The sequence below is a fragment of the Sturnira hondurensis genome, unplaced genomic scaffold (assembly GCF_014824575.4).
Source record: "Sturnira hondurensis isolate 20B ecotype Veracruz unplaced genomic scaffold, ASM1482457v3 Scaffold0008196, whole genome shotgun sequence".
In the NCBI taxonomy this organism is placed as follows: Eukaryota; Metazoa; Chordata; class Mammalia; order Chiroptera; family Phyllostomidae; genus Sturnira; species Sturnira hondurensis.
In genome coordinates this window covers 6,144,276-6,215,915 of record NW_028080827.1, presented here as the reverse complement: position 1 = coordinate 6,215,915, position 71,640 = coordinate 6,144,276, and the positions used below count along the sequence as shown (strand labels likewise).

Here is a 71,640-nt window from a genome sequence, read left to right as displayed (position 1 = left end):
AAATGGAAAAAAAGAGGGATGCTCCCTTCTAGGAGAAGTGATCCTGGTAGGACAGCTAAAGGGGAAGAATATTAACATTTTCTACGCACACACTTGCCGTGCATTTTTGCATATGGGCTCAGCAACCAGTGAGATGGTTTTATAGAAAGGGAAACTGAGGCCCACGTATGCCAGTTTTGTAACTTGCCCTGACCCATAGCACTCCTGGGGGGTGGGACTGGAATTCAAACTCGGTTCTCAGTCATGGGCAGAAAACAAAGGCGGGCCAAGGTGGTGACTTGGAAAAGAAGCAGTATGTGAAATGAGCAGAGCCACACAGAAAAGCAAGACGTGAGGAATTTGAGTTTATGTTTTTTAAAGCTTGAATTTCTAAAAGAAAGGCATGTATATATGGAATATATGTCATTTCTGGTAAGTTTTCAAAAAAATAACAATAGATTCTTTTTCCTTTGAGTGAATCCATTTCCAGTCTGAGTTGGAAGACTTGAGCTTAAAGCAGAATTGGACGAGCCACTTAATCCTCTAGGAGGAGGCAGATTGTAGACGGCCCGGAAACGAGTTGGCACAGGGAGAAAACTGGAGGCTGCCAAGGTGATTGACAAATGCTGGGACTGTGGATGTGGCAGTTCCGAGGGAGACAGCAGACATCTGGAAGCGGGTGGGGTAAAAGCTGACTGATGAGCACGCAGAACAAGAGGGTGGACCTGGGAGCAGAGGAGGGCAGTCAGTTTTAATCTCTGTGTTCTAAGATCTCATCTGATTCTATCATTGCCCTCAACAGGGCAATGATGAGTTAGGAAAAGAGCAAAGAAAATGGAACCTGTGCTCAGAGAGACAAGGTTGGATTCTCACAGGTTCCTGAAAGGCTTCTGTCTAGCGGCTCAGAACAGGGCTGGAAGAGAGTAAATGCCCAATATCTATTTATTGGATAAATTAATAAATCAGGATATCTAGTTTCTGACCCATCTCTGCTTGTCCATAAATCCGAACAAATCAATTTAGCTTCTCAGGTCCTCATTTTTCACTTTCTGTAAATTGAAGAGCTTGGACTGCACAACCTCCAGCTCAGGCGCGTGGCCCCGAGGCTGGGGGCCCGCTGACCACAGCACACCCTCTCACGGAGGAGAAGGGTCGGGTCGACACCAACAGACTGGAGTCTGTGGTTGCCAGCCCAGGGCAGAGAGCCCTCTTTGAGGCAGAGGTAGTGAGTGACCTCTGGGCTGGAACACCAGAGACAGTGTAGAAAAGCTATGCAGTCTCCGTCTCTCTCTCTGCCGTGCACACACACACACACACACACACTCCCCCCATCTCACCTCCCAGGTCACTGTGACCAGCCTAGCACTTTAGTCTGACATGTCAGTCAGGAAAGTCTAATCCTGCCCCCCCCACACCAACTCCTCAAAGACCCCTGCGTGTGGCCCTGTGTTACGGCAAATGTGAGATCCATTTCCCATCTTTTTCTCCTGCACCCCATCCTTGCTCTGTGCCCAGCACTCACAGAGCCTCTCACAGTGGCAGAGGGGCAGGGCATGGGTTCTAGCCCCAAACCCCCTCCCCAGCACTTAGGAGCCGGTTGACTTTGGGCAGTCATTTAACCCTTCTGACTCCAATTCCTCATCTCTGAAATTAGGCAACAGTGCTTAGCCATGGGCTTTTGGCAAAAGTTAAATGAGTGAACAGAAAGAAGCCTGTACACGGCAGGTGGGGTATTGCAGCAGGGGAAAGAGATCTGGCTCCTCTCCCAATGCAACAAGGACAACGGGGACTTACAGCCAAGGAGCAGAGTGACAGAGTCAGTGGCTAAAACATAAATAAGAGGAAAGAAATATCAAGGGCAGAGGGACTCTTGCTAAACTGACTTAACAGGATTATTGATGAAGGCAGGCCAGAATGATCAGGTACCAGAGGAGGAGCCGGAGGAAGAATTTGATCGTATACCGAGGATGATCAGGTATCTGTAGGGGGGATTTTCTCTAAGCTGACTCAGCAGGATTCTTACTAAACTGGGGCTCAGCAATAACAGACACAGAAACACAGGTCATGGCCCAGTGAAAAGGAGCTGTAAGGGGAGCTGGACTAACTTTGATCCCCTGGTCAAGTTTGGTCAAGTTTGGTTACCTGCCACAACAGTCCACCTATCAGTTAACAAGCCAGGCACAGGACCTAAGTGTTCTAAATCCTCAAAACAACCCTGGAAGGCAGGGACCAGAATTATCATCCCTGCTTCATTGATAAGGAAATGAAGGCACCAACTGGTTGAGTATCTTGCCCAAAGTCAGACTGCTTGTCAATGAATGGCAGAGCTGGGGTTTGAACCCAGAAAGTCTGGCTCCAAAACCCATAGCTTTAACCACCAGATGACACGACTTCTCATCTTGTTCATTCTTTGATGGATTTCATGCTTAATTACTCCCTCCATCAGCAATTTGGGGGTACGAGACCCAAAGAGATAGTGCTTTCGTCCTGCTTTACAAAGGACTATTCCTTTGCATTCTAATAGGCACTTTGGGGCCTACAAAGATAAGCCATTGTGATGGACGCTCCATAATGTGATTTGACCAACAAAAACATTGGTACACAAAAGAAGAAACTGGAGCAGATTTCTGCATTGGTATCTATTTTTGTTGTGTTCTGCTTTTGTTTAATAATAAGGGGGAGGAGACTGAGCTTGAGCACTCATCTGCAGCAAGAATTACCAGGGCCTGGAAAACAAAATGAGTTTTAATTTCTTCCAATTTTATTTCAACTTTGCCAGTGGACATCTGTGCTCATGCGTTTGGAAGCCATAATACACGGCTGACACTTTCCAATAATTTTCCTTTGCTAATTCCTCTGACAATGTGAAGAAAAGGACCCAAACGGGGATTAAACATCACATGACAATACTTTCCCAATTCTATGTAGCAAACTGACGCTTTCCTTTTTCCAGCAAGAAAATGGGCGGGGGGGGGGGGGGGGGGGGGGGGGGGGNAAGGGGCGGGGGGGGGGGGGGCGGGGTGGGGAGGGAGTGATTTCTCAGAGTGAGATAGCAGTGAACTAGGCCTCGGGAACCTGGGCTCCACCCCGGGCTCTGCCACCTACTGTCTGGCTGCGTGAGGAGGCGACTTCACCCTCTGGGTTTCTGCTTCCAGACGGGGCAACGAGGTGCTCAGACTACCTGATCCCCAGGGTTGCACAGCCCCCTCCCCTGAAGTTCTGAAATTTCGGAAGTCTCCGATACAGGATCATGCCAGGGGACCTTCATAGTGTCAGAATTTTGGCTTTGGTCTGAGTTTGAATTACCCGGCTTGCTGGCTAAGGGGGAGGGGTGGATGTGCAATTCATTGTGCATATTTATAAGCATAAAAGTGCCACATTTATGCCAGAGATCCCACACAACATGTGATGCAAGCAAGGAGGGCATCAGGCTGAGCAAGTAGACAACATAGAATAGTGAGGACAGGAGTGAACCGTGCCTCTAAAAGTGGTAGCTATGGAAATGCAGGTCCCATGTGGCCAGAGTGTGATTTTTCAGGAGGAGATAAAAATTTAGATATTTATGCAAAATTTCCCAATACTTAAAACAACTGCTAGAGCCAAAGAAAACATTCTCGGGGCCCCAGTTAGCAAATCCTGCATCACGTGCACTGGGTCTCCATGTTCCTCTTGTTCCCAGAGCGCCCTCCACTTGCTCTGGTAGAACATTTATTCTGTTTACTCCTCTGTCTCCTCCGGGGGCCCAGAACATTCTGAGGGTCATGAATTGATGTCAGTCTTTAGTAGCACATTGTCAATAGCTAATGGAATAAAAGAATCTTATTACTTACAATGAAAACCTCACAAAATACCACAGACTGTATTGCTTAAACAATAGAAATACATTTCTTTCACAATTCTAGAGGCTGGAAAGGCCAAGATCAAGGTTGCAGTGTGGTTCAGTTTCTGGTGAAGCCTCTCTTCCTGGCTTGCAGACAGCTGCTGACCACAACAGAGTAATTCTGAAGGGTAATGACTAGCCTTATCATCTGAGAATAAGCTCACCTGTCTTTTTAAAGTATATTCCTAGAGACATCTGGAAAAAGCCTAATTATCAGCCTATCATTGTGGAAAGGGTCTGAGTTCAAATCCATTCTCCTCCACTTACTACTGTGTAGCCGTGGGCATGTAACTTTTCAGGGTCTCCTTTCTCCTTCCCTACAAAATGAGGTGCTTATTATGATATGAAGACCAACCTAACTTTCAGAGTTAAGGCAAAAATAAAAATACACATAAAATCATTTCATCCTAAGCCTGACACACGGGGAGCAGCCAAAGGAATTGCTATTTTCAACACTGGGTTAGAGAGTCACCTTGCTGAATTCGTAACTTGCCTGTGGATAGTTCCTCTGGGCATCTTTAGACACTGAGCTCTTTCGGTTAAAGCAATGCAGGTTAGAAACACCATATATATGTAATTAGAGAGCAGTTAGTTTTATAAGTATAGAAGTGTTCCAGAAATTCTCTGAATCTCTCAAAGCTTGCTTAGTTCTGTATGTGCTGTAGTTGCTTATTTGTACACATGTGTGTACGTTTGTGAGGTATGGTATGTGGGTGTGTGGGTGTGTTGGTGTGTGTATGCATAAAGCATTGGGTGAAGTGCAAGGACTGCCAACTCTTGAGAAAAAAATTGGATGCTGTGGCAGTGATTCATGGATAACTGCTCAGAGTGATTCTTGACTTGATCTACAGGAAAACCATGGCCTCGTTAATTTATGGAACTTGAATCTACTGAGGGCCTACCCTGTGCCAGACCACGTGTTAACGGTGTCATTCGTGTTCTCATTCACCCCTTAAATAAGCCCATGAAGTTGTGCTGCTGTTCCCACCTATAAGATGAGGAAATGGGAGCTCAGAGAGGCTGAGTAAATGGCCCATAGTTAAACAGGCATGAAACGGTGAAGTCAGGGTGTGTACCCAGGCACAAGATTTCTTCTGGGGATGATGAAAATGTTCTAAAATTAGACCATGAGAATTCTGACACAACTCTTTGAATACGTAAAAAAATGATGAGTTGTACACTTTAAAAGGATGGTCTTTATGGTATGTAAATGATATCTCAACAGAGCTGTTCAAATTTTTAAAAGTGCACCCAGGTTTAAGTGACTCCAAAACTCCACTTTTGTAAAATGCTTCATTTCGAAGTGCTTTCAGGTGCATCACCTGTTGATGTCCAAACCACCCCCCTCCCCCTCCCACACCCTGCTGCAGCCGTGGAAATCCCACAGGCTGGTGGAGAGCAGAGGGATGGATAAGCAGAGATAAAGCTCGTGTGCAGAATCTCAGACCCAGGTACACATGACGATCAGCAAAGCCCCTGGGTTGAGGGGCGGGTACTGAAGTCAGGAGTCGGAGCCAGAATGCATAGGCGGGTGGGGCAGCCAGGGGCCCTGGTGTCCTAACTTACCAAAACCTCCACAGAGACTTCCTCAGTCCGCTTACAATGCGGGCTTGCTAGCCTTCGTTTAAAATTCAAATCCGCCCTGGCTGGTGTGGCTCAGTGGATTGAGCACAGGCTGTGAACCAAAGGGCGGCCAGTTCAATTCCCAGTCAGGGCATATGCCTGGGTAGTGAGCCAGGTCCTCAGTGGAAGCCACATGAGAGGCAACCACACACTGATGTTTCTCTCCCTTTCTTTCTCCTTCCCTTCTCCTCTCTCTAAAAATAAAATTTAAAAAAAAAACCCTAAAATCTGATCCTGCAGATCCCACAAGAAGCCCCTAGCAGCTCATCTTTGCCTTTGGTTACATGCAAAAGCACGGCACAAAACCCAAATCCCTCAAGACCCATGGCTGCATGACTCCCTGCACTCTACGCACCCCTAGTGGAGCACAATCAGCCCCCTGGCTGCAGTGAGCACTCACATCTCCAAGCTTCTGCCCACGCCATCGCTCCTTGCCTTCTTGGAAGAGTCCTACTCAGCATCTCATTTAGTTAACATCTTCTCTGTGCACCGCTCTGCCCTCCTTCCTCCACAGTTCCCACCTTCTACAACAGTTTTCCTTTTACCTATTCTTTATCTACTTTTCACACTGCATTGTCACCATTTGTTTCTTGCCATTGTGAAAATTAATAAACAGAAAGCTCATTTAATTTTTTAAAACTTACATGTTGATTTTAGAGAGAGGAAGAGAAAGAGAGACATCAATTTGCTATTCCACTCATTTATGCATTCATTGGTTTATTCTTGTATGTGCCCTGATCAGGGATCAAATTCACAACATTGGTGTATCAAGATGATGTTCCAAATGAGCTACCTAGCCAGGGCAGAAACCTCATTTAAAATGGGATCAGGCCCTGGCCTGTGTGGCTTAGTTGGTTGGAGCATTGTCTTGTTGACCGAAATGTCAAGGCTTTGATTTCTGGTCAGTGCATGTACCCAGGCTGTAGGTTAGAGCCCTAGTCTGGATGTGTATAAAAGGCAACCAACTGATGTTTCTCTCTTACATCTCTCCCTCTCGTTCTCTCTCTCCCTTTCCCCCTCCTTCCCTTTCTCTCTCTCTAAAAGCAATAAAAAAAAATATCCTCCAGGGAAAATTAAAGAAAAAAATGTAATGGGGTCAGGAAACCTGGAGAAAGGACTCTTACACAGGTATCACCAACTGCACACTACTGACCCCAACAGGAAGAGACGTACCATGCCTCTCAGACAGGAAGTGATCCCGCTGCGGCTTTACTGCCTCAGCAGGAGGGAGAAGAGTCCTCCTTGCCCAGTAACAGCCCAGCTAACAGAAGACTGCCACACCGGAACTTTCGGTTCTCTCCAATGGACTCTTCGATTACAACAGCCCCTCCCAAGGCTATAAAAGAGCATCCTCTCCTCTGTTCTTTAGATTTGCATGCTTTGCCATCAGACTGCCTGTCCCCAGTTGCAAGCCTTTGTTGTTTCTCCATTTTGATGGAGAAACATCTGGCTACTTGTTAAAGGTCAACACCATATTCACCTCTCTCAATAGCCCTATCAGTACAAATCCACACAGCCCACCGCTCAGTCAGCCATTGCACTTGCAGCACAGGCACTGGGTTGAATTGTGGTCCCCAAAATATATAGTGAAGTGCTAACCCCAAGTCCTTGTGAGTATGATCTTACCTGGAAATAGAGTTTTTGTGTATTTAATTAGTGAAAATGAGGTCATACCCATTAGGGCAGGCCCTAACTCCAATACGACTGGTGTCCTTACAAAAAGAGGTAGAGACACAGACATGCAGGGAGGAGACCGAGTGATGACAAAGGCAAAGATCAGAGTGATGAAGCTACAAGCCGAGTAATTCCGACGACTGGCAGCAACTAGCAGAAAGTAGAAAGAGGCAAAGAAGAATCTTCCTCTGAGTCTTCAGAGAGAGCATGGCCCTGCCAGCACCTTGATTTCAAACTTCTAACCTCCAGAACTACGAGATAATAAATTTCTGTTGCTTTTAGCCAATCAATTTATCATACTTTGCAAGTGAATACAAACATTTTATACCCATCAAGATGAAGGAAAATATGTCATCCTAGAATATGCCACTTAGACATAAGTGTTATTTTGAGCTGAAGGCAATTGAGAAGCCGCAGGTATAAGAAAAACTCTCTGCCCTCTCCCTATTGGCCTAAGACCAGGACAGGACAAAATCTTTTTTTTGGCACGAGGAAGGAGGAAAGCTAATCAACAGGGAAAAATCTAGACCCTTCTCAGCCCAGAGATAACACCAAAGGAACCCACAGACAAGCTTTACTGACTAGCCCTTGTCTGCCATTGGTTCCCGCACTCACTCACCTTCCCACAACTTGCTGCCCTAGAAACTCAAAGTCCTTTTCTTTGTCTTGTCTTGTCACTTATTTAAAATTGTATTATTCTTTGTTAAGATGCTGTATGAGCCCAAGTTTTAAACACTACTTTGAGTTACTCATCTCTGGGTACTCCCACATGTATGCATAACGCATGTGTAAATAAACTTCTGTTTGTTTTTCTCTTGTCTAATTCATAGCACCCAGCCAATGGACCTAAGGTGGTAGAGAAGATTTTTTTTCCACCCCTATAAAGGCCAAATCCAATTTCATGATCTTGTGCTCCAGACTGGATTGCTTCACTGCTTTTAACACACCTGCCATCCTAGTACATCAGTCAGGAACCCACAAGCAGCGCAGACAACTTCCTCTCCCTCATACCCCCATTTCCAACCCATCACAGAGTCTTGTTAATGTACTTCCTGCATATGTGAAACCTGCCCCTATTCTTCAGCTTCCCCCCACTGAGCTGGTTCATCACCTCTCACCTGGACAGCTGACTTTCCCACAGGCATTCCTGCCCCCTCCAGTCTTTCTTCACACAGCAGCCACAATGGCATTATTGGAAAAAGTCTCCGACCGTGGGTCCCTGCTCCTGTTTAAAGCACTTCCATTGCTCTTAGGAAGATGATAACACTCCTTACTTCTCCAGCCACAGTGGGTGCCACCCTTCCCCTCTCTCTGAGATCAGCTACTCCTTCACCTTCTAGGGTTCTTTTAATACGTCACAATCCCTCCCATCACAGACCTCCTATAAACTATTCCTTTGCCAAAGGCTTTTTACATCCTCCTGAATGCTCACTCAAATAGTTACCTCCTGACTTTCCTTGAGATCTAGCTTGGTCTCAGCTTCTTCAGAAAAGCCTTCCCTCACATGGCCTCTCTCCTCAGGTCAGTTCTCCCTGGCGCTGTGTCCCCGCTCTATGGAATATCAGTGAAGGGTACTTGGTCAAGATTAGGTTCAGCTGCATATAACAGAAACCCACTTGTAGTGACTTAAACAAGACAGACGTTTCTGTTTCTCTCACATAGCAGAAGGCCAGACACAGGAAACTCAGGCCTGGTGAGAAAGCACCACTTTGTTTTCAGGGATGCAGGCTCCTTCTTACTCTCCACGTGACCATCCTAACAGGAGGCTTCCAAAATCATCTTATGGCTCAATGCCCGCTGAAGTTCCAACTATCATATTAGAGTCTAAGCACCAGGAAAGAACACAGGCCAAAACAATGTCCTCCTCTCCCTTTAAAGAGACTTTCTGGGAGTTTCACATGACATTTCCATTTATAGCTTGTTGACTGGAACATAGTCACATGGTCATACCTAGCTGCAAGGGATGCTGGGGAATACATCCTTCACTCAAGTGACAGTGTCACCAACCAAAAAGTAGTAGATGAGGAGTGCCTTTTAATAAAATTATTACAGTACATAAATGAAAACAAAATAATATAATGTTACCACCTTCTAGCCTCCGATGAATTAATAAATCAAGGCACTGAGCATAAACAGTGGCTAGTGGAAGAGACAAAAATTAAAAACAGACATTATGTGTGTCCCAAAGAAAGAACATAGGCCACTAACAATTCAGTTAAAAAGATCAGGAATAATTTGATCAAACCTCTGACAATCAGCAAAATTAAAGAAACTAAAAGAAACTGTAAGAAACTTTGCAGGTCAAATACATCAGGTTCTTCAAAGGATAAATTGTAAGAAGCAGGAAGGAATGGAAGGAATCTGCAGTTTTAAAAAAACTTAAAAGACATCAGATTTTTTTGAAAGAGCAAAATCAAATGTCATGGTCTAGGAAGGCAGGATGCGGGTAATAAACTATAAAGATATGCAGAGGAATGACCACCACAGAAAGTCAGGGTCATAGTTACTTTGGGAGACACGGAGGAGGCTGTCAATGGGACAGGGTACGTGGAAGGCTTCTGGAGCAGCTGGCAGAGTTCGAGGCCTTCACCTGGGTGGTAACCAGAAGGCTGTTTACCTTACAACATTGTACTAAGCTGTCCTTTGTTTCCTGTGGGGGGTTTTTCTATTTATGTTTTATTTTACAATGAAAGGGTTAAAATGACCAAATGAAATGTTTCTCATTGAAAGGCATTGTGGTCTTCACTTAAGAAGGATGCCAGAAGAGACTTTAAAATAAGGGCAGCAAAGTATCCGTTATGATCAAAGAAATAAAGAAATTTTTCTTAATCAGAAGATGCTTTCAACACGGACGATGGAAGGGAGGTATAAGCTGCTAACAAGAGTAAGTCCTTACAGGAAACCATTTGTAGAAGGGTTTTGACAAAGGAGGCTAAGCACTTAAGCCATTGCCAAGATGCTGTTGCTCAGGGCAACCTCAGCTTGAGCCACAGAAGGCTCTGTTCCCTGACAAAGAGGAGGTGGCCTTCTGGTGTAGCCAGTCACCCTGTGAGTCAGGGGACCTGAGTTCCCATTTTAGCTCAGCCACTGCCTCCCTGTGTGACCTAGAGTGAGTCACCTAAACTCAGTGTCTCTATCAGCAAAATGGGGAGTGTTGAATGAAAAATCTGGAGTCCCTTCCATCTCTACCTCCATGTACTTTTATGACTCTAAAGCAGGATCTCTCCAAGGGTGGTCTGTATTAGATCACCCGTGCTAGACTCACTGGTCATTGAAAGGCAGAATTCTTCACCCCACCCCAGGCCCAAAGAGTAGACCCTCTGGGGATGGGACCCTGGAATCTGATTTTTCAAGGACCCCATGTGTTTCTGATACACAGTAGTTTAAGGGCCACGATTCTGAGGTATTATTTAGGTGGAAAGTAGGTGGAAAGGACCTCACACCTCTTAAACTCCTCCTACACGCCAAGCACCATGCTAGGGCACTTTGATATTACATGTACACACAAAATACTGTATTATAACTTTGTATTGTCACTCAGTTCATCTTCAGAGCTACCAAGCAAAGAAGGTGGCATCCCTGTCCAACAGATGAGGAAAAGGAGGCTCTGAGAGCTTTAGTCACAAAGCTGGTGACAGCTCTGTCTGAAGGGAGAGGGTCTCAGAAAGTTAGAAAAGGGGGGAGAAAATGAAATTCCCTGAGAAAGCACCCCAGGATTGGAAAGTTGTGAGCTGGCTGGCCCTGTTGTGTTTTCAGCACAGGCCCTTGCTGTATAAAACGTTCTATCTCTCCTTTAATAGCATAGAGAAGGGGGTGGGGAGTAACAGGAGGAGAGGTGCCGTGGAGAGAGAAGGGTTAATAAATCCTTAATAAATTTAGATATGAATAAATATCTAAAATCTGTAGGTATTAATAAATATCTAAAATTTAAATATCTAAAATTTAGATATTAATAAATATCTCAAATCCTATTAATACATATTAAAATCCTTAATAAAATTAGATATTTCCTTCTGAGTGCCTTGGAAGCCCTCAGAAGGTACTTCAAGGTAGATACTTGAAGTTCCTGGTGCAGGAAAAATGAGTAGCCAGAAAGATCTTCAAGCCAAGTGGCCTAAGTATAGAACACAAAACAGCCAGGAAAAGCTCTTGGTTCCTGGAGGTGAAACAGGGGATTAAAATAAAACAATATACCACATACTGATTTCTTTAAAAGTTGCTGTAAAATGTGGTCTTTAATACAGCAGGTCCTCAACTAACATCTTTCATTCAACGATGTTTCATTATAACATTGATGAGATGCTGTAGGAACTTCACCCTCGTTTATATCAATCAGCCTGTGGTAAAATTAGTTATAAAGTTTACAATAAAAATTCATTATACATTGTTTCACTGCAGTTCCAAGAACCTATTGATGACTTTAAGTGAGGACTTAAATGGTATAAGGATTGTTAAATAGATTTTAAATGCCTTAATAAAGAAACATTGTTATAAAAAGGGCTAAAGATGTCATGACTGGAAGCAAATCTCCAGCAGACTGCGAGTTACAATATAGATGGTGTGTCTGAGGCACTGCTGCCTGGGGCCAGCACACCCAATGTATGGGGAGAGGTATGATAACCTTCTTAAAGGCAAAATCCGCACTCATAAAACAAGCCAAGTCCTAGCCAATGGCACAACCACAGGGCAGGGTGGGAGGGGGAGTGGAATCTGCTTCCAAATATCTGTTCAATTTTTTAAGTAAATCAAATGATGGAGGGGGCTACCAGGGAAGCAGTGCCCCACTCCCTGAGCACGGGGAGCTAGAGCTCAGAAAGCCGAAGTCAGGGTGTGGGGAGTGGGGCAAACGGGGCAGCCACTAAGACCATGGAAAGGCTGTAGCCCACCAGTGTCAGCCACTTCTGTGCTCAGGGAGCTAGTGGGCCAGTGGGAGGCCAGTCACACAGAGGAAAAAGCTACAAACATGAGGAGGTGGAAAAATGAAACCTTAGAGTGAGAAGTGCTACAGGGATCCAGACAAATGAGATATTCTCAGGGCCCGGGGTTTCTGGGAATGTGAGTTATCAAGCAGAGAGGCTGGTAAGCTGGATTGCAGATGGGGAAATATGAGCAGGAACATGCCGGGTACCAGGGCTGTAGGATGGTGAGTGGGCTAGTTCAGTAGGAGAGAGGGGCTTCCACAAGGGAGGTGAGGTTGCAAAGGGCCAGACAGGGGTGGAGTAGGGAGATCAAATGACAAGACTGAGGCGTTTGTAAGTTATCTTACAAAGAAAGAGTAGAGGTGGGGTGTGAGGAGCAAAGGTAGAGGCATAGAGACTTCACTCTCCTAATCAAGAGGAGATAAGCAATATTCAAGTCTAAACAGATTTTATCCCATCACTGTAAGATGGAAAAAAGGTGGAGGAAATAGGGAAACGTCTGCAGTTATTGATCTGAGCCTGAAATATTCTGGATGTATACAGAGCCATGGTCAGGTAGACAAGATATGACAGTGTTTTGATGTTTGGGAGCCAGTGGATGGACAGACAAATTCAGTGAGCGAGGGCAAGTGTGGGAGAGAGCGTTGAGCTGAGAGGCTGTGTGTCATCAGGCCAAGGCCTGAAGGGTGGTGAGTGATGAGCAACACTGACAAAGAAGGTAGAATTTCTGTGATTTTCTGCAGGTTAATGAATCGTGAGTCAACCCTTTCCAAGAAAACATTTCAAGCTGTATAGCTAGGTCTTTCGGCAGTAATAAAAAGGAAAAGCTTTACATGCATACTTTCATTCAAATTTATTTCATTTTAAACTTTAGACATAATTCCAGACTCCCAGAAAAGCTATAAGAATAGCTGGTTATTTGTGTTGAACGTCCTCAGTTTGGGTTTGTCTGGCATTTTGCCATCATTAGACTCAGATTGTGCCCTTTGGGCAAGAACGCCACAGGAGTGATGCTGACTTCTCAGTATCTTGTGTCAGGAGGCAGGACGCTCTCATTTGGAAACAAAAGGTAGCATCTTATATGAAGCAATTGTGCCGAGAATGATTCTGCAGAAGTTATGTTTAACCATGAACAGGAGAGCCATCCGCAGCTCCTCAAGGACCCACAGCAGGAACAACTGCAAAACGTGGAGCTGTTTCCGAGAGGACACCACACCCTGAGGCCCTACCGTGTCCGTCCCGAGAGATTCTCCTGTATGTTCGGTCCGTGGCGCACACGACCCTGTGTGGCCTTCAAAACTGAAAACTACGTAACTGAAGGAACAGAAGTCTTTATGATATGTCCAGAAAATAGAACGCTCTGTTGTCATTAAGATGACGAAACAGTAGGAATCGCATAAACAGAACTGAGAAAGAAATGTCCAAGGTGCCAAGAAGTAGGCGTAATCCCATTCTTGTAACAAAAACCACCGGGCGGGAGACAGAGAGAGGGAGAGAGAAGTTATTTTGGGGGATGCGGGGCTATGGGCATATTTCAAATTTCACTATCATCTGTCTATATTTTAGAATATTTAGAATTTTTATAAGTATTATTATCCTTATGATCAACACAAGCCATAAAGATCTTTCCATCTTGGAAAAAAAATTTTTTTGGCTTGAAAAAGGAGCTGTGGCAGTTTGGTGGCTTCTCCTCAGAAGCACTATCTGGCCCAAAATGTCATAGTGTCAAGGTTAAGAAACCCTGACCTAGATATCTTATATGTTTTATTGAGGGGGCCCAGAATGTGCAGAATAAATCTGTTGCCTGGAGCTGCCCAGGAGAGCAGTCCTACCCGAAACACCAGTGATGGGCTTCTGGGTGAGTGGAAGAACTACATTCTTATATAACAAACTTTACACTTGTTGGTTATAGCAATTAGCCTATGCTGCCTAATGCATGCAGATATTTAAGTTACCTGCCAAAGAATAGATGGTCTTTTTCATCATGGAAAGTTACTGTCACAAATACTAGGTCACATAGATTTCAGCCTTATTAAGTATCAGGTATTGTGATAAGCACTTTACAAATATTAACTCACTTAAACCTCCTGACCACCCAGAATGCAAGGTCAGAGAGAGCCCTAATTCACATCAAGTTATGTCAATATACTTCAAGAGCAAATGCTCTCATTGCCCCATTTCATAGATGAAAAAACTAAAGCTTACAGAGGTTAGTAACTTAGTCCTAGGAGGGTTGAAATTTGAATCCAGGCCATTTAAATTCTAGATCCTTGATCTTGATTACACTGAGGTCCTGCCTCTCAAGCCCAGGCTATGAGATTAGGAAAGCTGGGTTTCAAGTTCAGCAAGTAAGTTACCTAGACCAACAAAATATCTGGAAGATGGACTTCCAAAACTTTTTATTTAGACCAATGCTTCTTAACCATGTGTGATTTTTGCTTCCTCAAAGGGACATTTGACAATATGTGGGGAGGTGCTACTGGAATCCAGTTAGTAGAGGTCAAAGATGCTGCTACAAACATTGTAAAATGCACAGGACTGCCCTCCACGAAGAAGCACCATCTCGCCCAAAATGTCACAGTGTCAAGGTTAAGAAACCTTCACCTAGATATCTTATATGGTTTATTGAGGGAGTCAAGAACGTCCAGAATAAATGCATACTGTTGCATGGAATAAGAACCATACTTGAAAATTCTGCTTTCTCCTTTAATACCTAAAAGAGCAAGACAGGTAGGAGCCATCAAGTGGTGTTTGGTGCTCTATGGTCAAGGTTCATTGTGGGAGGGAGTCCAGCTCAAAGAAGACTGGCCACAGATAAAGAATTTTTCTTGGCAAAACCTCACAAACAAGATAAGATGGCAGAATAGAAATTCTCTTGAACAAATGCCCAAACTTTTTCCCCTAGTAATGTAATTTCCCTGAACTTTCTCTTATATTTGAACTTTTGCAGCACCTCTACACCTATTTCAAACCAGGGCAACAAAAGAAAAATTTTTTGAGGATGATAGAATCAGATCTTCTCGTGGAGGGAAGGAAACATGAAAGACATCTGGTCCACCCCCTGCCCACTGCTCCCTCGGAAGGGAGTGTGCACTGCCCTTGTTTCTACATCATATGATTATAGGGTGGGGAAGTCACCATCAGAAGGCTCTCATTCCTTTCCAGAACATTTTGCTAGGAAGTTCTCCTTCCCAGGGGCAGAAACCTGCTTCACTGAGCTCTCTGCTTATTGCCTGTAATTCAGTCCTTCGTCGAAGGCGGGGTTTGGGCGGAGCAGGTACACAGAGGACCAGACGGGGTGGGTCCCAGGTGCTGTGCTCAGCACTTCACGCGCATTTGTTTCTAATTCTCCAACAACTTCTCACGGCAGCTCAGGCCGATGGTCCCGCACAGCCTCCCACCCTGCCTGCGATCTCTCGTCCAGACGAACACCCTGAGAGCTATTTTCACGCAGAAACATCCCTTTGGCACCACGTTCGCTCGTTCGCCCATTTGTTCATTCAGCTCTTGTTCACTGATCACGTTCGATGTGACAGACAGGCTTGTGCCAGATATTGCAGACACAACGGTGGGCAGGGTGGCCTCTCAGGACAGCAGTACTGCCACACGCGGCTGGCAAGGGAACCCCTCAATCTCAGTGGCCATTATTATTATCTCGAGCAAAAAATTCCCAGGCCAGCCCTCCATAAAGTAGTCTAGGACACCAGGGGCCTATCCCAGAAGAAGAGATCTCTGCCTGGAAGGTTAAGCTGAGACACAGTCTCCCCAGACCATGGGACTGGAAAGTGTCACAGACACGTGGAGTAGCCTGTGCAAATACCACGAGTGCACTCTGGGCACTGCAAACAGGTCCGCCTGGCTGGACTGGAGAGCAAGGATGAGAGGGAGGTGAGAGCCATGCTTGGGAAGTGAGCCCAGGCTGTGGTGGGCCTTGCAGACCACGTAAAGCATCTGGATCTTTAGCTGTAGGCCAGTGAAGCTGGGAAACAACAGGATCTGGTTCATCTTTCAGAAAGCCAGGCTCGAACGAAGGCTGTGTGGAAACTGGACCAGAAGGAGCAGAGGGCCCGGCAGTCCAGGTGGAAGGCCATGCCTTCGTTCCATTATTCTGTGCCCCTCAGTGGGGACCACAGCACTGGGGATTGAGAGAGGTAGCTGTGGTGGGGTGTTGCGGGACCTTAGCCATCACCCATAATTTCCATCAACTCATCTCCAAAATCACCCCAAGTAAACAGAAATGCAATTTAACTCAGGGCACTGGCTATGAACCTGTAGTTAGAAAATAGGACTCAACCTGGCTGGTGTAGCTCAGTGGATTGAGCGCAGGCCTGCAAACCAAAACATCGTGATTCGATTCCCAGTAGGGGCACATGCCTGGGTTGCAGGCTCATTCCCAGCAGGGGCCAGTTCCTAGCAGGGGGCCCACCAGAAGCAACCATCCATTGATATTTCTCTCCTTCTCTCCTTCCCTTCCCTTCTAAAGATAAATAAATAAATAAATTTTAAAGAAAAAAAAGAAAATAGCCCTCAAGTCCCCACCCTTCTTCCACCAGCAGATTATTCCCTCACACCCACCCACCCACCCACCCACTCCACCCTCTGCCTAGTGAATTCTATCCAGCCTGAAGAATGGGGATGTTTAGGGTAGACAAGGCTTGGTAGTTGGACATGGGATACAGAGAGGGAGAGGAAGTGAGGATGACTCAGATCTCCAGCTTGAGCAGCAGGAAGATGATACAGTCTTTCAGGAGCCAGTAGAACAAGCATGTTCGGTAGTGAGGAGGGGGATTCAGTTGGTCCAGGTAGAGCAGGGGCCACCAGCTGGTAATCTCAGTGCAAGGAGAAGAATTGGGAGCCCCGAGACAAAGGCAAATGGGTGAGCCTGCCCGTGCAGAGAACTCTCCTTTGATCCCCACAAAATCTTCAGGGACATTTTCAAAATACAAAACTCTTGCAATAACGAGTGTCCCGTGGGAACTGGAGGGTGGCTGAGTTCCGCATCAGGGTGGATGCAAGAGAAAATGGGACACAAGAGGCAGAAGCCAATGGGACCGCAGAAGTGTCAGCTTCATCGAGTTGTGAAAAGAGGTAAGATGGCAAGGAGGGGGAGATATCCAAGGAATTTCACTGAAAATGCAAGGAGAGAGAGGTCCCTAATTCACACCAAGTTTTATATCTGCGCCATGGGTATAGGAGTTCGTGTGCAGAAAGAGCTCCTTCGAATTACCATTATCTCAGAAAAAGTTTAACAACAATGTTATCAAAGGGAATACACCCCTAATGGTGGAACTGCAGGTACCATAGCAGGTTAGAAGGCTACACCTCGTGGCAGAGGGGACGTGTTGGCACCTTCCAAATCACACTCCCTGCTGGCAGCTGACTCCTTCTTACGCCCCACAGGTGCCACCTGAAGGAATGATCTCCCCACAGCACCCAAAGGGGAAGGCCCAACCCTCTTCCAGATGGGGAGGGGCCTCCCCTGAAATCCCTGAGGAAGTGGAAATGAAACAGCAACAGAACGCAAATTATACTGAGACTCCTCTCAACGAACCAAGGGGCATTGCATACATTCTGTTTTTGCCATTATTCCTGGAAATGAGGGTCAACTTTCCCTACGAGTTTTACATCTGGATCCTGCCTGGAAACAGGTTTAAACAACTGCACAGAAGCAATCATCTCCTAGGAGTTTCTTGGAAAACTATGTGAGGTAAATGGGGACATTTTTTAAAAGTTTACTGATAAGTGACTTCCAGTTTGAATGTTCTACTAAAAATGTTTTATATCACATACATTTTCACTGCAGGCTCATCTTGTTGCGATATCATCGCCTTTATTTAAGTTTTGTTTTGGTTTGTTTTGAAGCACATAGCTAAGCAACAAGAGGCTTACGTTCTGCCTGCTGGCAGAGTTTTCTGAGGACTTGTCTTGGACACACCCCACTTCTCCCCACCTCAGTCTAGCTAACTGGCACCTTAAGACTGAGAGGGTCCCATCTCTTGCTGTGTCCTCAGTAGGCCTGAGACCATACTTACAGGCAACAGGTGCTCAGCTAGAACCTGCAGAGCTGAGGGGACTGTGGGGGAGGCAGCAGCCTGGCCTTTTCCTCAGGAAAACAGGGTCATGGTGCAGCCAGCTCAAGAGGTCACTTGGTCTTCTGTTCTGGGTTGCCCATCATTAGCTTTGCGTCCCCAGTCCTCGGTACCCAGAAAGCACTTAGTGAATCCCTGGTGTTTGGTGCCAGGCATTAGGGACAGGAAAAAGATCACTGATACCTGGGGAGAAATACCACAAATGCAGGAATTTTCCTCTTTGCTACCAGGGCACTCTGGGTCAGAGAGGAGCACGCACTGCTTCGGACGCTGGTGTGGCACAGTCGCCCCCGGTAGGGTTTCCGTGGGGTTGTTTCCAGGACCTTCATTCCTGGCGGGCGAACATGCCCACAGATCCACCCTGTTGCGCCTGCGCCCCCAGAGCTATTCCCCTCACGCTTCTCAGTTCAGAAGCTCTTTCTGAACATATTCAATGACTCCTGTTTTTCTGGGAGGGGCTCTGAGGAAAGATGGATTTGGGTTTCAAACAAACCTTTACCTCCTCGAGCAAGTGACTTTGCCTTTCTGAGCCTCCGCTTCCTTATCTACAAAATATGGATGAAATTTTAAAACACCTATCTCATTGGGAAATCTCGATGCACATAAAGTGCAGTACATGCTTAGCACATACCAAGCACCCAACGAATCTCCCAAGGGCAGGAGAGACCTACCCAGGGTGGGCCCTGGCCGAAATTGTGGAGAAGACGTCCACCAGCCTGCTTTCCTGTGCACTGATTCCATGCAGAAAGGCCCAACCTCAGGAATGGGTTAGAGGATTCACACGGGGGTATAGGCGTGGCACAGAAGCTGGGACGAGACAGGGCTGAGGCTAAGGAGTACCACTGTGCAAGGTAGCCTGCTCCCACCCTGGTGTCAGGGTAGGGGCTGGGGGTGGACAACTGAAGGCTCTAGGGGCCATCCCAGGGAGGGTACCCAGACAACAGTATGTAGAGGGATGGTGCTCGTGGATGCAGGGGGAATGCACGCGGTTTCAAGGGCCTTGTCCAGGTAATCTGGGGCCCTGGAGGGAGCTCCTTAACCCTCTGAAAGAGAGGCTGCATCATGTCAAGGGTTTGCTCTAGGTCTTCCAGGCACTCAGACTGGGAATCAGCAGTAACTATTCCTGTCCCTCGTCCGAGACCACCTTCCCCACCCCTCCCCCAGCCCCTAGGCACTTTGACGGGCCTTCAGCAGCCCATGTGCTCCCTGCTCAGACCCTTTGCCCAGGCTGGTCCCTCTGCCTGGGATGGTGGCACTTCAGGAACCAGAGCCAGCAGGGGAGAAGATGTCAAGCTGTTTGGCTCACCCAAATCACACGCCTTGTGTCACGTCATACCTACTATAAGGCTAACTCCAATAACAACCAAAAGGCCATTTATGCAGGCAAGTCATTAGGAAATAGGAAAATTTAAGTCATAGCTTTGGTGGCATTGCCTAGATAAATGTGGCTAGAGCTTGGATGAAGTTCTTGCCCATGGGCTGGGGTTTCTTCTCCCTGGTGCTTAAAACTGCTGCCTGGTAAAGGATGTAGCAAGCAGGGTATCATAACCACGAACAAGTCACAACACCAAATGCAAGAAGGTCCAAGCCTCATCCAGAAGCCCATGGTCACGATGCTCAGCCCATCTGCTCATGGCTGAAGTCATTGAGAGGAATTATTTCGGTACCAGGGACACATTTCTCCAGTTCCTGTCCATATGTGGGGAGAAATGGTGAACGCCTCGCTCTGTGACAGTGTCCAGAAGCAAGCAGGCTCTCACACTGGTGAGTGTGACGCTAATCTCACCCACAGCCACGGGCCCACATCCGAGAGGTTTTCTGGGGAGCTTCCTTGATGGAGCAAGAGACTTTCCCAAAGAGGGTGGGGCATGGTAGGGATAATACGGAAAGGGAAACACAAAACATCCCATTCGGAGAGTGTGGGCTCGGCAAGTGGCAACTGCGTAAGAGGCTGTCTCTCCCGGGCGTGTCTCCGTTCCCTCTCCTGTGGCTCAGCCTTCCCTGCCTGCAGCACCCCAGGGCACAGAATCCCTCCTCAGCCATGGCTGCTTGTAACAAACCCCACTCCCATGGCAGAGATGCATCTGCACAGTGTTCACTTGCACAGGATTTGATCTACGCCTGGGGAGGCAGCCTAGCTTATGTGGGCCTCAGAGATGCCGTTGATGCCCAGCATAACAGAAAAGGGACTGGGCTTTGAATCTCAGTTCTCCCACGCAGCTGTGTGACCCTGGACAAGCTTAGTAACCTCTCTGAGCCTCCGCTTCTTCATTTGCGAAATGAAATAACTTCATGCTTATCAGGTTGTTTTATCAGAATAAATATGATTAAATAAAACCATGCATATAAAGGATCTAGAAAATGCCTAGGAGTGTCCTACAAATATTACTTTCCCACGTGCTTCACTGTGTTGCTTACTAAATGGTATATACCCTTTGTGGCAGATTATTATTTTCATTAACTTGTGGACAAGACTGCTGCTTTTAGCTTCTTCTATTTTTGTTTTAGAGAAGGTGGAACACATTTGTTGCTTAGTTATAACAAACCTATATGTTGTAACTAACTTAGTCTAAGAATAATCTCAAATATTAGAATGATGGGAGGGACATTCATCTTCCCATGAATTCATTTATATCCCACCTTATTCCAGAATATTTTGAGGAGCTCACAACAATAAATACAATGGAATACAAAGAGATAAAATTAGTTCTTACAAGTTAGTCATGAAGTTAGTCCTGAGGTTCCCAGAAGCAAAAGCAAAGAGGGAAAGCTCAGCCACAGTAAGATTCAAAGCACAAGATGCCAGCTGCTTTCAGGAAACACAACTTCTCCTGCAGGAGGCTCCGCGTGAACTCTGCCCCATCCTCAACAGTATCTCTACAGAACAGCTGCCCCCAATCCTGCCTGTTGCTACAAAACAGGGCACCATACCTGAGGGCTGCTGCAGAAAGATCTAAGCAAGGAGGGTTTCTGTTGGTCTGGCTTGATCCAGGGGTGGGGTTTTAGTCCCCAAGGAATCAATGAAATATACAACCATTCCACTTACTATAGATGCATAGCAAATTACACCAAGCCTTAGTAATTTACAACTACAATTTTATTTTGTTTCCAATGTTGTGGCCAAGAACTTGGAGAGGATACGGCATAGATAGCTTATTTCTGCTCCATGATTTTGGGGGCTCGCCTGGGGGGCACTCAGAAGCTGTGATATGAAAGCATCTTCACTTACAGGTCTGGTGGTTGATCTGGCTGCTGGCTGGGACAGGAGTGCTCACACACAGCCTCTGCACTTGGCCATGGCTTCATCACTGCATGAAGGCCCAAGGGAATAAAAATTTTTATATTGCAGCTCAGGGCTCCAAAGTTCTGCGTGCCCCAGAGAACCAGCCAGAAGCTGCATAATTGTTTCTGGCCAAGCCTTAGAAATCCCTTTTACTGCATTTGGTTAGTTACAAGCAAGTCACAGATTATGGGAAGAGAACAGTTCTTGAGAAGAGGCCTGTCAAAGTCACATTGCAGAAAAGCAGCGGGTAGGAGATATTGTTGCTGCCATCTTTAAAAAATGCAATCTGCTACAACATCATTTACTCAATCACACATAAATGCTGTATCCTGCAACCAAGAGTTTGATAAGAATTGAGTGCATCTAGAGGGTTCAAGGGCGTCTCTCTGGTGCCAAACACCAGGGACAAGGTCTTGGTTGGGCCTCCATGGGTAGACAGCAGCAGCTTTGAGAGCCACAGTGAGCACACGCTAAGCGGATCGACAGACGCGGGTCCCCGTGGGAATTATTCTGCTCAGGCTGCCCTAACATATAACACCACAGACAGGGTGGCTTAAACAACAAAAATTAAACCAAATTTCTCACAGTGATGGAGGCTAGAAGTCTGAGGTGAAGGTGCAAGCCTGGTGAGGCTCTGCTGAGGCCTCTCGCCTTGGGCTGTAGATGGCCGGCCTCTCACCGTGTGCTCGCTTGCTGCTGCCTCTTCTTCTCAGGGCCCTTATTCCCATGTCTGACCCTGATGACCTCCCAAAGGCCCAGTCTTCAAGCCCCATCACACTGGAATTAGGAATGCAACTTGTGAATTTGAAGGGGATGCAAATATTCAGTCCATAACACCACAGTCACAGACACGCCAGCATTCATTGGAAAATGACGTCAATTCCTATTTCCAAATAGCTGGAGTCTTTAATCAAGTAGACAAATGACCCATACACGTGAGTTTTGCACTTTCTTTCTAACTTAGTCTTATAACTGAAACTCAAGCCAAAGACTGTGACATGGTTATAAATAGTCCTAGAGCATCATTATAGATAATTTGGAAAGGATTTCATTGGTGTACATCTGTAAGCAGTTCAGGAACACTTTCAAGCTGTGTTTACATGATATCAAACATCTGGATGAAAACTGAAAAAATAATCAATTTGGATTGAAAACAAAACAGAAGTACAAATCTCAGTGTGCTGGCCGTTGGAATACTGAATGCAGAGCCAACCCCTTTACCCCAAGAAATGGTTCACGAGAAGGGCCGTGGAAATGGCCAAGGGAAAAGGGGGCTTCATGGGAAAGCAGACTTTAAAAAAAGAGCACTTTATGCAAATTGGAGATGGGGAGGGATGAAATCAAAGGCTACGAAAAACACGAAGAATACAAATCTAAAAGAACAAAGCTGCCGGAACCAGGGGCATTGCGGCATGAAGGCAATAATTTTAGCTCAACTGAAAACCCAGTAATAAATCCTGGCTATGAGGGGAAGGGGTGTGCAGGAAACACAGGCTACCAAATAGCCAATGAATTATTCCTTTATACATCACAACCTATATCGACCCTTTAAACATCCCAAATTATTTTCACTCTTTCAGGCAAAACCCTTTTCAAAACGTGGCAGGCATTCCCCAGGCCTCCTAAAGAGAGTACACTATTCCCAGATTGTGATGTTAGCCCTCAGTAATTATGTCACAGACCCTGGGGTTCCAATGGCCCTTGCTAAAACCCAGGGCCTGAAATACTTTAGTTCCTATCTCTGTTTTTCCAAAGTTCTCCATTTTCTTTTTCCATTATTTCTCAACATTTTGTTCTTGTGCCATAGTTGAGAATAGGTTCTCTAGACACAGCCCCTGAGAGAAGGATTGGAGGGCAAGTTTCTAGTTTAGGAGGTGATTTTGGGGAGCAGCAGCAGCGGGTGACAAAAAAAATGGGAAGGCAACCTTTATAGATGCATTAGTTCCAGGTGCAAGCTGCTGACCGCTTGAGGCAGTGGGGCCCGGGCGGCACTGGGACCTCTACAAGACCACACTGAGCTGTCCCACACAAGGGACAGCAACCTAGATTTTGTCCCCAGCCCTGTCCACCATTCTTTGAGATCTGTCCCCTTAGCTTCCTGGCACTTCCAGAAGCTTGCAGCCATTTGCAGTAGGAATCCAGCAGTACACAGGGGAAGTTGAATGCCAAGGGGATGTGGGCAAGGACAGAAGCTCCTCCACACTGACCCTGGGGCTGCCTGGAGTGGCTGCTCCACCCACCTCCTGGAATCACCTCCTGTTCTCACACCTGACAGCACTGGGGGGTAAAGAAGGAAACTAGACTATGAGTGAGAGCCTAAGGGACTTTCTTATGAGTCAAAGATACCTTTTTTGATAACTCAGGGGCCTTTACTTTCCGATGTCTCTTGGTTTTTGGTTATATTCTTTTTTAAAGATGCTGTAAAACAAGTAGTAGTTTTAAAAAAACTGGACACTCAAAAATACCCAATGAAATTAATTTTTAAAACAAAGTAAGAGTCCACAAATGGCAGGTTGTGTTAGGCAAAGTATCTGGAGATGAAAACTGACTGCGTTACCTCAAGTAATAGGAAATAGCCAGACCTCGGAAAGAGTCAGTGTCCCAGTGGGGTTACTGTCCCTAGAAGGACTCATGAGTGCAAGTGGGTAAACTGAGGCAAAACCCAACACACTGGTTTACACACTCTATGAGGCACAGCCAAAGGGAGACCTGTGGGGCAGTGGATATGCAGGAGCCCCAGGTTCACTGGACGCCAGGTCACAAGACTCACCCCCTCCCTTGTCTTGTGGGGAAAGAGGACTTGGTCAGTAAATCAGCAGGGAAGTGGGGGGCATGTTCAAGGCACATGAGTTGGCCAAATGTAGGCCCTCAAAACTGGCATCTGAAGAGGGCTGGGACAGGCAGCTCTAACTTAAAGTCATACATCAAGTTTATGAACAGCCAGGACAAAAACCCAGGTGTCTTCAATCCAGCACAGCAGAAATTACCCAACACTTAGTAGCCCAGAGGCATAGCCAAGAACAGGAAGTGGGTTGCAGGGACACCAGGGCACAATGGCCAAAAGTTCCCATGAGGATAACTCCGGGGAGAGGAGCCAGAGGCCAAGTCTGAAACTCAAAACCTCAAGCCATCACAGAAAAGCACATTGGCTGGCAGGTGGGAAACAGGGAGACAGTGGGGGTAAGAGGGACGAGGAGCCCACACACCATGGATGGGATGCCACAAACATACAGCCAGATAAATTAAATGTGGGGCAAGGCAGGAAGCAGGAAGAGATTGAAATGGGGTGGGCATGGGACAAACACATTGCTGCTTAGACTCTGGCTAGTTCTTTGTTTTGATACATATTCAGGGCTCTCCCATGCATGGGGGTACAGAGCAGATAGTAAAGACACAAGTTCTTAGGTGAAAAGAAGGGCCTTGAGCTCTGGCTGGGAGAAGCAGGATTTGGGCAAGGATGGAGAGAGAGTTGTAGCAGCAATGAAGACATGAGTGAAGAGCCAAGAGGAGGGAGACTGCAGACTTGGAAAGTAAAAGGTAAACATCAAGAAATTTGTGGAAGAAATATCAGCAAAATTTGATAAGACTGTGAATGTCAAAGTAAGAATAAGACAAAAACCAGGGAACTGATTTGAAGACAACCAATCTGAGGATCTGGGAGGCTGTTGGCACCCCCAGCGACAATGAAGACTTTGGAAAGATATGTTTGCTTGGAACTGAGTTGGCATTGCTCTGACCCCACCCTCCACCCCGCATCTAGGAGAGGAGAGCATTAAGGGTCCAAGGCTGTCCTCTTTCTTATAGGTTACTCCCCATTCCCGTTTGCAGCAATGTCCTTAAGGAAACAGGTGTCCCCTACACTTATTTCTGAAACAGAAATCCAATACTTGATCCTGAAATTTGCCAACTTCATCAAGAGAAGTGAAAGTATGAGCATGTGAAGGGTGAACTGAGTTCATGGATTCTTGACAATCATGGGACTTAACAAAATCCACATTGGAAGAAAGTAACATAAAATTGCAAGGATGGAAGAATATAAGCAAGCCAACTGGAAATATGGTGCCAATGTGTCTGTTTGGGGGGAGGATTTGTTCATTTGAACGAGGTCACTGTGACTCAAATATTGTAATTATGTTATCTGAAAAACTTCAATAAATCTAACCATTCATGAACGCCTAGATTAACACAAACCTGGAAAAATCTAAAAACCAGCTAAGACTGATACTGACAGCCAAAGGAGAAAGTTGTTGAAACACTAGAAATTTCCATGGGACACGTGTTAACGGTTTGAACTAACATAAATTTTATAGTCTTGGCTGTCAGAGGATTTCCCATCTATACATTCTGTTTGAGGTGTTAAATGTTTACATCCACAGTGGAGAAACCAGGGAACTAATAGCAATTGGCCCAGGGGTCCTGCCAAGGAATGATGTTAATTTATGGCTTTCCCCAGAAAATGATCCAAAGTTTATGGCAACCAGAAATCAGATCCAGCATTTAAAAGAGTCTTTCCTTAGAAGTGTTGGTAACTTCAACCAGGCAGATTAGCTTGAACACAGAAGAGAAAGATCAATTCTAGAACAATGCCAATGGGAGACTGGGTGGGGAAAAAAATGTTGGCTAGAGAGGAGAGAGGAATGGAAAGTTTGAGAATCCGGAAGAGAAGGGGGGGGGGGAAAGAAGGGAATAGAAGGAATTCATTGATGAGGTGAAGAAATTAAAGGGGGGGGCTGGTTGTCAAGGCCTGCTTTCGATCATTCCATTCCGGGTGAAGGTGGGCTCCCGGAACCCTGACTGGTGTGCAGGCAGTAAAAAAGGAGGAAGGTCAATGCTGAGGAGAGAGATTTGGGAGCAGAAAGCAGCAGCAGACTGACAACTGGTGCTGTGAAGAGAGGAAAGGGCCCATAAGGGAATCTGCCGGTACGATGGGTATGCTGAACCAGAGCTGGAGTCTTGGGTTCTAGTCTCACTGTTGGCCTAACTTTTGGCAAGCCATTCCAACTTTCTGGACTTGTTTCTATATATTTAAAATGAAGGTGTTAGACTAGGTGAGCTTGCACAGACCTGTTCTCTTCTACAGCCCCCAATTCAACATAGATGTTATGAAATCAGAGGTTTATATCAATGGAGCCTTCCAGACGGGGACATGTATTTAGCTTTTCTAAGTAGCAAATGCTTTGAAGGGAGGAAATAAGGTTCTACTCAACACTTGGCGAGCAGTATTTGCTCTGTAAAATAATTAGCAAGTAAGCATTATTGAACTGGGTTGTCACATAATTACAGGCAAATTGAAAGAAAAAAGAATTTAGGAGACTCAATTTTCCTTTCCATAGATCAGAAGAGTGGTTAAGATAAACCACAGGTGGGTGGTTAATAAAGATATATGCAGGAGGACAGAAAAGAGTTCGGACGTAGGGGTCAGGAGCCTCAAGTTCTAGTCCCAGCCCTGCCACGTTGAGAATTCGAGCATGTCATTGGCCTCTGTGTCCTAACTTGCAGAGGAATCTTAAAGAGAATGGACTCCAGCCTCCCACAATATGGTCATCCACCTGTAATCATTGCAATACTCTTTCTTCTTTCTACATGTCTGTACTAATAAGGTCCTACTAGGAAAGCAAAGCTATGTTATATTTTTTCCAAAGAGTAATGGAGGGAACTGGCTAGAGAGGTGATGGAAGAGCTGAGAAGGCAGACACAGGACAGTGTGGCAACCTCGATAAAAGCAACAGAAGGAAGCCAGTGACCCCCTCGGCCAAAGGTATAAAAGGGAGGAGGTACTATGACTAGAACCTGAAGGCTGTGGTCACCAGTTGAATGCCGGAACCACAGTGGGTCTATCTGGTGGGAGCTGGAGCCCTGGAAGACATGCAGCCATCATCAGGAATGCCAAGATCTGAGGGACAGAGGATTGCAGAGAATATTCTGGCTCCTCTTTCCCCTGATCTCTAATCTGTTAGTGTCTCACATGGGCTGGATTGAGCTAGAAACCAGCTTATAGGAGAACCTGGCAAATGCAGCCTGCAGGGGTCAGCCCTCTCCCACACTCAGCAGCAAAAGGGCAAGAAATGGATCTGAGGACAAGCAGGCCTGGACTGGCACTAGGTTCAAATCCCACTTTCTACTAATGCCTATCCATTAGTCCTCCATCAGCCTAGAGTCTGGGTCTTCACCCATGAGGACATCCACCCTGTAATGCCTCATTTTCTTTCTTCCCCAGCCTAACATTCAATCTTCCTGCGGAATGATTTCCGAAGCTCCTTCACTGTTCTGGTTCCACTCCTCCAGGGGCTCTCCCTGGTATGGCTCCTTAAAATGTGGCACCGGATGTTCATGAAATCCCAGGTGTCCATAATACCAGCTGAATACAGAGGGACTATTCCTGCTCTTCTTGTAGCAATGCATTGTTTTCCCACCGTTAGCTCATGTTGAGTTTACAGACAACCAAGACCCACGAGTCTTTTCCATGTAATTCCAAGTCTTCCCTAACTTGTCCTAGCAGGTAATCTATACATTTGATAAGTACAACCAAATTCCAAATCCATCCTCTGCATCACTGGCTTTTATCTATTTATTTATTTTTCTTCTCGATATCACTGAGATATATATCAGAGCTAAGGGCAGAACTCTGTGTCACTCCACCGGAGGCCTCCCTCCACGTTTACTGAGAACCATGAACACGTCTTCCTGTGTCGAGTTACACAACCAACAGCAAGGGAACGACGTGCTTTACTTACAAGTGCTTTACTTATATGGTGTCTGTGGCAACTGGTTCCTTTCACTTTGTGCCTGAAACAAGACGGTGTTCAACCAATACCTGCTGCATTGAAATTGAATAAAATTATCTTGATTCATACCCCTAATGACTCTATTTAAAGAAAGTTAACGTGGTCATTTTAACGGGCATGATAATGAACCCATGTTGGCTGCTAGTGATCACCGTTTTCTTCTTTAAATGTTTATAAACGTGTTTGCTCCAGATTTTTGCTAGAGATTAACAAAAATGCTACCAACGTTATTCCTGGAATCCACTCCTTTCTGCCTTTTAAAAACTGGGGCAATACTGCCCCTATCCAGTCTTTGGATACTCTCTTGCCTTCCTAAAAACTTTAAGGATGCTAGTAACTGCGTAAGCCTCGCGGCTCTTCTCCCCGATAGGAATAATATTGACCCTTTCCGTGCCATAGAGCTGTGTAAGGATCCAGGAAGATGGGAAAACTCTGGACACAGTCACATACAGTTGGTCTCACAGGGGAGCCATGTGGATCCTTGTAGGTACAGCACCAAAACAGCACAGTCACATCCTGAAGCCCCCAAAGTGAAGGCCACAAACGAGACCAGACACCGTACGCAACCAGGGAGACTCCCAGCAGGACTGAACCTATCATCCTGGTCCTGCTGTTTAAGAGGCTTACAAACAACCCAATAGGAGGCTGAGCTAGAACACAACAGAGACTGCACCCACAGAGTTTTCTTCTCCCTCCTTCTTTCCCTTCCTCCTGCCTTATTCTCAATTTCATGCTCCCCCTGAATCAGTGTGTTAGTTACTATAACTGCAGTAGCTGCTCAAGAAGCTGTCCTGAGGCAGTCAACAAGGGCAGAAGCTAAGAACCTGGGAGAACAGCCTGATGCCCAACTTGCCAGCCTCTTCCACTCCCTGCCTCCCACAGGTGTCTGGACTTGGATGGGGGTGTGCAGAGGACACATTGCCCACAATGAAGATATGGAAGGAAATTTTCCACTCTCTTTAGCCTATGGAACCTCCTCTGGGCTCAAACAATGCTTGATAAATGCAAGAATAAACTCCAGTAACCTACCCTCTGTAGAGAGGGGAATCCCATCCACAAAAATTCTTTATACCCTTGAAGTCTCAGGATATTTACAACAAATATGTTCTTAGCTACAATTTTGTCTTGTCTCTTTCTCCCAAGACCCAATGAGGCTGCTGAAGGTTCACAGACAGTGATTAAAGATGTGTGCAAAGATTTAAACATGACAGTGCTCGCTGATGCTGACTATTATAAGAGACAATTGGAATCAACCTGCATGTCCAACAAAAGAGGAGTGTTTGAATACATTATGATGCATTCCTACAATAGAACATTGTGAAGCTGTTTAAAATCACATTGTCAGAGACTGGATGGAATGATGTTCACGATGTACTGTTAAGAGGAAAAAGCAAGTTACAAAAGCAGAATGCTACATACCACAAAGGGAATTTTTTTCAAAAGATATGTAACATTTGTTGCAACTGGTGGAATTATGAATGGATTTAAAATTTTTCCTTTTTATTGTTTATATGTGTTTTCCAATTTTTCTACAGTGATGTGAATTGCTTTGGAAATAGGGTGGCAGGGGGAGGGGCAATACAATTTATTTTTGTTAGCCAGAAAGAAATAGGAAAAGCCCCCTCTTTGAAGGCTGACTTCTGGCACATTGTCCTGCTGGTGGGTATGAAACCAGCTCAGTCTGAAGCTGTCCAGCTTGCCTAGAGCCCTGTGGGGGCCACCTTGGCTCTGCGCAGAAGCTTCCTTGGTATCAGCACCCACCTTGAGACAAGTTATTAAAAATGGAGCTGTCCTGGCCAACCTCTTATCCTGAAGTACCAAGGGCCAGAGAAACAGCCGTTCCAGAGCCCCGTGGGTTTTTGAAGCAGAGCAGCAGTCCTAGCTTGTGAGAGGAACCTCCCTCCCGCCTCCCAGCGCCTGCCGAAGGTTTGCAGACAGCTCCCTTTCCATCCCACAAGAGGAGACAGGCAGATGAGTCATAGCACTGGCTCGGATTAAAGAAGTATTATTGTGTTAGCAAAAATGGATCTATTTTATTATCTGTTTCTTGACACTTTACAAATAGATATGTTTTTCCAACCAGACAGGCAAGTTCCTTAAAGAGCCAACAATTTTGTTAAGCTGAAGCTAAAGAAATGACCAATGAGAGTGAGAAACACGTGTCTGAAGAGCAGCCAGACTGAAAAGATGTAGTGGAAACACTGAGGAAAGTGGTTTATATCCCTGACACTAGATTCAAGTCTGCAAAGTGATGCCATTCTTCTAAAAATACACAGAGGAGCTATGGAAATCCTTTCCTCTTTTCTAAGAGCTTTCTCTCTCTTTCCTTTTTTTAAAGAAATATACTGGGATTGGTTTATAAAGGAGATTAAAGCACAGATTGCAGTTTTCATGGGGGTAATGGTCGTGGGGTACTATTTTAGGGACTTCCTTCTCTTGTACAGATTTTCCACACCGGGAGAGGGCAGATAAGGTATGTTCCACTGATGTTCCTCATTAGACACACTCGCATGCCAGCAGTCGTTTCCTCTTGTCTTGCTATCCCATGACAACAGATTGCGTATCATCGGAAATTGGAATGGAGACCTTATTTTGTTTGGACCTCTCTTCTCCATTGTTTAATTCCACATTCAATTTTTCATTCTATATATGCTTTCCTTGCAGAAATACACTACAACTGAATATAGAAACAGATACATAAATAAGTGTTGTTTATTCAAGACTCCCCTAATAGATTTTCCAGGAGCACTTTGGCCAGCAGGGTCTCCCACCCCATTTTACCTCTGGGCTGACAGGTACTAGGTACTAGTAAAGAGCTGACGGCTGATGCAAATGTACGTGTTATACATGCGTGCTCCTGGCACTCTGCTTACTGTTGATCAAGTTCCAGTAGTGAGCTTCCCCGTGTCCTTTATTGCTGTGATACACAGATGTTTTGGTGGTGTTTAGAGGAGGCTGGGTGCCTCTTCAGTCCAATATGCTCTGTTCTCTGACGCTATCTTCATTGTTTTTCCTTAAGATGGCAAAGCTATGATGACAAACTTTTAAAATGATCCCAGCTATTTGGGGTTTTTTTGAGTATCCACTTTTCCAAATGTTGTCATGACTTTTTTCATTTAAAAATGTGGTTGTAAATGTTTTGTTTTTCTAAGGGGGATCCATTAGATCTATGAATGAATGTTCTTTCCACTTATCAAACATTAACCGTGCACCAAGCATCGGGGGTAACAGCTTCCACACTCATTGTTTCATTTACTCCCTTACCAGCCCCTATGGCGCAGATGCCAACACATGAGGAAACTGAGGGAAGTTAAGCCATTTGCCCAAGATCACACATTTGGGGTGGGGGGGGCCCCTTCCCATCCCTTCATTGAAATCCATCCAACTTTCACCAAAGTCCATGCGTTTGGCCATCCCGAAAGCACTTTCTGAGAAGACAAAGTAGGGCTGCATTTGCACTCTGGGAAGCCCGCACCTCACTAAAGGAAGCAGCCCCCAGCTGACAGAGAAGCCAAACTCACTCGGGACATATGCCCTAGCTGCCAGGAGCGGGTCTGTGCATCACACAGCCTTGATTTCCAGCCTCTGCTCACCCACTTACTGGACCTCAGACCACAGGAAAGTTACCTACCCTTTCTGAGACTCAGTTTCCGCCTCCATAAAATGGAGATAACAGCATAGATTGAATTCTGTAAACTCGCCACCGTGCAACCACTTCCGACCAACAAAGCTCTTTCAAATGGCTCTACCGAGGTTTGTCACTGGGTCTTTGTAGGAGCGCACTCAATGCATAGTTGTTTTCAGCAGACTTTCTCTTCGGACTTCGTTTTGCACAGGTCAGTAAAGTTAGCCCCCTATTCTCTCCCTGCACTGGTGTGCAGAGCAGCTGGCCTGAGGTAATGCAGGTATCGGTGTTGATAATTCAGCAAGGCAATAAGGCTGTGTGGATAGTCAAGAATTAACAACAAAGAATCTCCTGAGGCCCTACTGCTCCATGTTTTGTTTCCCTTAATTTAGTCTTAATTAATTACTGAATAAGGTTACAAATGCTTTTTCTTTTTTTTTTTAAGAAAGTGGAAAGAAGGGGTACTGAGGAAGTTTAGCACTCTGTGTGAAAGACGGAGAAAGGTTGTTAAATCAATTCTTGCCCCTCCGGCAGGGCGGGCTCCGCCTTTGATGTGCGCGAGGGCCACAGCCCAGGCTACCAGCTCCACGGCGGGTGGCGGGTAGCCTGGCGAAGATCCGAGAGTTCGCATCATCTGCCCGGCGCTGTTTACTTTCTCTCTGGGTCCCAGGCCCTGCTCTTGGACCCTCGCTTGCATTATCTTATGTACTCCCCCACAACATTTCGGACAAGAGGGAATTCTCATTTTTTCCCATTTGCCAAGAGGAAACAGAAGTTGAGTGACTCCCCCCGAGGCCTCCGAGCGGTGGAGCGGCCCTCGAACAGAGCAACCCTCTCGGTGGGAACTGCATCTTTTCCTAGCTGGGCAGAGGCACCGTTTCACCTAAGAATCCTTCAAACGTGGCCACCACCCCCAAGTACAAGAGCACGACCTCCCTGCGCTCCACAAGTTCCGGGCTCCGGGCGCCGGGAGGGCGCGGGTGGGAGGAGTGGCGCCGCCCCCCCCCACCCCCCGGGGTATTTAACCCCAGTCTGGGGCGCTTGGGGCGCCGGCCGCTCCAGCTCCTCGCCGATCGCACCTCCCCTCTCCCCTCCCCGCTCCCTCCCGGAGGGCCCCACCCTCCGCCCCGTGCTCTCCTCCCGTTCAGGCACCGCCGGCGGGCGCCGGGAGCAGGACACCAGCGGCGCTCGTCGCACGCACTGCCCAGACCGCACCACCCCGGCTGACCGCACTGAGTGCGCTGGACAGCCCGAGTGAGTCGGGACGCCGGCCCAGAGCGCCCCGCAGACGGGCGGGCGGCCGTGGACGCCCGGCCAGCAGCTCACAGCATGGATTCGGATTCCGGCGAGCAAAGCGAGGGCGAGCCGGTGACCACTGCAGGTACTGAGGGGTCACGGCAGCCCAGCGGGGAGGGCTGGGATGGGGAGGAGCAGAGGACAGGACAGGCAATCTGGAGTATTTCCCCAGCTGCAGGAGGGAGGCCGATCCCCAGCAGCTCGGTTCATTACAGGGCGGGACCAGCGATTGCTCAGCGCTGGGAGTTTGCTTTTGGGCTTTCTCCCCCTTCGCACTTGGGCGCGCGGGCGGCACGGGAGGTGCGTCTGCGTGTGCCTGTCCACGCACCGTGGCTCTTGCAGCAGTCTCGGGTCACCCGGGCTGTGTGGGGGTGGGGAAGGGTTCGGGAAATCCGAGTCCTGTTGTTAGCTACAGCGAAGGTTACAACACATTTGCCTTTTGAAATAACTTTACGAGCCCTGGCCCGCCCTCGAACCCAGGGTGCCGCAGTCGCTGCGGGCCAGGAGACCGGGTGCGAGGTTGTGACCGGGGACTTGGGGAGGAAAAGCCCTGGACAAGCGGAGGTCAAACCACAGCTACCGACTGAGGTTTCCGAGGCTGCTAGACCAGCCCGTGCAGAAGCATTCGCTCATCGCTTGTCCCGCACGCGCGCAGGAGGTCCCAGCGGAAAGGGTCCGGAACACACACGCGGGGCGCACCGGACCGGGCTTCGCCTTTAACAGGCGCCGCCGGCTTCTCACAATCGATAGTTATTGAAGCAATGGGTGGATGCTTACTTAGGAAAAAATGAATGTCCTCCCCCGCCTCTCCCTGATACTGAGCAACAGGAGGAAGCCACCCACAGCCTTGAGTCGACTTACTGCTGGGCTCCGCCTGCCGCCCCGAGGTCCACGCACCGGAGACCAGAACGCCTATGCGATGTGCCCTCCTTTTCGCCTTCCTGTGTGACCCTGAATGCTAGCCCTGGCCAGGAGACCTGTGACTTAAGTGATGGGACTTACGTGGTATAGACCCAAGGTCCTGGACTAGTCCCCACTCTTCCCAACGTCAGGCCACTGTCCTAAAGGCGGGGACCAAGTGACGAAAGGCACCATCAGCCCAGGAATGGGTGGAGGAAAGGCAGGCTCTGGAACCCAGGGGTCTACGCGTATTAGTCCCCTTCATCGTCACGGCGCCAGGTGATTATCGCGGCTCGCCCACATCGCACAGCCAGGGAGTAGCCAAGGGCAGAGGGAGGCCCTTCCCACTGCATCGGACCCCTGAGCCTCGCAAAGGGCAGCTGTGGCCGGCACCTTCGGGTGGGTGGATGGGAGGGAAAGGGGCTGCAGAAAGGATGGCCGGCTTCACCAAGATGCCGGTGGGAGAGGATTTCTCTGTGTGTGCAAGGGCCACCTGCTTTGTGTAGGTATGTGTAGACGTAACTAATAAGCATGAGCCCTTTGCCTACGTGTATGTTTCCCTGACTGTGAAACACCAAGACTTTGCTTCACGAGTGGCTTGTCAACCTCCTCACATCCTTTAAAAGTTCCAGGGGGTGTTTCGTGTGTGTCTATCTTCAGAACTGAAGGAGGGGCAGTGGCGGTGACGCTTGCTTGACTCTCAAAATCCCAGGGACTGACAGGGTCTCCCGGCCCCCACCCTCAGATTCCCACTGGGGTTGATGGAGAGGGGCAGGAGGATTAGGAGGATTAGGAGGCTTAGAGAAGAGGGGAAGAGAGGGGGAGACATTATAGAAGAGTCAGTACTTGGGTGAAAGGGGAGGGAAGGAGTTCTAGAGGGTCTTGCTGCTTCTTCCTCCAGCCTGCCCTGCACTGTCTTCATGCGGTCCACTCTGTGTCAGAGGCCTCTGCAGGGCTAACAGCAGGCCTGGCCACTGAAGGCAGCCGGTCCCATGAAGAACAGGGAAGCCAGCACTTGTGAGCTGTCACCGTGCATTTGTGCCTTACTGTTTCCTACCGTCATTTCTTCTTTCTCTGTGTCCTTCCTCCCGAGTCCCACAAGTTGAACATTTATTTGAATGTCACAAGCCATTCCGCTAAACGACATTCAATCTCACTCATTATTTTCCATCTTAAAGTGTTCTTTGTGACAGAGTTTCAAAGGTTGGTGCTAATTCACTGCCTTGCTATGGCTGTGTCCTGTCCAATGGGGACTCTGTTGCAGATCCAGATGTAAGTTAAATGCAGGTATGTTCCCCACAGGGACTATAAGGAATGTGGCTTTTCACTGGACTGTGTCTGTTCAAGCTAGACAGGTCTGTTCAAGCTGGACAGGTCTGTAACTGAAAAAGACAGGAGAGCAAGTGCGACCTCTTAGAATATTCATATGTGTGTGTGTGTGTGTGTGTGTGTGTGTGGCTACTTCACAGGGCATTAAGACATAAAGGCTCCTTCCTCCTTGACGCCCTGCCCTTCTTGAACTTGTGTAAAGCCCTGCCTTAAGATGGGCCTTATTAAGGCCAAGAACCTGGACTGTGGATCAGAAAGATCTAGATTTCAGTTTCTACCCAATGAGCAAGTAACTTAGCCTCTTCAAACCTCCGTTTCCCTCTCTGTAAAATGGCATTAACAACAGTACCACAAGGGGATTGTGAGGATTAAATAAAATAACACATGAAGATGATCCTGGTAGTCATTCAGTAAATTTGATTATCACCTAATTGGATTAAGGGTTATAAGAAATCTGCTAAATAATGTATCTTACTGCTTTGTAAAATGTAAACCATAGACGTGTGTAAGACAATTAGTATTGTTGTCATTATTACCACATTAATATAATTGACTCGGGACATTTGTTTTAAGTTTTCTCCCTCAGACTCTCTTCTTCTCTCTCTGGTGTGTGTGTGTGTGTGTGCGCGCGCGCGCGCGCGTGCCCATGCACATGCTTTTGTTGCATGTGTTTGCTGGTTTGTTTTGGGAAGATTATTTTTCATTTACATCTTTTCACCCTCATCACCTTCCAGCTCAAGGCATTAAAATGAGGAGTTTTAAACCTGCTGCTTTCACCAGCCTGTTTCTCCAGCTCTGGGGAAAGGTGTAAAGAGCAGCAACCCACCCAACCCCCCCCCCCGCCCCCCGCCAGCCTGGAGATGAGCCCCTTTCCTGCCCTTTCCAACAGAAAGAGGGGCCAGGGGCCGTAAGCCTCCCCGACACACGCTTCCCTTCCAGGTAGCACGGAGGCACAGGAGGCACTCACCATCCTCTCTTCCGCTTCTCCCTATCTCACTGGTCACAAACTGACTGAGGAGTGAGGAAATCTCCAAGGACCACCTGCGCTTTGCCCCTTTCAAGAGACTTTCCCGAAGATCTCCTCAGCGCCTACTGTGTAGCTCTCTTATCTAGCAACACTCTTCATCAGAGGGTGACGGGGGGATGAGATTTGTCTCAATCTGCACTTTCTGTTACTCAGGAAGCACGGGATGATGCTTCTATGTCATTCTGCTGCCTGCAGCTCCTCTGCCTTTCTCTTATTTTATGGTTCTTTCTATGATTAGGAGAGAGGCAGGGTTTATGGAACACTGGATTCATTCCAGAGACCCAACTTGGCAGTCTCTCCTTTGGCAAACCCACTATCCATCTCTCAGAAACCCTAGAGCTTGGTGTATTAACTTGGCAGTGTTTCCAAAGATGCAACAAGCGAGTAAACATTAGCAGTGTCAGCTTTTTCCCTTTCTGGCTTATAAGACCAAGACTGTCTACCCAGCTGAAGGCAGACAAGCTCCCGTCACAGCTGGCCGGTCCAGGGCAGCCAAGCTGATGGAGCATCCTTGCGGCCAGGTAGATACTGCAGAAAAGCATTTCCATGTCATTGAGAGAGGATGTGGTAAGAGAAGTTGAAGACAACCAAGGAAGTGCAAAAGCAGCAGGCTTCTAACACTGCCCTTCCTGCTCTCTCCATCCCCTAGGTCCTAAGCTCTGCCCACGTGAACAAAGTGGAAAGGAGTACATAGGATTCAATTGGTGGCCAAGAGGTGGAAAGGTGTTTCAGAAGTCAGATACCACTTACACAAAGGCACAAATAAACAGGAAGGTGACTGGGGTGTAGGGCATATACTAGGCAGCACTGGGAAATAAACTTAGATCTGAGTGTAGAGAGAACCACTTATAAGAGGATCTAAATAGCTCAGTTCTATTGACGCTAAACGAACGCCCCTGAGCTGACTGTTGAGCAGATGTGGCCAACTGAGAGCTGGGTTTGCAGAAGCCACATTTGGAAGACATGAAGTGCAGGGATGACCTAGGTTTGAGCCTCAGCTCCCAGGTTGTGGCCACAATCGGAGAGGGTGGTAGCACATAGCACTAAGGCAAGGCAGAAGAGGAAGGATGCACATGCCATTTCAGAGAAGCAAGCAACAGAATCTGGTGACAGACTGCACAAAAGCTGTGAAAGGAAGGGAGAGTAGAAGGAGACTGGCGTGTTGAGTTCAGGTGAGGGCAGGGAAATGCAAGAGCCTGGCTCCCAGCCCCTCCTTCCCAGGCACTTAGTGATGTTTGGTTTATAGTGCTTTGCTATAGGCAGTAAATCATGCCAGAGCATTGGTCTGGGGGGTGATGAGGTCCTGAAGTTTGTTGATCCTCATGGGTTAGGTTCCTGGAGGAGGCTGTTCAGTAACCTTTATCAATGGACAGATTGACAGTTGATGAACTGGCCAACCAAGGGCAGGGATCTCCTGGGGATGATGTGCCACTTGGCTGGTAGTCCCCGCCCCATGTCTCACTCCTCATTGTGGACATTTTGGGAGCCTCTACCTGTCTGTCCACACAGTGGGCCATAGCTGCTTTGAGGGTCAGGACCTTGTGCTTCATGTTCCCAAGGCTTTTATGGACGAAATAAACGATCACCCTAAGGAAGCTCCTGAAAACTCTGCCCTAAAATGCCAGACAGACAGCCCGAAACCTATCCAATGAAATGGAGCTGCCCAAGCCTTCCTTCCATGTTTGATTTTGCGTCATTGTTTTAGGATTTCTTGCACTGTCTGGGACACTGTGTTGGAAGGTATAGGGGATGCAAAGAGATAAGAACACAGTCCATCTGGTCTTCCAGGGCTTGAGATCAGATGGGGAGAGAGGACACATCTATCAATTACCACAGCGCCAGCCAGTGCATGAAGACTCCCGACACCCTTGCCTGGAATTATACATCGGCCTCATCTCTGTTTCTATGTTCTCTCTTGACACCAGCCATTTCCCATTGTGTACTTTATGGTTATTCCTGTACATGTCTCATCTCTTGTCCTGGACTGTTAGCTCCCTAAGGCCAAGGGCTGGATCTTTTTTACCCGTATCACCTCCCTCCAACACCAGCTGTGTGACCTAAAGACACTGGTAGGTTGCTAGCTGGTCAGATAGATGGATGGATGGATATATGCATGATGTTGTAAGCTGGCTCCCCAGGAAGCAGACTCCGAGATGGAGATTAGCACGTAGCAGGTTTATTTGAGACCACTCTTAGGGTCAGGACCTGGGGAAGAAAAGGGAAGGGGAGGGACACTGAACTGCAATGCAGACGCAACAGAGCTTCGCACTCACACTGGAATGCTAGCCCTTCAGAACTGTTCTGAGTTGGGGTGAGGGGCCAGGCCTTTATATATAATGATATAATCATCAGTCATTACGTGCAGGCCATCCCAGGGAACAGGGTGTGACCTTGGATGGAGCTCTTCCCTTCTGCTGAGGGCTGTCTGAAAGTAGCCCTCCCAGTGGCTTGGGGAATATTTGCCCCTTCATTCTCAATGGAGAACCCAGGCAGTACATCTCAGCATCCACCACAGGTGGCCTCCAGAGTTCTTCAGCAATGTTTCGTTAGGGATGCCAGCCTTGTCTACTAGCAGGGTGCAGGGAATAGTTGTTGAGCTAAACTTTATCTAGACCTCATCAGGGCGATTTAGATCAACAGATGGATAGCTACTCTGGACCCAATAGCTCTGCACTCAACTCTTTAATCTACACAATTCAACAGATATTGGCTGATCATCTGCTTTGGGTTCAGAGTGGTACAGGGTGCTTTGGTATAGACAGAAATGGAATTAGGTGTGGTCTGGCCCTCAGGAGGCTTGCAGCCCTGTTAGGGAGACAGATCAGCCACCCATTCAAAACTGGATCTGAAAGACAGGGCGGTGGTGGCAGTAACTAGTGTACAATTTGGAGCATGCGACATGGTGGTTTATAGTTCTGGTGGGAAGGCTTTGTGGAGGGATGGGCCTTGACGGTGGGCCTGACTCAAGTGGGGGCCCCCTGGTAGGCGACTTGGGAGAAGAGGGCTATCATACTCAAGACTAGGTGCTGTGGTGGCAGTTGTAGCCAACATGTAAGTTTCTGGAGATGAAGAGAGAATGCGTATGAGTAGGTAAATATAAAGCTCTATTTCCTGTGTTATATCTCTCTTTAAAAATAAGGCACTTGTTTTTTTATTTGTCAGCAAAACCAAATTATAGTCACACTTTCCATTAGCACTTTCTCTGACTGGTTTATTTTCCTCTAGCATCACCATTGGCTCTCACTTGAATTCACATATAAATCTGTAAAAACACTATATATATGATTTTGTTGTATTTTTCAGTCACTTGTCTTCCAACCCTTCATTTAAATGCCTTGTGTAGGTGGATGTTTGGGCTGTATCTTATACAAGTGTAGAAATAAAGAAAAGAGAAGAATTTAAAAAAACAAGTTTCCCCTAGTAGCCCAATCTAAGAAAACATATAAGAAGAGTGAATACACTTTACCCCACATATATTAAGACATGCCAAAAATATACATTTTTAATACATCAGAAGTACTCTTTTGGGGCAACTGCATGGCACAAATTCTGAGCATGCTTTAGAACAGCCCTCCCGTTCATCGTGGGTTCCCTAAACATCATTGCCAGGGAATAAAGCTGAGCCTGCTCATGGAAAATCTACTGGTGTGCAGACTATAAAAACGGAAGGCTTGGCGGCACAGAGAGTGCTGGACACACCCTAATAGAAACCAGTATTTTATAACTCAGTTCTCCAAGAAAAAAAGACGCTTTGGCAGTGTGCACGTATTGGCTCACACTGTTGAAAAACCACAGGAACAGCCACCAGCTCCTAGGTTCTCTTCTTACTCTGAGAAGTAAGACACGCTTTCTGTGAAACTGTTTGAGCCCTGGGAGGAAGGATTTGGGTGACACATAGCTTTGTGGAGACTCCCAGTTTCTTTTTTATAGTAGAGGCACCTGATTTTATGTGCAGGAGGAAGTTCTGTGGAGGGCTGTTCTGGTGGGCACACACATCCCACATCCCTGATTTGGGGCCTGTGGGTCATGCTGAGAAGATGCATTGGTATTTCAGTGGAGAATTTGGGAGCGAGGTGATGAGGGCTTTTGGCAGGGCAGGCCTCTCTCCTATCACTTTTGTGTCTGGTTCCTTGGTTTTCTTGAGATAACAATGAGAAAGCTGGGCAGAGAGACTGGGGTTGGGGTTACAGGGTGAGAGAAAGTGGAGTTCAAGAAGTTGTGGCAAACATCAAACAAGACGAAAAACTGTGAGGATGGTCTTTGCCAGCTGGAGTCCAGCTCCAGGAGGCTAGTAGTGAAAATATAGTGATGTTTTGAATATTTACTTATTATTTTATATTACTTAAGCTTGCACAATGTATCTGAGACTGGGTTAACTGTTTACATGGTATTTAACCCGTATAGCAGGCTTCCGGCTGGGTACTAGAAATAGCCCCATTTTTGTAAACCACAAAATTTGGGCACAGAGAGGGTAAGTAACTTGCTCAGGGATGTGTAGCTTGTCAGTACATATGAAGACAGTCTAACTCCAAAAGTGGTGCTCCTGTACCAGGTAGACTATGCTGTCAGGTCAGTGGAGCCACCAGGCTTCTTTGTGTCTCTTACCAGCTCCCATGGGACCCAGAATGCTTCTTCAATTTGGTTGACACATTACAAGTCAGTTTTAAGCAGCAGATATTACCTGCATTAGCCCAATAACACATGGGCAAGAATGGCTGGCATGGGCGCTGGAACAGGGACTGGTAAGGGGTGGTTTGGGAGGGAAGGTGGCAAACTGGCATAGCTGCTGCTAGGGAGAGAAGGACCCTGCAGCCACACACAGCCTTAGGGTGATGGGGACCTGGAGGATGGAGGGGAGAGAAGGGTTGAAGACCAGGGTGAAGAGAGGTGCCGAAGACAAACCAACATTCCCTCTACCAGAGGGCACTTAATCTGGGTCCTAAGCACAGGAGTAGAGACATTTCACTTAGAATCAGTGTCCCCAGGACACTGATATAGTGTCCCCAGGACGAGGTGACTGGCTGGATCGAGGGGGAGAGAAAGCTCAAAGATGAGACTGCAGCAGTGCCAAGAACTTGAGATTCAGAGCGAGACTACTTGGGTTTGGGTTGTCAGAGCTATCTTTTCTTGCTTTTTAGTAACATTATTTTCTGATCAAGAGAATGCAAGCTCCTGGAAGAATATGTGAAAACAATACAAAGAAGAAAATTAGACTGAGCCCTAAGAATAGATGTGCTTTTCCAAAGGAGTGAGGGTAGACCAAAAGCAGTTCTGAAAGATGCGAAAGAGCTTGACTTGGGGAGGGGTGGGGTTTATGAGGCAAGCTGAGCCCCTGTTTCTGAAATGTTGACTCGGCTGCACTGCCAGGCAGTGTCATAACCAGAACTGGAAGTCAGATCCTCTGACTCCTCTGTCCTTCTCCCAAAACATATGTCATTGAAAAAAAAGGAGCAGAGTTTTTCTGAGTGCCGTGATATCAACAGGACCCCTACTCTGCTTCCTTCCCCCCCTTTTCTCTCCCTGGGCCTCTCCCTCCTGGGCACATCTGACGGACATCAGACTGCCACGGGCCCATGCCAGGCCCTTCCCTTGTGCCCGGCCCATTCCTCTCTCTCAGGAATTGCCTCAAGGGGAGCACTCAGAAGATTTTTACTTTTTTTTTTAATATCCAAGAGGTATTAGGTTTTACAGATGCCAAGTGACCACTGCAAAGGTTCATTTACTTTGAGTTTAATATAATAGCTACCAGCTTCAGAAACAGGTGTATTGGCCTGTTTCTCCAATCATGTTTTATCTTTTGCTTAGGTTGATTCTTTATTTTTGTAAGGAAACAAGGCAGTTTGTTCCCCCATTAGCCTCTCTATCCTCAGGACTTAACTGCATGTTTCGGTGATTCGGTCTCACACGAAGCAGGTGGAGCTAACTTAAGAGTCAACTTTTACTCATTTGAGTCCTTCCCCTTTTCCCCTAGGACTCAAATGAACAAGTATAAAGGACACATGGACAATAACTAAGGTGGGGGGCGGAGATGGGAAGGAGGTGGGGAGCACTGGGGCGGGGGCAGGGCTGGGAATACAAGACAGAAAACTGTACTTGAACAAGAATTAAATAAAAAAAATTTTTTTAAAGTATAGTAAAACTGATAGGTTTTGTAATATTTGGAATTGAAAGAAAACTTAGAAATCACCTAATGAACTTTACATACAATTTAGAACCCTGTTCCTCATTACTTTATTTTGGTATTTTTTTCCTGGCAATTATATAAATATAGGCAACTAATAAAAAATAAATGACAATAACTAAGGTAAGGGGAGGAAATTGGAGGGAGGTGGGGAGCACTGGGGCAGGGCTGGGAATACAAGATAGAAAACTGTACTTGAACAAGAATTAAATAAATAAATTTTTTTAAAAAGTCAACTTTTAGAGAGCCCAGAGCAGTATCTAATGGGAATTAAACCTGAATTTTCTTGAAAAATTTTTCCTGTTTACTTCCTTTTTTTCCTGTATATAATCCTGGTTTCCCTGTACTCATCCTCAGTTGCTCCTCTGCATCGCAGGAAGCGGAACTCTTGGCCTTGTTCTTGTCTGACAATACACCTTTATTTGAAGAGATCTTTTTTTTTTTTACAATTGACGTTTACAATAGGTTCTTGTAAACCTATTTGTACAGCACAAAGTTAAAGGTTCCCAACGCAGTGTTCTAGCCCAGTCCTTTCTCCTGAGCAAGCCTGCATTTCAGGGCCCTCTGGGCGTCCCCTCCTAGCCGTTCAGGGGGCACCTCAACTCAGCCTCTCCACACCCAGACCATTACCTCGCCTGGTGGCCTCAGTAGCCACCAAATCATCCTAAATTAAAACAATTGTGAAGTCATAATGATAGTGAAGTATCCTATACACATGATCTCACAGCAAAAACAGAACACATATAAAGCAGGTTGTTCTCATTCACAGTTTACCAATGAAGAAACGGATTCAGAAATATTAAATACCAAGTCTATAAGAAATGGATACATTTCTAGAAGTATATAACCTTCCAAGACTAAGCCAGGAAGAAAAACAAAATTACAAAGTAAGTAGTGGATTTTTCACTATTTAAAACTGTGCTCCCCCCCCAAAGGGGGACAGAAACAAACCTAAATATCCAACCAAAGCAAACAGTTTAAATACTCAGTGAGAGGAGGCCCAAGATGGCGACGGCATAGGAAACCGGGAGCTTCCCACTTCCAGGAGCAAACTCCAATATACTAGTATACAGAGAGCTGTTACTCCTGTGAGGCAACTGCGAGCTGAATGAGCAGCTTCTAACAACTAACAAGAGAAAAAGAGATGCACTAGGGAAGGCCGGGGCGCGAGGCGGCCCTCTGGAGCCGCGGCCTGTGAGCGCCATTCTTCACTTCCCCTCCATTTCCACGGGACCTACTCTACTGGGGTGCTTGGCCTACCTGCGAATCACCATGATGCGGTCCCTGCTACATTGCCTGGAGCCTTTTTTCTCTCCAAACCAATGGAGCAAGTGGGAACAAGGGGCTTCGCCAAAACACCTGACTTTCTAGCCCAGAGACGCTCCAGCCAGCAGGCTGGTGGGCCCCATGGTTACTGAAAGCGCATGCCCAGCTCTGAGCAGCTTCCCCAAACCACCTGGCACATAGAGAGCCTACAAGAAGTTACTTCCACGTGGTGTTATTGGACAGAGGGCCTGGCCTTGAGTAGTTAGGCCCGGCCAGTGGTGTGTAGGTTCTTGACGTCATGTAGGAAAGATTTCACAACACCAGTTCAGGTGACTGTGAGGCTACATTTATTAAAGCTGGGAACAGTGAAACAAGGAAGGGCCTAGTGTAGAAGAAGCAGCAGGAGAGCCTAGCTGGGCCCAGCTCACTGGGAAGTCAGAGTATAGGGGGTCTAGAGGACAGGTTCAGGGGATTAGCCTGGGGCAAGCTACTGCTGCCCTGTTTATCCCCTGGTTGCAAGTCTTGTGGGGACCTTTGGAGTTTAAGAAATGCATGGTTTTGGGGGAAGAAGTGGGGGAAGAAGAGAGGGAAGAAAATGGCATGCGCTGCCCCCAAGATGAGGGGCAGAGATTTTATCTCTCTCTTGCAGGTAGGGATCCTAGGGGAGGTGTCAGAGGGGAGTTTCAGCAGAATACTCATCAGTTTCCCAGGTGTGCTCTTTGATGTCTCCACTGATTGGTCAGTGCCAGGGCAGGGGAATAATAGTCATTGTGGCTGGTCCTTGGTTGTTCACCTGGTTTTTCTGATTTTCTGGGCCTGGGGCTGAAGTACAAATGAGGCCTAGATGTTATCTCTAGGGAGGTGGCCTTCTGTATCTAGCTAGAAGTTGCTCCGTCATTGTGTTCAGCTTCCTGTCTCAGTTGTCCTGTTCCACTGGCCAAAAAATTTTCCTGTCTTCTCACTATCCTGCCTCATTGGAACCACTTTCTGTATAACAAACCAGAGAGAGACTGTATAGAGAAGCCTGGGGAGCTGCAGGAGCTCTTCACGGACGGTGGGAACTCGCTGGGGTTGGTGGGTCTGGTGAGAACCATTGTTTACGTCTCCCTCCACCTCCATGGCATGGGTGAGGGCTCCATCCAGGTGCTCTGGCCTACCAGCAAGGTCACTGAAATGGGTTTCCAGACTCATATGAGTCCATTTCGGCCACAAACAAAGGGAGCAAGGAGGATCAACAAGGCACTGGTACATGCACCTCGCTTCCCAACCCACAGCCACCCTGGCCCAGTGAGCCAGTGGCCCTGATTCCTACTGGCCTGCCCAAACCGCCCAGCTCCTACTGGCTCCTACTGACCTGCCCAAACCACCCAGCACACACAGCTTACAGGCCACATCAGTATAAGGCCACTTTCTCAAAACTAGGAGAGATAGCTATTTTGTCTAATTCATATAAACAAGCATAGAAATCAAACAAAATAAAAAGACAGAATATCTCTCAAATGAAGAAACAAGAAAAAAACCCAGGGGGAAAAACCCCTAAGGAAACAAAAATAACTAATTTATCTGATAAAGAATTTAAAGAAATGGTCATAAGGATTCTGACCAAACTTGAGAGAAGAGCAAAGAAACTTAAGGAGAACTTCAACAAAGAGAAAGTATAATAAGGAACTAAGCAGGCCTGAAGAATACAATATGTGAAATGAAAAACACATTAGAAAAAATCAACGTCACATTACGTAGCACAAAAGAACAGCCTAGAGACTTCGAAAGACAAGTGGAAATCAACGAATCAGAATAGCAAAAGGGGAAAAGGATTTTTTAAAAAGCGAGTGTAAGGGACCTCTGGGAATAACAACCACTCACACATTTGCATTACAGGGATCCCAGAGGTGAAGGAGAAAAAAGGAGCAGAAACTTTATTTAAAGAAATAACAGCTGAAAACTTTGCCAACCTGGGAAAGGAAACAGAAATCCAGATCTAGCAAGCACGGAGGTCCAAACTAGATGAACCCAATGAGATTCACACAATGTAATTAAAATGGCAAATGTTAAAGAGAAAAAGACACTCTTTCCCTGGTCAGGTGGCTCAGTTGGTTGGAGCATTGTCCCACACACCAAAAAAGTTTGCAGGTTTGATTCCCGGTCAGGGCACGTATCTAGGTTGCAGGTTCAATCCTCAGTTGGGACATGTACAGGAGGCAACCAGTTGATGTTTCTCCCCCTCCTTTCCCCTTCCTCTCCCTGTCTCCCTCTCTCTCTCTAAGAGCAATAAAAACATATCCTCAGGTGATGATTAAAAAAGAGAGAGAGAATCTTGAAGGAAGCAAGAATGAAGATAAATAATTGTCAAAAATAAGTAAAATTGACAAATCTTTAGTCAAATTTATTAAGAAAGAAGGAGAGAGAACCCAAATAAATGAAAGAGAAGTTACAACCAACACCACAGAAACACAAAGAATCATTGAAGAATACTACAATTATTGGCATATGCCAACAAATTAGACAATCTAGAAGCAATTTATAAATTTCTAGAATTGTATAACCTTTCAAGATTGAGCAGGAAGAAATAGATAATCTAACCAGCTCTATTACTAGCAATGAAGCTGAAGCAGTAGTCAGAAAATTCCTAACAAATAAAAGCCCAGGATCAGACAGCTACACAGGTGAATTTTAGCATTCAAAAAAGAATTAACACCTATCCTTCCTAAACTATTAAAAAAATTGAAGAGGAAGGAGTTTCTCCAAACTCATTCTATGAAGCCAGCATTAGTCTGATACCAAAACCAGATAAAGATATAACACAAAAAAATTACAGGCTAGTATCTTTGATGAACATAGATGCAAAAGTTCTAAACAAAATATTAGCAAACCAGATTCAAAAATACATTAAAAGGATTATACCCCATGACCAAAAGGGATCATTCATAAGTCAGTTAATGTGATACATCACATACACAAAATGTAGGATAAAAACCGTATGATCATCTCAATAGACACAGAAAAGCATTTGACAAAATTCAAAATCCTTTCATGATAAAAAAAAACTCTAAACAAAGTGGGTATAGAAGGAACATATCTCAACATAACAAAGGCTGTATATGCCAACCCACTGCTAACATCATACTCACTGGTGAAAAGCCAAAAGCCTTTTCCCTAAGATCAGGAACTAGACAAGGATGCCCACTGTCACCACTTCCATTCAGCATAGTATTGGAAGTCCTAGCCACAGCAGACAGGAAAAGAAATAAAGGCATCCAAATTGAAAAGAGAGAAGTAAAACTCTCATTATTGGTGGATGACATGTTACTCTATATAGAAAACCCTAAAGAGTCTACCAAAAAGAAAGAAAAACTACTAGAACTAAAAAATTAATTCAGTAAAGTTGTGGGATACAAAGTCAATATACAGAAATCTATCGCATTTCTATACACCAATAACAAATGAAAAGGAGAAATTGATTTTTAAAAATCCCATTTATAATTGCATCAAAAATCATAAAATACCTAGGAACAAATTTAACCAAAGAGGTGAAAGACCTATACCTTGAAAATCATAAGACACTGAGAAAGATACAAATAAATGGAAGAATATACCTTGTTCATGGGTTGGAAGAATTAATATCAAAATGCTTTTACTACCTAAAGCAATATGCATATTCAGTGCAATCCTGATTAAAACACCAGTGACATTTTTGTCCAAATTAGAACTAATCCTAAACTTTATATGGAACCACAAAAGACCCCAGAAAGTCAGAGAAATCTTGAGAAAGAACGAAATGGGAGGTATCATGCTCTGGTATCTAACTCTACTACAAAGCTACAATAAAAAATATGATACTGGTACAAAAATAGATGTATAGATGAGTAGACTAGAATAAAGATCCCAGAAATAAATCCTTGTTTATATGGTCAGTTGAACTGCAATAAAGGAGGCAAGGATATAAAGTGGGGTAAACACAGTCTCCTCAGTAAGTTGTGCTAGGAAAACTGGACAGATACAAGCAAAAGAATGACATTGGGCCTTGGCCAGTTATCTCAGAGTGTCATCCTGATAAGCCAAGGTTGTGGGTTCCTTCCCCAGTCAGGGCACATATAAGGGTCAACTGATGAGCGCATAAATAAGTGGAACAAGGAATCGATGTTTCTATCTCTTTCAAATCAATAAATAAATTTTAAAAAGAATGAAGTTGGACTACTTTCTTACCATATACAAAAATAAACTCAAAATGGATTAAAAACTTAAATGTAAGACCTGAACCCATAAAACTCCTAGAACAAAACACAGGCAGTAAACTCTTTAACATCACTCTTAATAATGTCTTTCTGTATATTTCTACTTGGGCAAGAGAGAAGAGAAAACACACTAGACTACATCAAATGAAAAAGTTTTGCACAAAAAACAAAAAGCCTGTTGAATAAGGGAAGATATTCACAAATGAGACATTTAATATGGGATTAATATCCAAAATATGTAAGAAACTCATACAAATTAACATAAAAAAACAGTCCAGTTAAAAAAACAGGCAGATGACCTGAAAAGACATTTCTCCAAAAAGGACCTACAGATGGCCAACGGACATTAAAAGAATGCTCATCATCACTAAACATCAGGAAATCAAATTAAAACCACAGTATCACATGACGCCTGTCGCTGGCCCCGATCCTCAGGATGAGTGACTTTCGCTTTCTGCTTCTGCAGTTATACACTGATTACCTGTTTTTATTACTTTCCCAATTAGAGAGAAGAGGGGGCCCTTAACGTGCTGTTATAACAGGACTATTAACTTTTAGCAGGTATTGCTCAGCCACCATCCACGTTGGTCTGTCATTCCAAACAAATTCATAATTGAGGAGTTGTATGATGTTAAGTATACTGTGTATCTATTTCTGAAGGGATTAGAAATTTAATTGAGGTTATCTTGTGCATCCTGACGCTGAAAATAAGAAATATCATGGCTGTAGCATTCTTTACTGCCTCCCTCTCTGTACCCTATTCTCCTGTAGTCCATCACATAGGGTAGCCCAGTCAGGAAGTTTGTAAGAAACAGTAATGCTCACCCTTTAGGTTCACATCTGTCAAAGTTTAAACCTAGCTTTAAATTAGCCTTTTGGCCTTTATTCTCTAGTTGTTTAAGGTGTTTTGCTGGCATGTGTGCTAGAATAAGAAAGAAGAAACCACAAGAGCCAAGAAGCAGGAGATAGGCCCAGGAGAGAAGGGATGAAGGATGGAGGAAGAGTGGGAGGACGGCCCGGACCAGGCTTAGAGGGACGCACACCCCGGCTGGAGCCAGGGCACCGAGCTCTCCCAGAGGAGTCTCCAAGAAGAAAGTTGAAGTGGTACGTTGGTTGAGGAGTTTAAAACTGTTGTAAAGAACTTTATATTCTGCCAGGAACTTTGGGAATGAATTAGTGACAGATAGATAGGAAGCTAACCAGAACAAAAACAAGGCAGTGTTTAGCTCCGGGAAAACAAGATGAGTATGAAAGGAAATGCAATCATTGAACATCCATGACTCAGCTATGAATGATATTTAAGTTATAGTAAGTTTGATTTGACCAAATATTCAAATAGAACCAAATAGGAAGGTGGAAGGAAAAAAATAAATGGAGAAGAGAGTTAAATCCCCACCTTTTATAATAGGAAAGAGATAAAAGCAAATAAAATCAGGAACTAACAGAATCAGTATATAATTTAAATATAGAAAGGCAATTGTTGGTTGAAATAGCTACAATGTTTACAGTATTTCGCCTCTAAAGAGCCAGCATCAGAAGTGGACAAGAGGATGCTGCGTTTTGTTACGAGCCTTATAGGATGACTTGACATTTAGAGTAGTGTTCCTATAGTACTTTGAAAATAAATTTTTAAAATAATAAAACAAAAAAGAAAAGCAACTAGTCAGCCCATGGAGTGATGTCCTGGTGACCGTGCCCAGGTGGGGAAGAGGCACAGATGGGGTGACCTCAGGCTCGTAGGTGGGACCGGGGATGTAGCTGGCTTCAGTGAGGCCTCGCCAGCTCCAGCTGTCCTTATTGTTCCTGACTTGAGTGTGAATGCGCTTCAGTCAAGTGTCAAGACTGGTATCCATTTGTTCATGCAATGAACATTCTCTGTTTCCAACGAGACTGGGGAAAGGGGAGGCGCTTTCTTTTGGGGGAAGAAGAGGTGGGACCACAGGGGTGTGAGGCCTGGCAGTAGCACGTGGCCCTGGGATTTGGCTCACCGCTCCCATACCGGGTGTCAGCACAGGGCTGCTTCCTGGGGCTGGCAGTCTGTGGCTTGGTCAGTGGGCGCTGAGACCTGCCTAGGAGAGGCCCTGGGAGAGCCTGCTAGAGCCTGCTGACCATCTGCTCTGTGGTGGGCACAGGCTGACAGCTGACAAAGGAGTCGGGGCCCCATGAAATCAGGGGGGAGAAAGGCATTTTGGAGGGTGAAACCTGGAAGGTGAAGCCTTGGGCCCACAGTGGGGCCCGGCCAGTTCTCTCCCCTGCCTCCTGGGGGCTAGAGACAAACCAGGGATCAGCTCTCCAGTTTTCCCTGTATTGGGAGTTTGCCCTGTACTTGGGGAGCGATTCCATGGCCAGAGGACAGTCACTGCCAGCATCTTGGAGTGGCCATACCCCATGACTTGATGTGAATCCTTTTAGTGGCACTGTCTACTATCACCATGAAGTGTAAATAATTTTATTTGGAGACATTTACTGCCTTTGAGACAAGTATGCGGACGCCTCAGAGAAAGACCCTGATGAGTAACCCCAGGAAGGCAGGTCCCCACGGCCAGTTTGGCTCTTCTTGTTGAGTGATGTGAACGGGGCTCCCGGCTCAGAGTGTCTGCATGAGAGCAGGGTCCCAGCAGAGCTTAGGAGCCCAGCCTCAGACCTGGCAGGTACCCACCCACCATCTGAAACTGCATCCCCCAACACCGTCATTCCACTGGGTAGATACCGATCCTGGCACCAGTGAACGCCCAGCATGTGGCTTGACCCGCGTCTCAGATCTCCGATCCATGAACAAAAAAACAACTACAACAGAATGTACGTACGGAGTATTATAAGTGACATATTACGTATTCCTTTCCTGCTGTTCCACTTTCAGATTGACTGAAATCCAAAAATGTCATTGAACAAAATTGATATTTTGCTAAAAAAAAAAAAAGTTGAGTGGAACATTGGGCAAGGCGTGGTGCTGTCTGCCAAATCATCTCCCAGCCAGGAGTACCTTCTGGTTTCTTCTCCCTTGCGTGTCCCAGCCGCTCTAGAACAGCTGACCGTTTATCTTCTTCTTTTTGTTTAAAGCTGACTAAGCGGAGGGTTCATGCCTTACTATATTTATCTCATTCCAGCACCTTCCAAGAGCCTGCATTCTTTAGGCTGAAATACCCACCATCTCAGGCCATATTGTGTTTCTTTTTTCCAAGATAGATTGGAGTTTGTTCCTTGTTGCTGCCTGCTTTTTTCACATCTTGGGTTTTACATCTACACTCCCCAAACTGAAGAACTCCAAAGACTGACACCTTTACCGCACCAGGCTGTTTACTAGTGCCGCCTATCCCTAACTGGCACCCTCCACAGCTCTGCGCTTGGCATCCCACGGGCTTCTTTGGGAGCGGTCTGGTGGCCTGGGCCTGTGTCTCGGGCGACTGCTGCGGTGAACGGTTTGAGAGCTGGGAGCAGAGAGAGAGGATCACCCAGAGACAGGAGTGGCCTATGCTATTCTGATCCCAGCAGCTCCTGAGTATTAAAATAGCTGGTGAGCGTGAATGGGGAGGCTTTGGGGGTGGCAGCAGGGACGGGGGCCGCTGCCATGGAGAGAGGGTTCCTGCTGGAATTGAATGCTGAGCGAGTGGTGGGCGAGGCATCTGGTGCCCCAGGTGATGCTGCTGCTTGTCGGGGTGCAGACAGGCAGCCCAGCTGGGCCAGGCAGGCATCCCCACGTGAAAGACAAGGAGTGGACCTGGTGCTGAGTTCAGAAGGCCTTTGCGTGCCTGCAGTTCAGCCTGTGCTCACGAAGACACACATTCCAGTATGTTTCCTGAGCAGACAGGACCTGGACCTTCAAGAACGAGAAGGAACATGGGAAATCACTTGGTCACTCATTTAACAGACATCTGTTGATCACCTTGCATGTGGCGAACTCTGCCCCCATTGTGAGGATACACGAGCCTTCTGAGCATCAGTCCTGTGGGAGGCCCGCCCTGCTAAAGGTCTGCACTGGAGCTGGGTGCTCGGGCTGGTCAGGGGCTACCGTGAGAGGAAGCCTCCAGCTGGGGCAGTCTGCCCCTCTCCCTCTGTGACCTGGGCAGGGGGCCCAGCTGGAGGCACAGAGAGTCAGGGCAGCACCCTCAAGGAGAGCAGACTTGATTCCTGGCACTTTGGGTTGCTCATCTGCCTGACTATCTTCAGCCAGTTGGGCTAGGTTGGGACCATCCTTGTAAAGGGATAAGCTGACCTTTGGCCTCTGATTTCAGCACGTCATCTGACAGGGGACAAGCAGATGCCTTGTGGGGAGGGCTGGGATGGAGTGGGCAGAGCCAGCCGTCTGTTTGTGGGGATCTTCCTCCTGGCTTGGGAAGGGACATCAGAAGAGGATGCTGCTATGTGCCAATAGACACTTTTGGACACACTTCCCTTCTGATGCTGCATTATTTGTTGCTCTCTGCTGATTAACATAGAGTGCCCATTGATACCATGCTTGAGAAGATTAAATTGTATGTACTTGGGAGAACATTCGGGAAAATATAGACATGCAGGGGACTGGTTTTCTTCCTACAGCTCATCTGTCTTTTCTGACTTTTCTCAGTGCTCACATATCACTTTTTGTAATAAAAAGATTGAAGAAAAATATTTTGAGAAATGCCTATCAGTCTCCCCTGTCAAAGAAAAACAAGATAATACTGAAAGTTATACCAGTAGATGGTGTTTGTCACTTTATTCCTGAGAATGATCTTTCATTCAGAGAGACTACCTACTTTGTGGGTGCTCTTGGGAAAGAAAAGAAAAATCTGGAGAGCTTAAACCAGCTGTTAAATAAAAAAATGTAAGTTTTTGTTGTTTTAGGGGGCTATTCCTCTTTCACACATGAATAAATGTTAAAGAAACTGACTCTCCACTCTCAGAATACACACTAGTCACAAGTGGCTTTATGGGCAAGTTTGCTACGGCTTCAGAAACAGTTAACTCTCACCTCACACAGTCTCAGAGAAAGAGAGCGGTGCAGTCTATTTTATGAGGATAGTTTATTCTGACATCAAAATCAGGCACGGACTGTACTAGGAAAAACTTATAGGCAAATCTTACCTTTAAAAATATTTGCAAAATGCTAAATATTTACTACTAGAATTCCTCAGTATATTAAATACATACACATCAGGACCAAGTATGGTTTATCTTGGGAAAGCAATGATGACTTAAATCAAAGGGTCTTTTAATGCATAATTGGTCTTTTAATGCATAATTGGTTAAATTCACATACCAAAAAGGATAAACCATATGATCATTTCAGTAGGTAAAGAAAGTGTTTGATAACATTAGATGTATATTTCTACCTTCCAACATACAAAGCCTTAGCAAAACAGGAACAGAAGGAAGATAGATTCCTTAACTTGATAAGTGATCTCCAACCAAAACCCAGAGCAGACGTCATATGTGGCAGGAAAGTTTTGAGCCCCTTCTGTTAAAGTCAGGAACAAGACAAGGACGCCGATGCAGCCTGGCTATTCAGCGTGTGCTGGAAGTCCCACCAGTGCAGCACGGCAAGAAAAAGGAGGCTGAGGAAAACGATCATGTTATATAGGCACTATAGTTGTCCACTTAAAAAAAAAATCTAAGACATGCTACATAAAATCTAATAGAACTAACTAATAACAGAACTCAGCAGAATCTCTCAACTGGAGATAAAGATACAGGAATCAGTTGGGTTCTTATATATCATTAATAACCATTTAGAAACTGTAACAGAAAGAATTACACTTATAGTAGCAACCAAAACTATATGGTACCTAGAAGTAAATCTAATGAAAGATATGCAGTAGCTTTATGGAAATAACTATAAAACATCATTGAAGGACACAGAAGAAGAACTGAATAAATGAAGAGATATATCATGTTGGGTGGGAATCTTAATATTATGTAAAGATTCCAGTTCACCTCAGATTAGTGCAGGATATTCATGGCATTTGTCAGATGATCCTAAAATTTAGATGGAAGAGTAAAGCAAGAATAGTCAAGATAATTTATAAGAAGAATAAAACGGAGGGAACTTCCGTTGGCCTATCAAGATTTATCATTCATTTCAGTAATTATTATAGTAATTAAGATAGTGTAGTGTTGGTACTGAAGTAGACATTGCTCAATGGAACAGAATTTTAAAAACTCAGGCCAATGCAGTATTTAAACTTCATAAGAAAAAGGTGGCCTATCAGATCAGCAAAAGAATGAACTATTCAATAAATTGAATACATTGTGAGGAGAAATGTGTACCTCATACAATATATACAAAAAAATTCCAGGTGGATTAAGGTCTTGAATGTGAAAAACAAAACCTTAAAACCCTTGGAAAATATGTAAGAATCCCTTATCACCTCATGGCAGGACAACCTGATACAAAGACCACTGGCCATGGGGGTATCGATCAAAAAGAGAGAGAGAGAGAGAAAGAACAAACTCATGAACACAGTCAACAGTGTGGTGATCATGGCCAGGAGGTGGGTGGGTGAAGGTGGAAGAGGCTATGGGGGGGGGGTTCCATGGTGATGGGGGGGAAACACTAACCATAAAGGAAAAGATTGATAAATGTGCCTATGTTAAAATGTTTCAATTCTGTATGACCAAAGACATCGTATAGTAAAAAGACAGTGCTACAGACTGGGAGGAGATCGTGTGATCAGCAGAGGACTAGAATCCATAATATATTAAAAGACCGTGCAAATTAGCCAGAAAAAAAGACATATGGTTGAATTTGGAGGGAAAAAATGAGCCTATTATATGAAAGGTCACTTCACCGATGAAAGGCCTGAATGTTCTATGTACACAGAAAATATATTGACGCTCACTCACGATAACAGAAATCTGTATCAAAACAAGATGCCGTTTTGTACTTATTGGACTGGCAAAACGTGTAAAGGTGGACTAGCGAGGTGTTGTGAGGAAGTGGAGCCACGGGGACTCGAGCCCTGCTGCTGGGAGTGAAAATTAGTGCAGTCTCTCCGGAAAGCTCTTGGCAGCCTCTGGTACAGGACCTGGCAGTCGCGTGCTGGGTGGACTGCTGTGTGTGTGCACAAAGAGACACCTCCGTGGACGTTTTTGCTGGCAGAAAGCGGAAAGAACCTACATGTCCATCAACAGGAAACATGGATATAATAACATATTCGTATCAGCAACTCAATGACTAAATGAGATAAATCTCAAAGGCAGGATGTCGAGCAAAGAGTTGGGGAAGAATCTGCAGTATGACACCTTTATCTGAAGTTTAAAAACACTCTGAGCAATATAATGTCGATGCATGCATACTCAGGAGGCAAAAGTATAAAAACACAGATGAGACAAAGACACATCAATTTCTGAAGTGCAGTTAGATCGGGGGGGACAGGAGGGAAAGAGAGGGAGTTGAAAACAAAGAGGACTTTTCCTCACTCTGTGTCTGAGAACAAAATGGTAAGATTTGTTCTAAGTCGGTGGTGGCCACCCAAGTAGAGTTCGTTATATTACCTTCTGGGTTGTCTATACACTTAAGATGCATCATGGTTTCTAAAAAATTAATTCTTCTGAGGAAAAGCACCTCTTCAATCTCCATCTGAAAGTGGGCAATAATTCAAAAATAACCCATTTAAACTAACTGATGTTTATCCCCTCATGAATGGCCAGTCAGCGTGGCGGGTGGAAGCGCAGGACGCTGGGGCAGCCTGCCTCGGTCTGACCCAGCTCTGCCGCTCTGAAGCGGTAGCTTTAAACAAGCTCCACCATCTCCCTTTGCCTGGTTTTCTTGTATGTACAATGCTGCTGCTGCTGCTGCTGCTGCTGATGGTGGCGGTGGTGGTGATGATGACGACGGTGCTGTTAGTGCCTCCTCAGAGCTGCTGCAAGGCTATGATGAGTTACTGTGCGTAAAGCACACTTAAGGTCCACTCTGGTATTATTATGCCTAAACATGTATCATTTGGAGAGACACTAGTTATTTGTTAGATGCAAAAGAAAATGGGGGAGGGGGAGAATAAGTGTTCTTTAAAGAAATCTTGTAAGTAGATGTTGTTTTAAGTGATGGTTGTTCTTCTAGTGCAGTGAGACAAAAATATCTCACAGCTCTCCCAAATTAACCTGTTGAGTTGGAGATGATTCATGCCCCACCCGGTGACTTTACAGTTAGCTCTAATAAGTAAAATGATCACTCACTCGCTTTTCAGAACTGGCTGTAAAATCAATATGAAAAACAAAATCAATATGTGCCTCTGTTGAAATATATAACATTCCCTTTAAAAATGAAAGCTTCATGTAACTTCCAGTTTTGATGAATACGTGGTATTGTTCTATTGTACAATAAGACTGGTGTTTTGTATTTTAAAAAAGGATGAAGTCTAAATCTCCTTGCTAGATGTGGATTTTAATTGAGGCCTATTTAATATCTCAAATAAGTGAGAAATCAGTCATTAGGGAGCCTAGGACAGTTTTCCAAAAGCAGATGCATGAAGGCAAAGATAACAGGCTTTGTCTGGAATTGATTTGAACTACAGCTCTGCTACTTACTAGCCTCGTAGCTTTGAGCAAATTTCTTAAATCTGTTGTGCTTCCGTTTCCTCACCTCTCAAATGGGACCCACAGCCCCTCTCTTACAGAACCCTTGTGAGCATCGAACATGCTAGGCACTACCTGGAACACATAATCTGTGCTCAGTCATTGACACAATCTCTGACGTGATCTCTGACACAGTTGTCACTAGCTGAGTCACAGATCCTTCACTGCTTGCTGATGGCTTGGTGGACGGGGGAGAAACTAAGACAAGATGAGATAATGAGCTAGAAGATCTTACAGCTGACCCTGCCGATGTTTCTTCACCACTTGAAACAACAGGTTATTTCAAGGCCCAGGCATTTATTTCTGAAATGAAAAAAACTTGATTTTCATTTTGAAGATGATCAAGTACTGCTTTTAAAGTGTAATTATTTACATCTGGTCAAGATGGAGGCGTAGGTAAACATGGCTCACCTCCTGACACAACCACAGCAAAAACTACAAAACAAATATCACCCAGAATTATCAGAAAATCAAAGTGTATGGATGTCAACCAAGGAATGAAAGGAGTCACATTCACCTAGACTGGTAGAAGGGGCAGAGACATGCAGAGAGGGCAGGGCGGGGGGGGGGGGTCCTACACCTATGTGTGGTACATAAAAATCAGGAGGGATACTTTGGAAGTGAGGGATCCCAGCCCCACTCCAGACCACCCAGCCCAGTTTTCCAGTACCAGGAAGATAAATCCCTATAACTCTGAATGTAAAAACCAATGGAGTTTGGGGTGGTAGAAGAAACTGAGAGATTCTCAGGAGTCTTCTCTTGAAGGGCTGCAACAGACTTAGCACTTACGCAGACTCCTTCCTTCTGGGCTTCAGAACTGGGGCAGCAGCTGGGAAGGCACCAGTGGCATGTGGGAAGAAAATGAACTGTCTGGCATCAGGGCAGGTGCTGGGGGACAGCTTCCTCTGGGACAAAACTCTAGAACTCTAGAGGCCAGGCAGCAGCTTTGTCCCCTTTCTCTGAGCCCTCCCCAACACAGAGCCACAGAATGATGATACCAAATCTGAGACTCCAAACCTTGTTTGGAGGGCACACCCTGCCCTGGCGATTACCAAAGACTATGCCCCATCCCCCTTACAGGTGCGCTTTTCTACAATAGGCCCCACTACCAAGACACGGAGTCAAAGCAGCTCTACCTAAAATGTAGAAATAAACACAAGGAGGCTGCCAAGATGAGGAGACAAAACAAAAAACAAAAAAAAAAAACATGACCCGGATGAAAGAACAGAAAACTCCAGAAAAAGAACTAAACAAAATGGAGATAAGCAATCTATCAGATGCAGAGTTCAAAACACTGTTTATTACGATGCTCAAGGAACCTATTGGGTACTTCAACAGCATAAAAAAAGACCCCAGCAGAAATGAAGATCACACTAAGTGAAATAAAGAAAAATCTACAGGAACCAACAGTGGAGTGGATGAAGCTGAGAATCAAATCAATGCTTTAAAACATAAGGAAGAAAAAAGCATTCAGTCAGAATAGCAAGGAGAAAAAAGAATCAAAAAAATCAAGAATACACTAAGGAATGTCTGGGGCAACTTCAAACATACCAACATTCGAATCATAAAGGGGCAAGAGGGAGTAGAGAAAGAGCAAGACACTGGAAATCTATTTCAAAAAATAATGAAAGAACACTTCCCTGATTTGGTGAAGGAAATAGGCATGCAAGTCCAGGTTGCTCAGAGAGTCCTAAACAAGAAGGACACAAAGAGGACCACACCAAGACACATCATAATTAAAATGCCAAAGGTTAAAGATAAAGAGAGAATGTTAAAAGCAGCAAGAGAAAAGCGGAGAGTTGCCTACAAAGGAGTTCCCATAAGACTGTCAGTTGATTTCTCAAAAGAAATGTCACAGGCTAGAAGGGCAAGAAGTATTCAAAGTGATGAAAAGCAAGGACCTACAACCTAGATTACTCTAACCAGCAAAGCTGTCATTTAGAATGGAAGGGCAATTAAAGTGCTTCCCAGATAAGGTCAAGTTAAAGGAGTTCATCATCACCAAGCCATTATTATATGAAATGTTAAAGAGATCTAAGAAAAAGAATATCAAAACTATAAACATTAAAATGATGACAAATTCACAACTATCAACAACTGAATCTAAAGAAACAAACTAAGCAAACAAGCAGAACAGGAACAGAATCATAGATATGGAAATCAATTGGAGGGTTATCTGTTGGGAGGGAGAAGGGGAGAATAGGAGAAAGGTGCAGGGATTAAGAAGTACAAATTGATAGGTACAGAATAGACAGGGGGAGGTTAAGAACAGTATAGGAAATGGAGAAGCCAAAGAAATTATATGCACAACCCACGGATATGAACTAAAGGGGAGGATTGCTGGAGGGAATGGGGGTACTTGGGGGAGGGAGGGGAAAGGGGGAAAATTGGGACAACTGTAATAGCATAATCAATAAAATAATTATCTAATACAAGGTATTGCAACAATCTGAATTTGCTTTCCTATAAGACATGCCCTGTTTGACTATCATTGCTTTCGTATGCCTTGCTCAGCACCCTACAACATCCAGTATAGCCAAGAAACTTCATTATGCTTGGCCCCCCAAAAAACATTTGTTCTCATTCCAGACCACTGGATGAGTGAACTCTAGGACTGAGCAGCCACCAAGGGCAAAGGCAAAACCCTGTGCCCGTTCCCAGGCCTGAGCCAAAGGCACGATTTTAGGGGCACCCAAGCTGGGACTGGAGAAGGAACAACTGGTCGCACGGCCTAGGGAGTGAAGACTGGCTGATGCAACATCCTCTCCTTTGCATTTGGTTGCCTCTGACAATTCTGGTTTTTCTCTTCCACCCTCCACTCCACTCATTCTGCACCCAAGCCTGCCTTTCACTTCCAACCCTTCTTTTTAAATAATTCATTCTCTTCATGGGGGAAATGGTGTGGTTTGGTGGTGGACTACACAGAGGAGAGAGAATGCCTAGGGAGGATACAATGCGGCTCTGACCCCAGTGATTGACAGTGGTGCCCAGCAAGCTGTGACCAGAGCCTACACTATGACCATCATAATAGGTCTTTGCATTTTTAGGGAGAATCTCTTTATCCCTCAGGATCCCTAATAGGCTAATTATTTAGGGAAGATGGGTCTTTTTGACTTGTCATGCTTTGATGGAAAGTGACAGGGTTTGGATGGGAAAATGGGAGGCTCAGGGTAGGTGGGATAAGTTAAGTCAGAGGTGCCTACTCGTGTGGCCCAGATGCTCCCCAGGGCCCCTCAAACTCATTGTGCTTGGGCCCGAGAAGTCATCTCCTCCCCAGGCTCCCAGATGCCTGTCGCAGTTGGTGGTGCCTTAATGACCCCACCCCACCTGTCCCCCCAACTAGCAGACGCACTCAGTGTCATCCTTGACTCATCCTTCCCCCAGGGGTCTGCCGTGCCTTATTGCCTCTCCCCATCACCCATGTCAAGCGAGGAGCAAATCGAAATGTGTTTCACTGTCTTGCTAATTGCCATGGCTTCCTACTGCCTGGGGACTATCGCAAGACAAGTAAAAGTATTTGAAATCCATATTTCAAATCATCTCATTAGAATTTCTGAAACTTTTATGGCTCGTTTCTTGTCAGATCTGATTAGATCATTACTTTTACCTTATAAATGGGTTGCAGAAAAGCCATTTTCTTGCTGTTCACTTGTGCTGGCATGATTAGCATATGGCCTTCAATCCTTGGCTGCATTTCTTGCAGGAATCTCTTGAAATCACCGGCCCATTTTGTGAGGGTTAGCATAGGTAGAACTAAATAATATAATCGGCGAGTCTGTTTAACCAAGCACACATACACATATAATGAAATAAATCAAAATTGCTGAAAGGGAACAAACGAGCAAGGGAGACACTAAACAACCGCCCTGCCCCGGCCCCCACTCCAGGTCATTAGACCTCTATCCTTGACTTTGGCTAAGAAAAGAATTCAGAGCCAAGGAACTGAAATACAGGCAAACGTTCATTTAGAAAGTCACAGGAGTGGAAGAAGTGACTCAGGAAACAAGTTACAGAGACAGAAGAGGGACCCTTGGAGCTTAGGACAAAGGAAGCAAAGCTGTGGGCCTTGAAGGAAGAAGAAGCGAGTGTCTGCTTATTGGCCGGCTCTGCAGAAGGTCAGAGCAGCTGGGCCTGATGTCAGCCGTGGCCTCTGTTCTGTCTGGTTTTGGTGTTTGCCTGGGCCTGGAGCTAAAACACCACGGAAGTCTAGATGTTAATTCTAGTATGAGCAAAACTCGGCCTCTATGCTCAGCATACTGAGGCTTTGCTCCAAAGATTATTTGATGCTGCTTGGAACCTCATTGTCTTCAGGGCTTAATGTTTAAGGGACTGGTTGTGCAAGGATTTGTGTGGGATTCATATGAAGCCTTTCTCCATCTTCGTCTCTCTTCTACAGGGGTCTACCGTGTGACTAGCAGCACACCAGGGGAGGAGAGGTCAGGGGAGGGTCCGAACAGAATGACCAGTGATATAGAAGGTCAGGGGGTCTAAACCGCGTGACCAGAGATATGCTAGGGGAGGAAAGGTCCCCTGGGGCTTTCCAGCCTGGTGACCTTCCATACCTGGCTCATCACTCCTACTCTGCTCCCGTCTGTCTGACTGCCTACTGCAGGTCCCAGGGTCAGCCTGGGTGTTAAATATTAGCAAAGCCTAATTTATCCCATTAGGAAACAAAGAAGCAGAATAGAGGTTCGAATATTTTTATTATGCACACTCACTAGCCCATGCCTGGCAGAGGCTGTCACCCTCCAAGTCATGGTGATCCCATCCACAGGCACCACGAGCTGCTTGTTTTTTATGGCAGGTGGTGGAAATTAGGGGGCCTCAGATGTTCTCAGCAGCAAGGGGGAGCGCAGGGGGGTATGTCCCCAAGGCAGGTAGCTGTGTTGGAAGGTAGGGGAGGGGTGAGACCTGAGAAGACCTCAAGGATGTTCAGGATTAACCCGTAGTCAGAAAAATCCATTTCTAACCTGCCTGGACCATCTAAATTTTACTGTAATGCCTTTTAAAGTATTCCAAAATACCTTTCTTTTTTTTTTTAATTGTTGTTTAAGTACAGTAGTCTCCATTTCCCCCCCCTGCCCTGCTTGGTTTTGTCCATCTGTCCTTTCTACTTGTTCCTGAAAACTCTTCCCCCTTTCCCCCTCTATCAGCCCCTCCCACCTGCCCTCTGGTTACTGTCAGTTGTTTCTTAATTTCAATGTCTCTGGTTCTATTCTGCTTGCTTGTTTGTTTTGTTGATTAGGTTCCACTTATAGGCGCCAAAATACATTACTTAATGCCTTAAAAATGCCACCAATCAAATATAAAACGGATCAGACCAACAAAAGGCATTTTTCATGAGCTTCTAAGCTTGATCATTTCTCTCTTCGGGGAGAGGAGGATCAAGGTTTTGGCATGTCCCTAACTCCAGGCCAAGGAAGGCCCCTCCCTTGATTTTATTGCATTTTTAGCACTTTCACCAGTTCTCTGTGTTTTCTTTATTGTTCCAGCAGTACCCAGTACGGGAGAAGAAAAATGTTTTTCAGTTTGACTCCACTTGGAGACGCAACAACCGAATTAGTTTTTCTGAAAACCACTGCTATGTTAGGTCTGCATTTCGAAGCACTACCCAATCATTCCTTAGTAGTCTTGTTCCCATAGCTGCAGAGGGACAGCCAAGAACTAGAGCAGAGGCAGTGTCCCCTCCAGGTGTTTTAATGTTATCATGGATATCCCACCCTGCAGGCCACATCGCCCCCAAGTCAAACCCCCTTCCTCGCCCTTCACCCAGAAAACAGACGAAAAGCAGGAAGGAAGAGGAGAGGGTGCCAGTCTCCCCACTGGCCCCTGATTAGTAGTGAAAGACAGAACCTGAGGGAAGGGACTGGTTCAACCAGCCTCTGTGAGTGCACATGCAGAAGCATGGGGGCACATCGTGAAAGTTCAAATTCAAAGTCATTTGTGAGGCTGCTTCATCTCAAGGAGCCTTGCCTGGACTTTTCTTCTAACATGTAGTATAGGTGATTGAGTGCCAGAAACTTGGGCAACCACAGATCACCCTCTGCCTACGGCCTTTCCCTTCCCCACCCCATGCCCTAGGAACTCCCCTCACCGCCTCCTTGTACTCTGGGTCTCACAGGGGTGTCCAACCCACAGCCCTTGGGCCTGGATGGCTATGAATGGGGCCCAACACAAAATTGAAAGTTTACTTAAAACCCTTTTTTTTGCTCATCAGTTTTTGTTAGTATATTGAATGTGTGGCCCCAAACAACTCTTCTTCTTCCAGTGTGGACCAGAGACACCGAAAGGTTAGACACCCCTTAATGGACGGTGCTGATTAAGCTCCACAGATTGTTTCTCTCTGGGTACTAGTTCTACTCCTAACTTCTACCAAACACTTTTAGCTAGCTCTCTCTTTCTTTGCCATCATCTTAAGCTGTTAACAGAAATGAACTGATACTGTGTGAGTGCTGGCTACTACAGGTAATTTCATTTTATAATTTTGACACAGGTATCCATACCCATATACAAGTTTTCCACACCTTAACCAGAGGTAGAAAAGTTACCCGGTCCTGTGAGTGTGGAGATAGGAGTTGAGTCTGTCCCCCAGCCCCTCTCTACCATGACACGTCCTGGGCTGATACTCAGCTCTTTTCTGGGCTGTAGCTGACGCCTCAGAGACTGTCATCTTTCCTACTGTCATGTACTTTCTTTTCCCCAGAGTGTATCACCTTGTTCTTACCATGCTAAAGCTCATCTGCCTCTTTGCTGCCCACTCACCCAGCTTCCTGCTGTTTATCACTACCAGCTTGGCGTGCCACCCTCTGGAGGAGCTGTGTTTTCTAGAAATGTAAAAACATTCATCACTTGTACTATGGCTGAGTGTCGTTTATAGAAACATCAACTGAGACTGGCCCTAGCACTTTCCCATGCAGGGCCACTTACATTCCGTTTTGCTTTCTCTCGCAGACTAGTTCCCAGCCATTAGTAGGCCATTCTCCCAACACAGTTCTGGTACTTCTCCTTTCCTTGTAAATGTTCTAAGAGTGCTTCTTCCAAGAGCAGGGACGTCGTAATTATTGCACCTGAGCCCCTCCATCAGTCTTGGTTTAAGAAAGCCCCCGTTTGTTTCTACAAGGAGGAATTTTGCATCTTCCTTGATCTTGTCTCTTTGTGCTAGTCAGGTGTGGAATATGATAGCTGCATAGTCACATTTTCAATCTCCATTCTCCGAGATCCTGAGATACTTGTAAACAACCCATTACTTTTTATGGCTGGGGAATGGGAACTTTTGTTCAAATATGGTTAAGAGAATCATCTCGGGTAAAAAGAGTCTTCTTAAGCCTTGCACACAGGCTTAAAAAGTTTTTGCCAAGACCTATTCTAGATCTCATGGTGTTTCCACAAAACAAACCGGTGCCCACCAGTTAGTCCTGTCTCACCAGATATTCCAAGTACATTCACTCCTGACCTTGGCTCCCAAAGCTCACACTCTTCCTCTCAGCCTGCGGTGTTGCTCCTGAGGGGTGGGTCACTGACCTGGTCTCTCAGCAGAAAGCTGAGACAAAAGGGTGGACGGTAGGAAATAAGCCCAAGGTTTCCATGTGTAAAATGTCTTTTGAATAGAACTGCCCCTCCCAGCTCTCCCACGGTGCACACACGCTCCTTAAATTGTGTGTGTATGTGGGAGACAGCAGCGTCTCCCCAGGCCTCCCTCACAGATCCCTGGGAGGTGTAAAAGTTGACTGGAGTGGTGTCTTCAGGTCATTTCTGCCAGTTCTCCCCCCACATTTCCCATAATGTATACACCGTGGGATGTTGTTGTTGGGAGATATATATATATATATATATTTGTGTATAAATATATCTGTGGATACAAAAGTCATCAAAAGCCAGTCATAATAGGTAGTCATCTACAAGCTCATCTAAGTTGAAAGAAGAAGTCAACTTCTTAAGAAAGAAGTCAACCACAGAGCCTTCTTTCTGGGAGCATCTAATAGGACTAGTATTCTACGGGACGCACAGTGGGGTGTGTCACGGTCAGCGGCTCCTGCGGTCAGCATGAGAGAACCAGGCAGGGAGCCTGGGATCACTGGCTCTGCTTCTGAAGATGTTAATACTGGCGGTCTGGGGTAGAGTGTGGGAATCTGCTTATTCGTTATTGTTGTTGTCATTTGCTGTTTTTTTCTTAAAGCTTTCCTTATGATTTTGATCTTTAAAGCTTCAGGCATGCTCTACCTGTGACATTCCTGGGCCCTCACCAAAGAACTTGTACCCAAGTCCCTTTGCAGGTAAACACATGTTTATGCAAGAGAGATGCTGAAAATACCCGAGGGCCTGTGTGGTCTGGGGAAGATCACGGGCCTGTTCCCATGCCTTTGGAGACCTCCTCCTACCATTGCAGCCATCCCCATCTGTCTGCACCGCAGCTCACCTTCAGAGCCCAGAGAACCTCCTCCAGCCGTGGTCACTCGTGCCAGCTCAGGCGGTTTTGAGTTTCTCGGTTTTGTTTCATTTGTCTGTATCCCACCTCCCTGTGGGACCACATTCAAAGCAGCGCCCAGTTAAACATTCTGGAGGATGTCCCCCACAGCACTTCGTGCAGAGGCAAACAAACAGTAAATGCTCAATAATTGCAGAGAAACCGACCGAAAGGACTTTGGCCCCTAAATGGCCCATCACCAGCATTTTTAAATGGACAATAATGTGCATTTCCTTACCGCTACAGTGGATCACTGAAAAGAATAATTTAAAAGGTTAGCTTTAAAATATCAATATTTATATTATCTTCAAATTTTATTTAGAAATATACCTATTTAACCATGAGGTAAAAAATACTTGCTGTGAAATTAAAATAATATACAAGGGGGTTTGTAGTTTTTCCAAATTCTTATGGGGATATATGAGCGAAAGGTGTGACAGCCACTGCTGGAGGGCAAGGTTGGGAATACTGGTGGCGAGGAGGCCTGGGATCTGGCTGGCAGGGACGCCTCTGGAAAAATGCCGGCTTCGCCCAGCTCTGAGGGCTGAAAACCACGCAGCGCCCGCTGGAGCCCATGGTCCCTTCATGCGACCAGTGCTGCCGGCACGCTGGGCTCTGGATGGACGGTGGGGCTCAGACACGAGCCCCTGCTCCCAGAGAGCTCACGTTCCAGTGAACGCCCATTTAGTTGACTTGTGGCTTCTGTGGAAATGCATGTTCGCTGCGTTTCTAGAGAGCCTCCTGAAGGACTTTATTCTCAGGCAATTTTTAGGAACTGTTTCTACAAAGAAATGACCCATTTTTTGATATTCCAGAGCGGATCTGTCTAGATTTCATCGTTTCCCTCAGAACACTCACGCGAAGAGACATACATCTGTTCCAATGGCAGGTTCCTTACGCAGAAGTCTTTGAGCTTCTCCTGTGGAACTGACTTCAAACATACAGCACCATCATTTGCACGTCCAAAATGCTTGTAAATATTTGCCTTTGGGGGACAAATCGATGTTTTGGGAACGAAGGTTATTCACACAAAGGTCTGGTGACTGTGGTGGATGATGGGACGAGGCAGGAATTTATTTGTCTCCAACTCTGGAAGAGCACAGATCAGGAAGTCAGGCTTTCTCACAGTAAAGAGTCGAGAGATAGTCCCTCTGCACCGAGGCTGCAGGGACATCCCGGCCACGTCAGGGATACCTGGCTGCGAGTTGCTTGAAGGCTCTACTGCCTCAAACTGTACAGAGTGGAGCTTCCTGGGCTGTGAGAGGCTCACGGCACCCACTGCCTCCGTTCTGCTCATCCTACTGCGATGACCCCTTCCAGGTGGTGCCACCGGGGCCTGCAGCGGGAAGGGGCCTGAGAGCCAAAGCAGCTGTCCTGGAAGGACCCAGGGCTGAGGGAGCGAGGCAGGGCCAGTCCGTGAGGAGCCGTGCGGGTGGAGGACACACTGGGGCCTGTGTCTAAATTGCGTTGGAGCGTTTATTGAGTCTGTGTCTACAAGACCCGAGTGTCCAGGGATTAATCACTGTCCACTGAGGAAAAGAGTCTAGGGTGGGCAGAGGGGGTGGACTGTGAGATGGGGAGGGGCCAGACAAGGGCTGCAAAAGGTGACGAGTGGGGCCGGCTGGCCATCCACTCTGCATGTCACATATGCCACTTGCGCATGGCCACAGAGCATTGCGTGGAAAGCCCTAGAGATCCTAGGGGGCCTTCAACTCACAAAGGAGAATTTGCTGTTGGTTTTTGTAAGTACGCGTTTGCGCCATATTTTACTACCTTCTTGTTCTCCTGTGGTATTTGTCTGGTCCTTTACAACAGACACCATCCCATCCCCGGGCCCAGAGCTGAGCTGGGTGCTGCGGGAGACACTGTGTCTGTCTGCAGGCAGCCGGCGCTGCCCTGGGAAGATGATGATAATAGTGCTCGTACAGACTGTCCAGTTCGGCTGGCGGGGGAGGGGGAGTGTTTAGTTCCAAATGTCAGCTCCAGCTAATTGGTGACTTCCTAGGGTATTGCATCAGATCTAAGACCCCACTGATTGAAAAATGCTGTTTTATGTGTTCTTAAGAGAGAAAAGGATGGTGCCAATTAAATTGTGATTGCTTTATTACTTAGAATTTTTATTTTATACTTATCGAAACATCCTTTTTAGACTTACTTAAACATACTATGATTTTTAACATGTGTTGCTCTTTTTCATTTGTAAAGTGGAAAATAACAAGGAAATAAATTGGCTGTGGTTTTTCTAAGCTTCTTCACACTGAGAGCATTACGGATGGAGGCACCTCTGACTTGGAGCTGTCAGGGCCTAATTTCCCACACGGTGCAGTTCTCTATGCCACCGGGAGTGCTGGTGAGGCCGTATTTCTTACAAGAGGGCTCTTGACTTTCCTCCCAAATCTCTGGCTCTTATTCTGTAAACTGATGTGCACATAGATAATGACACTGTGGTACAACTACCGCCTGGCAACAATGACTGCAAGACATATCTCAGGTGTCCAAGATATCAAACTGGAAAAATATATATCTCAGACTCAAAGAACAGTCCAGATGGATTCTGAGTCCATATGAATTCTGAGAGTCAAAAAGACTACACTCTTGTCCTTAAGCAATAACTCTCCTCCTGTACCATTTGCAAAACTGAATGGTTTCCATTATAGGGAGTCCTCTGACATCTAATAGAGTCAGGAAGGCTGTATGCATGGAGTAGGTCTGAAAAGGTGAGATTTGGCCCAGACAAGAGGAGAGCACTTCCAGAGAGGGAAGAGTACAGTTTAGAAGCTTCAAGAGAGTAAAACAAGCAGGTCACATGGACGAGGCAGTGTGGCAACCGGGCCTGGGTGGGGTTCAGGGAGTGTGGGCTATAAAAGCGTGAGTTTTTGCTCAAAGAAGTTCGAATTAATGTGTTTCACTTGTAGAAAAATAATAAATTGTTCTCGTATTGCCATAACCTTCATATCCTTCTCACCATAGGTCCCGATGTTTTCAGTTCCAAGAACCTTGCCATTCAAGCTCAGAAGAAGATTCTGAGCAAAATAGCCAGCAAAACCATGGCCAGCATGTTGATTGATGATACCAGCAGTGAGATCTTTGACGAGCTCTACAAAGTCACCAAAGAGCACACCCGCAACAAGAAGGAGGCCCACAAGATCATGAAAGACTTAATCAAGGTGGCAATCAAAATTGGGATCCTCTACCGGAACAACCAGTTCAACCAGGAGGAGATTGTCATCGTGGAGAAGTTCAGGAAGAAGCTGAACCAGACCGCCATGACCATCGTCAGCTTCTATGAGGTAGACTACACCTTCGACAAGAACGTGCTCTCCAAGCTCCTACATGAGTGCAAGGACCTGGTGCACGAACTGGTGCAGCGGCACCTGACACCCAGGACCCACGGGCGCATCAACCACGTCTTCAACCACTTTGCTGATGTGGAGTTCCTCTCCACCCTTTATAGTCTGGATGGAAGCTGTAGACCCAACCTCAAGAGGATTTGTGAAGGAGTCCATAAATTGCTCGATGAGAACGTCCTTTGAATAGCTCCATTCCTCCTGGACTTTGCTGCACTCGTGTTACAGCACCCAGCGTGCTCTGGGTGAGAATCAAGAAAACAGGAAGACACCCTTGTCAAAGACACACCTGTGTTCTCTCCTTTTCTCCCCTCCAGTGTTGATGTCAAATCAAGCTCGGGTGGGTTTGTTCCCTGAGCTCGCAGATGAGGTCTGTAGTTACAATCACCTTTGTCTGCAAGCCCAAAGGACATGTGATCTATTCTGAGCAGAAAAGCTGCCCTGCTCTTCAAGGAGACCTCAGTTCATCTTGTGGAGTGGAAGGAGCCCTGGACCAGGAGTCGGAGGACATGGGTTTGGTTCCCAGCTCCACCAGTTACGACTCCTCTGTCCTCTGGGTCCTGGAACCAGGATGCCCGCCTGCCTGCCTCCCTGGGTTGCTGCGAGGATCAAATGAAACAGTGTATGTTCGAGCTTTTGAAAACACTAATGTAGGGTCTCACCTTCTCTTCAGTGTGTGAGAGGGACCAACCTGGGTCCAGACCACTACACAGCAAAGAACAGAACAATAGTCTCTGGTGGTCTGGGTGTGCAGTCTGTCTCTAGATGTGCTATTTCAAACAAATTGGAAGTGAATCTAAAGGGGTGAAATATATAGTGGCAAATTGGGAGAATGTTTTTCGGAAGCTGTCTTTTAGGTCTCAGATGTGCAGATTTATGATCCTCCATTGGACGAGTGGAGTTCGCCACCTGTTGCACAGATGCCGAACTGTGCTCCGCCTGCAGGACTGGCGTTCCCCTCATCCAAGGGCACAGTCCATGAGACACGGAGGGCGTATTCTGGCATGCACAAGTGAGTCAGGCAAAATGAACACCCCCGTCTGTGTTTCTGGACCCTTCATTTTGTGCTGTTTTCTCTGGTTCATTAATAAATTGAAACAACCCCTCCAACAAGAGGTTTTGGAATTGTGATTCAAAAATAAAATGCTTTGGAGTTATATGCAGTGTTAAGAATGATGGGATTTAAAGAAAGAAGAAAATGGAGAGTAAAACTTCTGCCCTGAGACCCTGAGGGGATGTAGCCCCAGGGGAAACCAGGTAGGGCTGTGCCCCTGGTCAAGGGGGAGCCAGCTCACGGGTGTGGAGAAGGGCAGGGAAGGAGAGAGGGAGAGACATCGATGGGTCATCTGTCACAGAGAGGCAGGAATTGAACCGGTGACCTTTCGCTTTGTGGGCCGACACCCAACCCACTGAGCCACACTGGTCAGGGCGTCCCGCCATCTTTTCATCACACTCTCAACAAATATCAGGAGAACATTGTCTTACAACATCGTCTTGAGGGGACCGCATTAAGAGACGAGCTCTTCCTGCATTGCCTCCCTTCCTGCGATGCCTCTTTTGTAAAATACCACATTAGCTCAGCCCTCTGCTTTATGCCACGCCATGGTCTCTAGCAGGAGCATCCAGAGGTGGTTTGGGGGAACATATGAAAAAAACCTAAAGTGGCTGTTTAGCCTCAACTGGCTCGCTCGTCAACATCAGTGCAAACCATTCAGCTAAGTTCTTCAGCTACCAGCACTCATACTTAGTTCACAGGATGGATGTCTGGGGAGGAATGGGCCATAGTTCAGTAATCCCCTGTACTCCGTATTTGACAAGCATAGCCTAGTGCCTCCTCGTAGACTCAAGGACTAACAATGACACCCTGTGCACATCTGGGCTGGGGACGTCATTGGTAGTTCGGGTACAGCTGGTGGAAACTACAAGCAGATGGTTCCGCTTCTCACCCACCCCATCAGCAGCAAACCCCCAGCAGTAGCCAAATGAATTTTCACACACAGTTCTCAATGCCTGCTTTGGTGTACTCATCTGATTAAAGACTGTGTTCTAGTTTGAGGGCTGGTTCTTTTTTCACTAAGCAGGTAGACCTATCCAGAGAACTGAGACCCAAAAAGAATGGGTGGAACTGTCTTCTGTCCGTCTAAGACACAGCCAGGAAGAAGGCGGGATTCCCAGCCAACGAGCACTGCAGGTCCTCCCCGCCCCACAAGCCAGTGCACACAGCAGTGGTGGCACAGGAGGGCTGAGCTCTGACAGCCCACAAGTCTCAACAGGACCCGCGTCATCCTTGTTCTGCTCAGAGAAAAGATCAGGGCTTCCGCCAGCAGGTCTCAGCAAGGGCAACAGCAGACATCTCCCATGGCCTTAGGCTTCCCCAGCTGAGGCAGCCAAGGGCTCTCTGCACTGCAAGGCCAGCTGGGTGTATCTCAAGCTTATCAACAGTAGCCGGGGGAGCTGGGCTATCCAGGCAGAGGTAACCCACCATTCCTCTACACAGAGCCAAAACCAGCCCTGTGTACACATTTCAACCTACATTGGCATATAAATTCAAGTAACTGTTGAATTTTATCAACCAAATGAAAAGGCAACGAATTTCAAATACTTTACATAGCAACGTAGTAAATAAGAAAGTTTTTCGAGCTGGAAAACAATGTGACAGGCTAGCAGATGTGTATTTTGCTCAGAACTGTGTACAAAATTTTCAATAACGAGAACCCACAAAAACAGGGTTAGCATGCGCATGCGTACATGTAATTACGTGGCACCTGAAATAAAACCGATTTCCAACAAGCAGCAGCACACAATCACTCAACTGATCAAGCCCCACACAAACCAGACAGCGCTGCCTGGCTGAGCAAACCCAAAGCAGACAGGACTCATGCTTTAAGGGGGCGGGGCTCGCAGGAGCAGCCTGTCTGTCATCCGGAATCCCCAGCCATCCCTGAGCACTCAGCTCTGTCCCCACAGGGAACACCAGGGACTCGTGCTGAAGTTACCACCCACCCTGGTATGTGCCCTCGTGTATCTGAGCCTGCAGGAACACATTCCCTGCCTCTATTGCCGGCGCCCGTCCGCATCACTCTTCCTTCCTGTGAGTCTACGTCTGTGAGCCCTGACACCCTCCGCCGCTCCAGGTCTCCGCTCAGTGACAATCAAAATGAAAAGACCACTCTATCTGTGCGTCTCCTCCA

At 46.1% G+C, this 71,640-nt stretch overlaps 1 protein-coding gene and 1 long non-coding RNA gene across 4 annotated transcripts; one reads left to right on the top strand and one right to left on the bottom strand.

Moving 5' to 3' along the window:
* Positions 1–32,927: 32,927 nt before the first annotated feature.
* Positions 32,928–69,559, top strand: TNFAIP8L3 (TNF alpha induced protein 8 like 3). 3 transcript variants are annotated; one of them, XM_037054628.1, is made up of 2 exons: positions 32,928–33,238; positions 68,073–69,559. In XM_037054628.1, the coding sequence occupies exons 1-2, from the start codon at positions 33,187–33,189 to the stop codon at positions 68,633–68,635; spliced, it is 615 nt and encodes a 204-aa protein (XP_036910523.1). In that variant the 5' UTR covers positions 32,928–33,186; the 3' UTR covers positions 68,636–69,559. The 3 variants fall into 3 exon arrangements, with proteins under 3 accessions (XP_036910523.1, XP_036910524.1, XP_036910522.1); XM_037054629.1 differs by lacking the exon at positions 32,928–33,238 and adding an exon at positions 65,069–65,376; XM_037054627.1 differs by lacking the exon at positions 32,928–33,238 and adding an exon at positions 66,559–66,844.
* On the bottom strand, positions 59,084–66,168 carry LOC118992625 (uncharacterized). Its single transcript, XR_005067662.1, has 3 exons — positions 65,961–66,168; positions 61,201–61,288; positions 59,084–60,826 (listed from the first exon to the last, which is right to left on the bottom strand). It is a non-coding gene; the product is annotated as an uncharacterized LOC118992625 (long non-coding RNA).
* Positions 69,560–71,640: the final 2,081 nt, after the last annotated feature.

Bases quoted from the DNA above. Each gene is read 5' to 3' on its own strand.
- TNFAIP8L3 (XM_037054627.1), top strand. From the start codon at position 66,676: ATGGGGAGGGGCCAGACAAGGGCTGCAAAAGGTGACGAGTGGGGCCGG. The intron at 66,845-68,072 runs GTAAGTACGCGT...TTCTCACCATAG, and splicing joins AGAATTTGCTGTTGGTTTTT to GTCCCGATGTTTTCAGTTCC.